This window comes from Vombatus ursinus, unplaced genomic scaffold (genome assembly GCF_900497805.2).
Source record: "Vombatus ursinus unplaced genomic scaffold, bare-nosed wombat genome assembly UNPS02014798.1, whole genome shotgun sequence".
Taxonomy (NCBI): domain Eukaryota; kingdom Metazoa; phylum Chordata; class Mammalia; order Diprotodontia; family Vombatidae; genus Vombatus; species Vombatus ursinus.
Window position 1 is genome coordinate 39928451 of NW_020954576.1, and position 72089 is coordinate 40000539.

Genomic DNA, 72089 nt, shown 5'->3' on the forward strand with positions numbered 1-72089 from the left:
CAGAATTCATCTGTCCAGTCTTGTATTACTATATACTGAGTGTAGGAGCAGCGTTTTGTTTTTTTTTAATTTGGAGATGTGAAAGTAAAATGGGTGAGTCAAGACATTGCCTGTGAATGTCATCTTTAGCAGCATTCCTCTTGCAAACCCAAATCAGAGTGGATTTCTAGATTTCCTTCCTGTTCGACACAAGTTCTCATTAACTTGCCTTTGTTCCAGATTTAGTTTCCAAAGCATCAATTCCTGCAAAGCAATTAAAGATCATTTCAAAAGTTCTTTTTATCAAGTTCCTGTAAATGTTTTATTTTAAAGTTTCAATCTCTAATACAAATGGGAAATGTGTTAGATGGAAGACTGGTTCTAGTTTGTGCTCAGAAGAAAATAATTCCCTATCCAACATCATTAATCTTCTCTACAAGAGCATACTGGAAATGAGAAAATGGTGGTGGAGGACTTAGAAGGAAGTATATTGGTGGAGTTATTTTTGAAAATCTGGACATTGGGACCATTGTGCCATAATATGTTTATATTGTTATTATATAATAGCATTTTTGTGTGCCTATTTTTATCTAGGAACTAAATCTAAGTGGCATAGCAGATAGAATGCTGGGCTTTGAATCAGGAAGACTTAAATCTGGCTCAGATAATTACTAACTGTGTGACCCTGGGCAAATCATTCAACTACTGCCTGCCTCAGTTTCCCCAAATGTAAAATGGGGGGTAGTAATAGAAACTACCTCACAGAGTTGTGAAGATCAAATGGAATAATATTTGTTAAGTGCTTGGCATAGTGGCTTGCACGTAGTAGGTACTTAACTTGTTTTCTTCCCTTTCTTCCTTCCGAATGTGTGATGATTCGGGGTTTGTAAAATATCCAGATAGAGGAAAAGCTAAAGTACTGGACTGGGTTAACTTGGAAAGAGAAAGATGAAGCAGGGGTAGTCAGAAAGAGATTATAGGCTGGTCTATAGCCAGACCAAGGATAGCTCAATTTGTTGCCGAAGGGATTAGGAATAGACATTAGAAAGAATTTCCAAACTGTAAGAACTGGAATTCAAAACCATTAGAGGAAATGCAATGTTCTTTGAGACTCATTTTTAAAAAGAAGATGCTTATTCTTTTGCCATAGTGTGGGAGTGCACTTTCCTCTGGAAGAAGGGAAAACCTTCCAAAGTCCCTACCAGCCTCTGATTTTATCATGCAGTAAAGGACCTAAAGCGTTTTATAGTGCTTTGTGGACTGTGGGCTCTCCAAGATTATTGGCCAATACAACAGAATTTTTCTTTCCAAAGTTGTGAACCCCATCCCTTGCCACCCTTTCCAATGCTGATTCTCCCATGTATCGGATCACTCCTTCTTGTCCTTTTCCCAAACCCCTCATTATGGCTGCCCCCGAGAGTCTGTCCTTGACTCTTTTCTCTCTTCATTCACACTCTTTCATCTGATAATCTTTATCCACTCCCATGGTTTCATTTATAAATAATAATAGTGGACATTTACGTAGCATTGTGCTTCTGTGATTCTGCAAAAGTTTGCAAAATGCTTTCCTTGTGTTATCTCACTTGATCCTCACACTAGCCCTGTAAGGTAGGGAGTATTATTCCCATTTTACAAGTGGGGAGAAACTGAAATCCGTGACCGCACAACTAGTGAGAATGTTTGAACCTGGAGCTTTCTGATGCCAAGTACAGCACTCTATCCTGAACATCCTTGCTTTTGGCATAATGACAACGGCTATGTTGACGACACCTAAATCTATGTATCTGGCATTGATTTCTCCCCTGAGTGCCAGTCCAAGACCTCAAATGCTTGTAGGACATCCCCATCTGTATATACTACCAGCAGTTCACATTCCATAAATCCCAAATTAAAATCATCACCTTCTTTCTAAGCCTATTTTTTTTTTCTCCAGAATTCCCTATTTGAGTTCATGGAACTATGGTCTTACCAATCACTCACATTGAAACTGAAGTTATCTTGATTCTTCCACTCCCTATATCCAATAAGTTGCCAGGTCCTATTGATTCTGTCTTTATAGCATCTTTCATATCTCTTTCCTCTTCTCTAATGACACTTCCACCACCCTTTTTCAGACCTTCATTTGCTCTAACCTAGATTATTGTTGTATGTAGCACCCAGGGACATGCCTCTCTCCTGCATGAGACCTCCAGACAAAACTGCCCCAGACTCAAGGTACTCTCTGGCTCTTTAGCCACTCAAAACCATAGCTTATGCTACCATCCCACCACCCCCTTCAAGTCTTTACCTTAACTAATTAGCCAGAGTCATAAATAATTCAAAACAAAGGTATTTCATGAAATACCATAGTAAGACTAGTAACAGTAAACCATTACTTCCATAGAACTGAGTCTTATTCTCCCTCAAATACACATACCATTAATGGGAAAAGTAGATACACATACCTGAGACAAAACAGTCTCTGTCCTTCCAATGTGGATGAGTTAGGAAAAAAAGACAAAAACAAACCAAAAGTCTATGGGGAAAGTCTTTCTGAGGTAGGGGGGACATCACAGATTTTTTCTTCATTGAGAATTTTTTTCTTTCAAAGCTTATCCAAAACAGGTCTGCTCTGGCAAGTTCTTTGGAACACAGAGCAAAGTCATACTCAGCTAGCTAAGAAATACACTCAGGCCTAATTCTATTTTTTGTTATGTTTCTTGGTCACTGGGACTTGAGTCTCCTGTAGCTTAGAACTGGCAAATCTGTATTACTTCCTGTCTAATTACTAACTAATAGTCATCTCATCTAAGTAGAGGAAACCCTTCTGGCAAACTGCCAAAGGCTCTGGTGTTTGAGATCCCCATCTTTTTCGCTTCCAAAACTCCATTTATCTCTCATACAAATGAATGGGATGGGAAAAAGCCCAGAAACAAAACTAAACTCAAAACTAAACATCTTCCCTGATCTGGTCACATTCCTCTCTTCATTAAGCACATATGCCCAGTAAAGACTTTTCGGGCTCTGAGCCTATTCTGACATCCTAAAACCCACTTCGGTGGTTTCCCTGTCTTTGGTCTCTGACCCCTCCAGTCAATCCAACATTCATAGAGCTTTGAAAATATCTTGCCGGGGTACAGAGCTTTCTTTCTTTCCTTTTTTTTTTTTTTTTTTTTTTAGGCAATTGGGGTTAAGTGACTTGCCCAGGGTCACACAGCTGGTAAGTGTCAAGTGTTTTGGTCTGAGGCCGGATTTGAACTCAGGTCCTCCTGACTTCAGGGCTGGTGCTCTATCCACTGTGCCACCTAGCTGCCCCTAGTACAGAGCTTTCAAAAGTCTTCAGCAGCTCTCTGTTGCCTAAGAAACAAAATAAAACTCCTCTGCCTGATATTTAAGAGCCTCTACAATCTGATTCCAAAGACCTTTTGGGCCTTATTTCTCATCATTCCTCTTGCTCTCCAGTTCCAGTCGAGCTGCTGCCTGGTCTCATCTTGTTGTCTCTCATCTCCGTGCATCTCCTATGCCTGTAAAGTGTTCCCTCCTTATCCTTCTCACCTATGGAAATTCTTCAAAGTTCAGCTCAGATACTACCTCCCCTATGCAATTTTTCCAGCTGCAAGTATCCTCTTCACTCCTCATATTTTACCAGAGCACTATGTCCAGATGTCTCATATTATATTTTCCCTTAGTAGATTGTAAGCTTCTCGAGGGCAGGGACTGTGTTGTTTTCCAACTCCTCATCCCCAGCTTTCTGTACAGAGCCTTACACACACTTGAAATTTAATAAGTATTTGTGGAATTGAATTGACTTAAGCAAAGTCAGCCCTCAATAAAATTACAGGCATACCTCACCTAACATTATTAACCATGTTTTATGAAAGCATGATGTTAAGCAAAATGACAGTACGATGAGTGGTTAGTTTCATAAGGAACAATGTTATAAAATAAATGTATGAATGGCCATATCGTTAGTACATAGCTTTATTGACTTTATAGTTGGGTTTGATTATAACATACTAATGAGACAATTGTGAAATTACGTAGACTTGATGTAGTATATGCCTGAATCAGTAAGAACAACAACAACCAGAAGCCATTGGGAAATTACATTGGTTGGATAGACCTTATGTAGTGTATACTTGCATCATTAATAATAATAATAATGATAATAATATTTTTATGTTAAGCTGTCATGGAATTATGTTGGTCAAATAGACCTCTGTAGTATATACTGGGGGTCAACTAGGCAGCACAGTGGATAGGGTGCTGATCCTGGAGTCAGGAAGACTCATCTTTCTGAGTTCAAATCTGGCCTCAGACACTTACTAGCTGAGTGACCCTGGGCAAGTCACTTAACCCCATTTGCCTCAGTTTCCTTATCTGTAAAATGAGCTGGAGAAAAAAAATGGCAAACCACTCTAGTATCTTTGCCAAAACAAAACAAAACAAAACAAAACAAAACCAAATAGGGTCACAAAGAGTTAGACGTGACTGAAAAATGACTGAACAGTCTGTACCTGCATCATTAATAAAAATAATAACATTTTAAGGACTTTTCAGAGTGCCTTATATTATCCCAATTTATTCTCAAAACAACCCTGTGAAGTGGGTGCTGTTGTTATTCCCAATTTCAAATGAGGAAACTGAGGTTCAGAGAGGTTATGAGACTTATCCAGAGCCATACAGCTAGTAAAAGTCTGAGATAGGATTTGAACTCAGGTCTTCTTGACTCAAATTAAATTTCTATCTATATTGCCAGGCTGAGAAGACAAATCATTTAATGTAGCAGGAAATAAACTGATATTTGGAATGTTACCCTATACCTGTGGGGGCGGGGGGAGATGGGGGTAGGGGGTGGGTGGATTGCTGCCCTTGGTTCCTATGGTTGCCCAAAAGGCAGGTAGACACCTGGAGCCATCCTAGAGTTTGTCTGAGATGTCACAGTTCCCCGAAACCAAAAGAAAGCAAGAAGAGGATGACTAGGGAAAAAAGCCTCCTGTATAATCTCTTTTAAAAGTGGACTAAAGGGAATATTAGTTCTACAGCATGTTACCAGGAAGAGAGCTGGCAGGAAGACTGATCTCTTTATACTAGTTGTGACCGCCAAAGCACTTCAGAAATGTTCACCAGAGCCCAGTGATGAAACCACAGGCACATTATTCAACCTTTGCGGTGCCAGAGAGTGGTGAAGCAGCTGTTATCTGGTTTGGTTTAGGAAGACAGACTGCAAGGACTTTTGGCTTCCATGAGTTAGCACCAGTGGAATAATTTCATGTCAAATTGATGACTATTCCTGGAACATTGATCATAAGTCCTTGTTTAGCGAGCCAGGGCATTTTGTGTCCTGGCTTGGAGGCACAGTCGTGGTGTTACCATGTGTACCCCACCAATTGCTTGGATAAGATGAAATGAATGCTCTCTTTAATAAGTAAGAATCTGGAAAAATGGCAAATCCAATGATGATGGTGGTGATGGTAACTGATATTTACATAGCCTGTTCACCTCTCACTTAATTATTTTGTTTTGCCAGCCAAAGCAGCGAAAGGCTTTTCTTCCTTTTTTAACAAGTAAACAAGTATTTATTAAATACTTTCTATGTACAAATTTAATTGTTGATTTACCTTCATGGGGAGTTTAGCTCGGCATGATTAAGATATCGCAGTGTAAAGACTAATGGATTTAGAGCTACCATATGACCTTGGGTAAGTACCTTAATCTTTCTTGGGCTCAGTTTCCTCATCTGTAAATTAGGAGGTTGGACTAGTTGCCCTGTAAGGACTCATTCATTTCTAAACCTATGATCTTAAAATGGTTTCAGGGACAATAGTGTTCCCAGTTAAAATTCAATTCAGTCCGATTCAATACAATTCAATTCAAGTCAACAAGACTGCATTAAGTATCTATATATCTATATATCTATCTATATATATATATTTACACATATACACATATGCATACATATATACATACACACACACTCATATATATATATATATATATATATATATATATATATATATGTATGTATTTCTACGCACACACTATAGGTGTAGTTAGGATGCCTTGGCTTGCTTACTTTTCCAGAGCAGTCAGGTTTCTGACTGAAGTAGTTGCTTTGGGGTTCTAGAGTACCCTGAAGGATTTGGAGGGTTTCTTCTCTGCTGCTATTGGCTCAATCTCTTAGCATCTATGCTCTCAGTCAGTCAGTCAGCAAGCATATATTAAGCACCTTCTATGTGTCAAGCATTGTGCTAAATTCTAGGAATACAAAGAAAGGCAAAAAATTGTCCTTTTCTTTAAAGAGTTCACAATTTAAAGGGGAAGAAAACATTCAAATAGGTACAAACAAGCTATATACAGAATAAATAGGAAATAAAAAAAGAAAGTCACTAGAAGTATCAGGGATTGGGAATGACTTCCTATAGAAGGTGGGATGTTAGCTGAGACTCGATCCCCACATTGTGAGGTGCCAGTAACTAGAACACCACTTCCATTTAACCACTTATCATCAATTAGCTTTTACAAAGGGATATTTTGAAGAATAAACTTACAAATATAATGAGGCTTCCATTACCATCGTAATGAATGGAAAAGTGGTCCCCACATATATTGAGGTCCCTTGCATGTTGAGGAACTGTCCCCTGCCTGTAGCATGGGGGGTGGGGGTGTCAGCAGATGCCTCGAAGGGAGACAGAATAGATATCTAGCCTCTTCTCCCCCCACCCTTCTCCAAAGGAGCCTTTAATTCCTTCCAGGAGGTGAAGCAGGAAATTAGGGCTGGAAGCTACCAGTCTGCTCTCTTCAGAGAGGGGAGTACCTGACTAGGATTAAATCTATCTGCTATTGATCTAAGGAATGTGGTGATCAGGCTCCATTTAACTTCTGATCACTGTGGGGGGAATAGGGACCCCCAAGTTCCACATCCAAGGCTTGACTCCTTTCCCTGAGATTAATTCAACTCAGCTGAGAGTTCCGGATCTCACCCAAGGGGGAACTCCTCACAGTCTCTAGTGTAGAAACTGGGGATAGGGACGTGATGTAGACTTCCAACTCCTTTCATGTCTTTCCAGAGTCTTTTCATTCAGCAACCTGAAGTGGAGTTCCTTCTTTCATCTTCCCTCTCAAAGTTGGAAACCAGAATCACCCAAAGCAACTCAAAGCTTAAAGAGTTCCAAAGAGTACTGGCAAAGGCTGAAGGTCTCTCACTCTTGCCAACTCTACTCTCCCCCTCATGCAAGGCAGGGCATTCATCTCCACCAATGAGGAGAGAGTCCCACCGCAACTGACTTTGGGACAGGGGTTACACAAACATTTTATCCAATACCTCAGGGCATACTTTCCCTTAAATGACCTTGGTTTCTGTGAAGAGTAGACTCAAACTTACTCCCTAGGTAGTATTGGTCCACCAAATTCTTGTACAAGGGACATCCAAAGGCACGTTGCTGCAGAATAAGTTCTTGTCTCAGCTACTGCTAGGTTGGACTCCCAAAAGATCATTTCTGAAGGTCATTCCTTGCTTCTCAGTGTGTCAATGCCGAGACAGAAGGGGAAGGAAATAAGCATTTATATAGTACCTACTATGTGTCAGGCTCCTTGCCAAGTACTTTACAAATATAATCCCATTTGATCCTCACAACAACCCTTGCAAGTTGGGTGCTATTATTATCCCCATTTTAGTAGTTGAATAAATTAAGGCAAACAGAGCGTAAGTGATTTACTCAGAATCACACAGCTGGTAGGTATCTGAGATCAGATTTGAACTCAGGTCTTCCTGACACCAGGCCAAGTGCTCTCTCTGCTGTACCACTAACTGCAAAACTTTACCTGCATTCTGACTCTGGGATTCCTGTGGCTTGGTCTCTTGAAGTCCAAATGAGTCTCCTTCATCTAAAAGGTAAAAGAACAAACTCAAGAGGCCCAGACCCTGGAGCGTACTGGCAAACTGGCAAACCAGCTCACCAAAAACCAACCAAACAAAACCTTGTTCAGGACACACTTAAAGTTTAAACTACACTATTAGCATTTTCCCTATCACTTTCTTAAGTTTAGGCAATCAATCAAGTCTTGATTTGCAGCATTTGCTCATTGCTAAGGTGTAAATCCTCACACTAAATTTAAACACAGTTCTTGTGAGCTGGCTCCAACACATTCCTACCGAGGACCAAGGATGGCTTTTCAGGGCCATATCTCCTTTCAGCACTGTCTCTCACTAGACACTGAACAAAAAAAAAGTCCAGCTGAGAATGGAACAGTCAAAAGGGCTTGAGGTAAGACAGATGGCAGAAGCCAATCAAAGAGCCTCCCTTTTATCACATAGCCAACTGGAACTAGTTCCAGAGTGTGTCTACTTACTCCACAGTCTCTCCAAGATATGTCCTTTACATGTTGTCATGATTCTCTCCCCACTTTCTCTACATTGGGACATTCTGTCCTTTAAATGCCAGCTACAATCACACCTTCTACAAGAATCCTTCCCTAGTACCTCTTAATTCCAGTGTTTTCCTTCTCTTAATTATTTCCTATTTATTTTGTTTATAGTTTGCTTTGTATGAATTTGTTTGCATGTTGTCTCCCCCATTAGATTTTAAGCTTCTTGAGGACGGGGACCATGTTTTGCCCCTTTTTGTATCCCTAACACAGTGTCTGGCACATAGTAGGTGCTTAGTAAGTGTTTATTGAAGAGCTCTTCACATGCTCCAGACCCCTATTACAAATTCAGATGGCTGCTCTAGGTATGTCAGACATTGGTTTAAGGTTTCTAGTCTCTGGGGTAGATCTCAGGCTGTGGTTTTGAATCCTATTACTGCCGAGTGAATACTTATTGAACTAAAGCATGATAACGTAATGGATGGAGAGTTAAATACTTACTGACTGACTGATTCTACAGCTAAGAATAGCAGATTTACTAGCCCACTAAAGCATGTCCCAGATCTTCACCTTACTCTTCATGAACTAGGCTACACAGGGAAGAAATATCATTGAAATTAACATTTCTTTTTACTTGCCTTTAAGAAATCATGACTGAATCTAAAAATGCAGCTGTCAGCTAGCTTTCAATTATTCAAGAACTTTATATTTATTTGGATGCTTTTTTACTTCTCCACACCCACTTCCTGGCTAACTGCCTGTGTATCATTTACCCCATTGTTGGTAATGTCAGGAAAGGAGGTGAAACTCCATTCAGATCATTCAAGTGATGAAGCAACAGTTGAAAACATGAAGTAAAATGAGGTCTTCGCAGTATCTGTGGATTTTAATTACTGTAGCTGGGTTATCCTTGTTTCCTGTTGCCACAAACCTAGTGTTGTTTGAACATAGGGCAGACCAGGCCATTGAACAATGATGGTTTAGTTTGATTTACAAATGCATAGTAACATGGGCAAAGAGACAGGTCTTTCACGTTGGTTTAATGGTTAGAGCAGAGTGTGATCTAATCTCCTTATTTTTCCATCTTCCAAACGGTGATCTCAGTCTTTGATGTTCATAAACGAAGACTAAGTCACCTTGCTGGTGAAGCGTTGACCTGAGATGTTCTTAGCGAAGAGCCCTTTCAGCTCCTTCCCCAGTTTGGGCCAAGAACTACCTACTCTCCTCAGGGTTCTAGAATAACTCTTAAGGGCAGGGGTTCGTTTTACAGTACTTCATGATTCTCTACAGTAACTCCCCATTAACAGTTGGCGACTAGATGTTCATTAGCTTTTAGAAAAGGGTTTTCTAAGAAGGTGCAGCAAGAAGAGTCGGTACAAAATATTTTCCTAAAACTAGGGTCACATTTTCTTCTTGAAAACATTAAGGCCCTGTAACAATAGTCTCAGTGACAATGAGGCTCAATGAGATATGTATGGCCTCAGAGTACTTCCTAACCCCTAGCCCTAGATGGCCTCTTCTCCCTTCCTATGGTGTTCTCAAAGGTCTCCATAGGTGTATGTCTCTGCTTGGGGAGAGCGGGGCCAGCCATCTGCTGCTAGGATGGACCTCTCCTCTGCTATTGGCACTCTCTCTTTCCCTCTGCTTAGGAGCTAGAGAAGGAGAAGGTGCCAGCTGCTGTCCCCCTATTATGTTGCCTTCTCACTGGGTTCGCCTGTTTCTGGGCTGGGTCATTCAGACACCAAACTGTAATTTCTTCAGACCATGCAATGCCCACAAGACTGCTGCCTGAGCACATCTATCTCCAGGTTGCTTCTGAGGCATCTCCCAACCCTCTTTGCTACTGATATCACCTATCCTGGGTTCTGCTACCAACTCTAATGACCAATAAGACTTCTGATGGGAGGTTAGTATCTCCCAAACTCATATGGCCAATGCCTATATGTGTTCACCTTTGGAGTACTCATTTGCCTATTATCAAGAAAGAATACACAAAAGAAAAAGAGGAGCCTTGTGGTCACAGAAACATGACAGCCTGGTGGAGGAATGTGGCTAGCTGTCCTACTCCTACTTGGCAGCTCAAAGCAGTCCTCACTTGAAGCTAGAGAAAAAGAAAACTGAGAAGTGGATCCCTTTTGTTTGCATACTCAGTTCCACCTCATTCGGTCAATAAGCATTTATTAAGTGCTGACTACGTGTCAGGCACTGTGCTAAGCAATGGAGATACCAAGATAAAAAGTCCCTGCCTTCAAGGAGCTCATGCTCTAATGGAGAAGACAACAGGTAAATGGTTAGGTACATACAAGAGTATATATGTATATATGCATGCATGCATGTGTGTATGTGTATATGTGTTTGCATATGTACACATGTATATGAGTGTGTGTGTGTGTAATGGGCATCCATTCCCAGTACCAACCCTGGGGCTCTCCTAGCCTTATACTGACTCCCCATGTGGTTTCTTCTTGGGCAAATTGTACATGGTCTAAGAACTGGGCCCTCATTGTACAGGAAGACCTCAATTATATTAATACTCTGTAGAGTATATGCTTTCCAGGGCAGGTCTTTAGCCTGCTAGAGATCACAGATGGCTTTAGTATTGTTAACAGTAGTAAATGGCCCATGGTGGTTTTCTGAGTTGTTTAAATCAAAGTCAATTGGAGGACAGGGAGGCACCCTTAGGTCCGAGGGCAGAGAAGGACAATTTGTGACCCTGTGCTTAAACAGAACACAGTTGTCTTCTGCCCTGGTTTTTCGCAGCCACAGTTGCTGTGACCTTTGGTCTGTATTCCTCCTTGACAGACCTTGACTGGCTCTGGGGAATCCAGATGAGATACATTGACTCATTTGATTGCCTTCCCCTCAGTGATTTCTGTACAGGATAGTATCTACCCTTTGGGCTGCCCACATGATGTTATCAGAAGGCTTTGCAGACTAACTGAGCTAATCATGGGCATAAAATGGCTCCAGAATGCCTCTGAAATGCTGTTAAAACTCATCGCCTTGACCTTCAAAGTCCTCTACCCATTGCCAGTTCCTGCAGTTTAACAACCCTCCTATTCTGAGCTTGCTCTCTCTGCCATCTCAGAGCCTCGACTGAGCCCTGACTTTGGATGACCTCCATATTCCTCTTGGCTGAGTCTTGTCCTTCTCCTCTGCCAAAAATCATTCATTTCCAAATGTCTATTAGGCCATCCCAGACTAACCTTAAGTGATTTTCGTCATCTCATTGTGGGGTGGGTTGGATGGAAGCATGGCCTGGGGAGACTTGGGGTCCATAGGGAGGGACACATGTGACTTGGTCCTTTACAAGAAAGCCCACATAACCAGAGGCTCCTGATTGGTCCCTGCCCATGGAATCAATGTTCATACTCGGCTGAATGGGAAATACTCAAATCCAATCCCCTCCTGTATCAGATACTTCAGTGGTCCCTTAGCCTTCACATCTCTACCTCATCATAGCTCCATTTAGTCAGGCATACTATATGTTTGTAACTTGGCACAATGGCTAGAGGCCAGCTTTTAAGTCAGAAAGGCCTGGGTTCAAGTATTGTCTCTGACACATATCAGCTGTGTGATCCTAGCCAAGTCCTTTAACCTCTCAGTGCCCTAAGCAACTCTCTGTGATGTCAGTTATATACCAGTTATACGTGCATTGATGGAAGGAGTTTGTTTCCACACTGAAAAGAAGTCATAGACCCGAACCAAATACATACATACATACATACACACCTAGACACATACATTGATGAATGAAATTTCCACAATGAGGAAGAAATCACAAACATGGACCAAATATATACCATACACACACATACATGCATACACACATACCTGTGCATTGATGGAGAGGGTTTCCACACTGAGGAAGAAAATCAAATACCTGGACCAAATATATACATATGAACATACATACATACATACTTACATACACATACACATAGACTCATGCATTGATGAATGGAGTTTCCACAATGAGGAAGAAATCACAAACATGGACCAAATATATACACATGTACTACATACATACACACCTATGCATCATTGGAGAGTGAGAAAGAAAATCACATACCTGAACCAAATATATGTATGCATGCATGCACACATGTGTGCACATATACATATATACTTTAATATCTGCTAAGATTTTGGGTTATTTTACTCCTTATTAGCTGCCCCTAAGAGGGGGAGTAGAAAATGGGAGAGGCAAGATTGGGACCTGTATACTTTGTTCCTGTAGTAACTCTAATAAAACGGTAATGTAAGGAGAAAGTTGAAACAAAAAAGCATTTCTTTTCACTCTTATTTTCCATTATTTATATTGTACTTCATTCCCCATCCTGCTATACCACAAAAGTAGGATGTTACACCAATGAACCTTTAACCATTTAAAGTTTATTCATCCTGTAGGACACTTTCAATTAATCCGACCCACAATTACTGAGCCTCATGATCTTTTCTGACCACAAAAAGTCCGAAGTTACAACTATACATTGGGACAGATGTGGGAGTGGGAGTGGGGGGAGGAACAGTCTAGTAGTACAGAGAAATATACATTCCTTTCTGGTGAACATAATAAAGTTCCTTCTGGATAGAAGGAAGATGTTAGGACATTTTCCCAAGCTATGGAGTGTGTCCACTTGGAGGAGTGGGGATAGAAACATGATACCCTTGGGTATGGGGAGGAAGAGAGAAAAATCAGTGATCAAAATCATTGGATATTTTCAAGTACAAATCCTACAGAAATACATCTACTTTTTTCAATGAAAATTCAAGTCAAAGTCAACAAAAGTGACACTAATGTAAGAAATTTGCTTCAACTGAGAATGAATACTGAAGCAACTACAACTATTTTGTGTGATATGTACAGAGGAGGTCAAATCTGAGTTGGCACCTATGGGATCCCAACTGTAGGTGGCTATAGGTGCATGGCATAGATTAAGTGTTTCATCACTCTTGCTGTATTTAAACTTGAAATTTATGAACTCAAAGTCAAAATAGTTTTTGTATGGAAGTTGAGTATCATAACATTTACTACTTATATCTCAATATAATTCATTTTAGTAAGTACAATAAAATACAGAAGCCCCCAAAACACTGCAATTTAAACAAAAGTGAAATAATTTTAGAATGATTACAGTTAACCACTTGAGATTTTCAATGATAAAATTTGTGTTGTTATAAAATTGTAATGAATTCATAATTTTATTTGAATAAATAAGAGCTAAGAAAAATATTTGCATAGATTGTTTCATGGCAAAGGGGTATGACAATTTTTTGATGAAAAAGAAAAGCTTGGAAACCACTGCACTAGGGTAAATTGATAGTTTTTTTATTTTTTTAAATTTCTGAGGAACTAGCTACTTGCAAGAAATTGTTTTGGCATGTTTGGGAAGTTGTGTTAGAGTAGTAGGAGTTTCCTGTCACTGCTGGCAAACCATAGTGCTTGCTGCAATTTCTTTTGGCCATGAGCCAAATTCAAGAACTAGTATTTTCACAAGTTTTTAGATCTGACGAACTGTAGCTTCTCTGGAAACAAAGACCTTACTCGAATGGTCCCTCATTTCGGTAAACTCAAAGGAATTAGAAGTAGACAAAGTTAAAGACATTGTTGGCTTCTGTCCACTAGCATTGGAGACCTATCTTGCTTCCGTCAGTGGGTGTTCTCTTCTCCAACGTGAACTTTGGCTACAGAGTGCATAGCTTAGTGTTTATGTCAGTGAGAGAAGCAGAGAGGAGACAAATCAAGAAGTGAGAAAAATAAGTAAGTTCTAACCCAAAAATTTTCTAGAGAAGAAATGGCACAGTCTATGTAGACAAAATCAAATTATGTAATACAATATACAAATAGCCTTGTTCCTGTCTCCCTCTCCCTCCCCCAATCTTAGTGTAAACCATTGATCAGAGCTTCCCACTCAAACTGACTACATAGATCCTCAGAATTCCAAGTTGACCATTTTTTCCCTTATATTTATTTATATCATATATCATGTATACATGCTCTTTCAGACTTCTTTAAAAACTTAAATGGCTTTTATTTTTAATCAACAGCAAGTATTCAGTCTAGATGTACTTATAATTGCACTTTAATTCTAGGTCAAAGCATATACCAAAGAAGAAAAAGAACTTTAGTGACAAGTGGTACAGTGAACACCTGTCCGTGCAAACTAACCAAGGTCCATCTGAATTAATGAAAAGTATGAAAGAATTAATGATATAGCATATTCTGTTTCCTCTCCCTCACGTCCCCCATGAGTTTTAATAGTTTTTAATCCTAAGCAGTTACTGGTACTAACACCTCAGCATAGAGGTTTTATATAGCTTCCTATAAATAGATAAGACTCATTTGTAATTAATAGCACCATTTGTATATAGGTATACTTACCATAGGTTCCCAAAGTGGGTGATACCACCACCAGAGGGGGCGCTAGAACAATCTAGAGGGGTGGTAGTAGCCTCCGGTGCAACTGGGGGGCCTCAAATAAAAATAAGGGGGCTGTGGAAGCATAAGGGAAGAAGAGAAGATAAGAAAATTTTGAAAAACCATTTGTACATGTTTCATCTGTTGTGTAACAGAATTAAAGTTTTAGTGATTACATTATTTTCCAAATAAACATACAAAATGCAAGTTATAACTAATCAGTGGTCAAGTCTGCCAACAGGTCTTAACAAGCAAGTGTTGGCAGGACAGCATGTCCAATGTTGTTGGGAAGTCCAGCATGCATCAGCAGGAATATGTGCATGTAATGACTTGTTCATAACATGATACTATACTGCTACATGATGCAATATTGCATCATTAAAGTTTCAATTCAGGAAAACTCCCACAAATTTACAATAAATTATTAAATTTGTGTCATTTGAAAAAATTTATATTTTTTGAAATGATGCAAATAAAAAAACTGTTAAAGGGTTAAAAAAAAAAGTAGATTTCCAGGGGAGTGCTGAGTGATATTCTGCCCTGAGGGCCTTAAAGTGAAGGGACTATTTAGGCTCCTATGAATCTGAATATATCCTGGAGGGCCTGACTCCTCCAAAAGGGGGAAGGAAGATTCAGGTTTCTTTCTCTGGTCTATTATGAGTCTACCCAAGAGTAAAACTCCAGGGAAATCTCTAAAGCAGAGCTTATAGTATCCCCAAAATGTGGATAACAAGGTCCTTTCTAGGAAAGGTGCTAAATGTAAATATGAATATTAGATATAGGACAGTGGTTCATTTCTTCTACCTCAAAAAATGCTTAACACATAAAAAAATGGGAAGCAATGCATAGACAGATACAGAAAATATGAAAAAAATCTTAAATAGCCCACAACACTTGTACTCCACCTTCAAGTAAACACAGATTCTTTGTGGGACATTTGAAGAGATATTTAATATTCACTCCAAATCTGCCCTATCTTAGTAATGTCAACTGGACCAAACTGACCTCTAACTTATGGACAGCCAGAGTCAAAGAGAGCAGGCTGGAGACAGGAGAGTCAGGAGTCAAACAGAAGTTTAATTCCTTTGTTTTTCCTTTTTTTTTTTTGGTGAGGCAATTGGGGTGAAGTGATTGCCCAAGGTCACACAGCTAGTAAGTGTCAAGTGTCTGGCCTGGACTCTGGGAAGAAGGTTGAAGGTGGTTGTCAGAGACTCAAGATCACCTAGGCAAGCACATGTTCTCAATGCCATATGGATATAACTAGCTTAGGGGGTGAGTAAGGAGAAATGGACCTTGCTGGAAGTCCAAGAGAGAGAAAATATGGAAACAGAGAGAGGGGCTTAAAAAGAGAGATAGAGACTTTCTCTTCATTTCTCTTAGGGACTACTGAGTACAGGTGGTTCTTTCTAATTCTGTCTCTACTCAACTTCAAATCAACCCTCCCTCTCCTCCATCCATAGTCATGGAGGCCAAAGGACCACTCAGGAGATTCTGCATCATTTCAGCAAAGTTCACATCTCTCAGCAAGATCACCCCTACATGACCAACACCCACCACCCTTTCTTTTGTTTTTGTACAGTAAGAATGAGACCTTGGTTCCCACCTTACTGGGTTTTTGTTTGGTTCCACTGACATGATGTTTGCAAAACACTTTGTAAACTTTAAAGATGCCATGTTTTTGGTTAAATTTGCTTTTGGTTCAAATCTGACATCAGACATGTACTAGCTGTGTGACCTTGGGTATGTTATTTAATCTCTGCCTCAGTTTCCTGATCTGTAAAATGGGACTTATAGTTGCTCCTACTTCCAAAGGGCTGTTGTGAGGAACAAATGAGACCATATCTGCAAAGCACTTAGCACATAGTAAAATAATACATAAATGCTAGCTATTATTATTATTATCATCCATTTTTGTGGATGTTTAAATAATGTATAAAGATTCTTTGAAAGTGCATTCTTTTAATCAGGTTAGATATTTTCCTTATAATCTTTTCACTAAACACTGGTTAATTTGCATAGCAAACCTTTCCTTCATGGTGCAAATATAAACTTCCAACTCCCTTGGAATTATAAACATTATAAATTCTAACTTGGAATCCACATTAATGAGGACTTTCCCATTGTTTTACCATAAAGCTATGGAATTGTGTCCCACTTTTTTAGGGTAATCTACTTACTACTATGCAGAAATACCCCACAAAAACAACAACAACCCAAAGACTAGATTTTTAACTGTCTTCTCTTTAGTGCATAAATACTTTTCAAATACTTCTAAAAAATAAAAATCTAACGCTAAGCTTATTAGCATGGGAACTCCCTAAACTGACACAGATAGCAACTTCTCCTTTCCTCAGTGTTCAATTTCATTAATTTCTAGGGCAAAAAAAAAACCTGATTATTCCCTGGTTGCCAACCTTCTGGCAGTGGTTTTATTTGAGCTTCCCAATCCATTGTCGATGTTGTTCATCCTTCATTCTCGAAGAGGATCACGTCAGGTCAGTTCTGTGCTCAAAGACTTTCCAGCATGACAGGACCTGCCAAAATGCGACTCAAGATCACTTCCACAATGTGATGAAACATCAGAGTGGGGCTAATTAAAAATTATCTGATAGGCCAAACTTTTTTCCTTTTTTATCATTATAAAAATGATAAGCCTCAGAAAACATGATCAATTCCCTATACAGAGTAGAAGAGAAAAAACCATTCATAATCACTACATTAGTTTGTAGTGTTTTTTCTTATATATTTCATTTTTAACATGGTAGTTCCAACATTGCCCTACTTGTCTTTGTCTCTATACTTCAGTTTCTTCTATGTATTTTAAAATGATTCAGTGAATTTATTTCTTCTCTTTTTAAAAGTATCATTATTACTACCCATCATTTTTACTCTAATCCACTCCGCAAAAAAGAATAATACAAACTTCCTCTGTAACAGGTAAGTAAACACAAAACAAATCTACACTTGACCTTGTCTACAAATGTATTTCTCATTCTGTACCTCTTAGGCTTAATTTCTCCATCAAAAGATGGGAAACTGCTTTATCATCAGGCTTCTGGATTCATACTTGGCAATTATATTAATCAGCATTCTTAAGACTTTCACATCCATTTTTCTTTACAATTCTGTTATTGTTTTATAAGTTGTCCTCAGAGTTCTGCTTACTGCACTCTGTATCAATTCATATAAATCCTCCCAGGTTTCTCTAAATCTGTTTTTTCATCACTTCTTATAGCATGATACTATTCCATTATATTCACTGCCATAACTCGTTTAGCCATCCCCTAAGTGATGGGTATCCCCTTAGTTTCCAATTCTTTGCTACAACAAAAAATGCTGCTAGAAATATTTTTGTACAAATGGGTCCTTTCCATCTGTCTTTGATGTCTTTTTTTATTTTATTTTTTATTTTTTTCTTTGATCTCTTTAGGGACTAAGCCTGGCAGTGGCGTTGCTGGGTCGAAGGGTTTTAGTGATGTTGAGGATATTGTTTCAATATACTCTCTAGGACGGTTGACAGAGTAGGATTTTTGCTGAAAATAATAATAGCTCACATTTATGCATTACAGTGGTTCTCAAAGTGTAGTGTGTGTGTGTGGGGGGTGTCAATAAACATTTATCAAGCACCTACTATTTGCCAGGTAAGGCAGCTGGGTGGCTCAGCAGATAAAATGCTGGGCCTGAGTTAGGAAGACCCAAGTTCAAATCTGAGCTCAGACACTCACTAGTTGAGTCACCCTGGGCAAGTCTGTTTGCCTTAATCTACTGGAGAAGGAAATGGCAAACCACTCCAGTATCTTTACCAAGACAACCCTATGGACAGCACTGGCGTAGTATGGTCCATGAGGTCATGAAGAGTCAGACACAACTGAATGACAACAACCTGTGCCAGGTACTTTGCTAAGCACAAATAAGAAAAAGAAAGATAGTTCCTGCCTTCGAGAAGCTTACAATCTAACAGGAAGAGACAGCATGCAAAAGGAAATTGAAAAGGGGAGAAAGGGAGAGAAGGTAACCGTACAGGGGTATGATGGTGGAATAATGATGGTGAAGTCAAATCCAAGGAGTGCACTTGGTAGAGCAGTCCTGAGCCCTCTTTCAATGGAGGATTTGGGTGGAGTTTTTTGCTCTGCCCTCCACTCAGAGGGGCAGAGGCTACTGAGGGTACTGATGAGGTTAGAGTACTAAAGCTGATGCAGTTTCCAGGGTGATGACTTCCTGGGCGATGATGGTGGTAGGATCGAATCCAAGGAATGTAACTGGTGGGAAATGGCCAGGTGGTGAGGCCTCTTTAAATCTCATAATAAGATGAAGATATTTTCATTTCTAATACTGTAAATATCAATAGATATAACCCAGATAAGCAAAAGTTCTTTGGGTGTCCTCAATAATTTTTAAGAGTATTTAGGGGTCCTGAGACCAAAAAAGTGTGATAATCACTGATATATTGCTTTGGCACAACAGCCCTAAGAGATTATATAGTGTTATTCCCATTTTGAGGGGGACCTGATGTGAACTCCCAGTCTGGAAATTCTATCCATGCAGATCATCACCTTCTCTGCATTTTATAGTCCTAGAGAGTTGCCCAGATCACTGAGAATTTAAGTGATGTGCCCAAGTTTTCATTGCTAAGCCATATCAGACACGAAACTTGAACTCAGGTTTTCCTGACTCTCTGTTTTACTGACAAGGAAATCAAGGCTTTGGAAAATTCAGTGACTACAGCCCCAAGGCTGCCCAGTAAGTGGAAGAGTAAGACCTGGAACCTCAAGTCCAGTGCTTTTTGCTACCTATAAATGGTTTTAGTAATTTCATTTTAATTGAAAGCTATGTGACCTGGGTGTGTCACTATCTCTGAGCCTCAGTTTCCTCATCTGTAAAATGGGAGTAATAACAGCATCAAGGGGTTGCTGTGAGGATCAAATGAGATTATATATGTAAAACTCTTTGCTAACCCTAAGGTACTATAAAGGCTAATTAGTCACAATAACAATACTGGTTTTAGTGTCTTAAGGTTTCCAAAGTGCTTTACATCATCATAATCATTCTGTGAGGCAGCTGCTGTAATTATCCCCATTTTACAAATGAAGAAACTGAGGCTCAGAGAAAGCAAGTGGCATGCCAGGATCACACAGTTTATAAGTGGCAGAGTTGGTATTTAAATTCAGGTCTTTCTGGCTCTGAGTCCAGCATTGTACCCTTCATTGGAATGTGGTGTTAAGACCCATGTCTTAGGAGGGATGTTGATAAAGGTCTCCAGAGGAAAACAACTAAGATGGTAAGAAGTTCCAAAAAATAACATCACAGGGGCATTAGTTGAGAGAACTAGATAGGTACAGTTAGCTTAGGCAGAAAGAAAACAATGGCTATCATCAAATAAAGACTCCTGATGTGGAAGAGGAATTAAGCTTGTTTGCTTGTCCCAAGAGATCAATATCGGCTCAACATAAGGAAGAGCTGCCTATCAATTCAAGTTCTCCAAAACGGTAATGGACTGCTATGGAGGGTGTGGGTTCCTCATTACTGACAATTATTCAAGCAGGAAGCTGATGGAGCTGATGAGTGGGGTAATTGAGGAGGAGGTAAGGGTTTGTCTGCAAAGAGCCATGTAGTATAGTGTGTTTCATCCATCAATCACCAAGCATTTATTAATCTCCTACTATGTACCAGGCCCTCTGTTCAGCTCTAAGAATTCAAATACAAAGAATGAAACAATTCCTTCTCAAAAGGAGTTTACATTCTAATGCAATAAAGTGTGTTTGTTTGTCTATCATTACTCCCACATAATGATTCAAAACAAAACAATTCTTGTGAAGTAAACTAATAGCTTGTTTTTATCGTGGTTTAGTTAAATGTGTAATTTAGGGTTATCTTGTTTAATTTAGAAGCTGGAAGGGGGAGTCTTAAGAGGTCATCTTATCTTTCACTTTGGAATTGATAGAATTAAAACTTTTCAATGCAATTACTACAGAAATGTCTGGTTAGTGCTATAAACATTACTGGAAATGTGGAAGTTGAGGTTCTCTAGACAAGGTCTGTTCAACCACATTTGAAGTCATCGTTGGCACTGGTATTTATTAAGTACCTGTTCTCACATACACTACGTGATATATTGACAGATTCCTTTTTGAATCTGTCATTACAAGTGCAGAACCACTGAACACCAGAATGTGCCATCTCTAGATCACTTTTTCCCACTCTGTCCAACCACTTGCTCATCTCAGGGAATTTTCAGCCTCCTGGCTGTCTATTTATTATCCTGTGGGCTCCAATCTGTTTGCTGGGCAATGTAGCTAATGCTCATCATCCTTGATCAACCCAATGTCACCATGTAAAATAGATTGTCTATGATACATCAGTCAATCCTCCTTGCCTTCTTTGTAGTTTTTCATTTGTCATATGGTCACAGCAAGGCTCTGCACATCGATCTGTTGAAGCCACTCTCCCCAAGTTTACTGATGTGGTTTAACTCCCAATAAATCTAATGGCCTTTTTTCAGTTCTCCACCTACTTGCCCCATCAGAAGCTTCTGACCTTTATGAGTACTCTATCCTTCTCAATACTCCCTCATCCCTTCATTTCTGTGACACTGATATATCTGAGATCTCTTTCTACTTGTCCAACTTATTTTCTCAGTCTCCTTGGCTGGATCATCCATTGATGTCCCACCCTCTTAGGATAAGTTTCCCTGAAGAATTCCCTGATTTCTGCCTTGAATGTTATGTAGCTTCTCTTTTCTATCTACATTCCCACTGGTTCTTATATAATCACTACCCAGATGACCCTTAAACCATACTTAATCTCCTGGACTCCAATCCCATATTATCAGTTGCTTATTAACTATCTGGATATCAACAGCAACTCAAAAATCAATGTCTAAAAAAGAACTTATTACCTTCCTGCCTAAACTTTATACTTTTTCAAACACTCCTATTTCAATTGAAGGTACCACCAGTCTTCTAGTTACTCAAGTTCTAAACCTTAGTAATCCATGACTTTTCCCTCTTTTTCAACTCTTCCTTCCACATTGATTTCAATCTCTCTCTTCTTGCCAATCCAGAGTTCACCCTATTTTCAAAAGAATTTTACTAAAGCATGCTCTAACCATTTCACTCTCTGGCTTAAAATCTCCCAATGGCCCCCTACTTCCTCTATCATCAAATACAGCTCCTCAGTTTGTCATTTAAGTTCTTTCGCTATCTGGTTCCAACCTACCTATTTGGCCTCATTTCATGCTACTCCCATTCATTAATTTTATTTTATTTTTCATTCATTAATATTACATTCCAATCAGACTAGAGTACTAGCTCTTTCCCACACTTATCACTTTATCTCCAGCCTCTGTGCATTTCTATAGACAACTACCCAAGCCTAGAATGCACTCTCACCTTAACTCTGCTTCTCTCAATCTCTATTTTTTTTTAAATTCAGACATCACATCCAAGTCATGCTCTCTCCCTCCTTGAATTATCTTGTATTATTTTATTATTCTTTTCTTTGTACAAGTAGAATTTAAGACTCTCCAACACTTCTTATAGGCTTATACCTCCAGTGAGATCAAAGAAAGAGTAAAAGAACCTAAAAGGTCCCCTAAAATTAGAGAAGCTTTATTTGTAGTGGCAAAGAAGTGGAAATGAAAGGGGTTTCCATCAATTGGGGAATGGCTAAACAAATTATAGCACAAGAATGTAATGGGATACTATTGCGCTATAAGAAATGGATGAAGGGGGTGGTTGCAGAGAAATCTGGGAACACTTATGTAAACTGACACAGAGTAAACCGAGCAGGACCAGGAGAACAATTTATACCATAGCAACAACATTCTAAAGACAAACAACTTTGAAATACTGAATAACTCTGATAAACACAGTGACCAATCACAATTCTAGAGGATTCATGAGAAATCATTCCACTCACCTCTTGACAGAGAGGTGATGGACTCAGGGTATAGATTGAGACATATTTTTTGGATATGTCCAACACAGGAATTTTTTTGGCATGACTGTGCATATTTGTTACAAGGGTCTTGTTTTTCTTTTCTTTTCTTTTCTTTTTTTTTTTTTCTTTTTTAGAGGAAAGGGAAGCAGAAGAGAGAAAAAATAGATTTTTTTTCCATTGAAAAATATTTTTAAGATGAAAAACTAAGCAGAATGTAAGCTTCTTGAAGACAGGAATTATTTTCTTTTTTGTCTTTTTCATTCATTCATTTTATAGCATCTAGGATACCACACTACACTTTGCAAATAGTAGGGGTTTAACAGATGTTCAATTGCATTGAAAGTAACACATTTTCCTAAAAGATGGTACCACTGTGTGCTCATGTTTCTTTCTTGTTATAAACAGCTTTGTAGAATGAAAGTACTTTTGAAAATAAAAGACTCATTGATTTAGTAGCTTTTCCTTTTGTGTTATGGTCATTTTCAGACTGTAAGAGTAAGGGTTACTATTTAAATCATAGAATTTTAGAACCAGAAGACTTTTTTTTTTAATTGGGACTGAAAGTGACTTCAAAGGTCATTGGATCATAGATTTAGAACTGGAAGGGGCCTTACAGATGATCGAGTCCAACCCATCTCATTTTAAAAATAGGAAACTGAGGGCCAGAGGTACAGTAACTTGTCCAAGGTCACACAGGTATCAAATGGGCAGAGCAAAGATTTGAACCCTGATTCCAAATCCATCACTGTTTCCGCTACACCAAACCTCCTCCTATCATTTAGTCCAAGTCCTCTTTTTGGTTTGTTTTTTAGATGCTGCCCCCCAAAATTAAATGATTTGCCTAAGGTTACAGAGCTTGGTTAGTAGCTAAGCCTGGACCGGAGCTAAAGGTCTCCTAACTTCAGTCCAGGATTCTTTCCACTACAACATGCTTATTTACTTTTTTTTTCAACAAGCATTATTGTGTACTCATTGAAGGGGTACAAAAGGAACAGATGATGAGTCCCTGCCCTCAGGTAGTTTGCTATCTTATTGTGGGAGACGGAATATCAATCAATCAATGAACATTTATTAAACAGCTACTATATGTCTGGCACTGTGCTAAGCATCGGAGATGTTAAAAACAGGCAAAGGACAGTCCCTGCCCCCAAGGAGGGCAATCTAATGGGGGAGACAAACAAATATATACACAAAAAACTCATAATTGCAAAGCAGGAAGAAGGGGGCCATGCATGAAGGTTAAGGGAAGGGGAGTAGTGGTAGAAGAGGAGTAACAAAATAGTTGGTACCGTATATAACAAAGTCTGACAACTCAATCTACTCAGGGCAAGAAAAATCCTGAACTTGGGAGTCAGGTGAGACCTGATTTTTCTCAATTTTCATCCTCTTTGCAATATTTGAATCTGTTGGTCACCTTCTCTTTCTGGATCTTCTCTCCTCTGTGGGTTTTGGGGTCATTGCTCTCTCTTGGTTCTCCTCCTATGGGTGTCTCCAAGGCTGGGCCCTCTACTCTTCTTCCTTTGTCCTGTTTCCCTTAGTGATCTCAACAGCTTCCATGGATTCAGTTACCATCTCTATGCTGATGGCTCCCAACTCTGTATATTCAGGCCTATCTTCTGAGCTCCCATCCTACATCTCCAACGACTTACCAGGTACATTGAACCAAATGTCCAGTAGACCTTTAAAACTCAACACGTCTATAGCAAAATTAACAATATTTTCCCCCAAGCTCTCCTCTTGCCCATGTGAGCTTGACCTAGTCACTCAGGTTCTCAGCCTAAGGTGCCGGATCATCTCCTTTCTACCTTTACAACATCTCTGATGTCCCCTTCTCATCATTTACACACCACTACCCTAATTTAGGCACTCATTACCTCTTATCTAGACTATTGCAAAGGCCTTCTAATCAGTCTCCCATCTTCAAATCTTTCCCCTCTCCAATTCATCATACACACAGCTGCCAAAGTGATTTTCCTAAAATATAAGTCTGCTTATGTACCTTTGGGGCAGCTAGGTAGCATAATGAATAGAGTGCCAGGCTTGGAGTCAGGAAGACTGATCTTCATGAGTTCAAATCTGGCCTCAGACACTTATTAGCTGTATGACCCTGGACAAGCCACTTAAACCCCATTTGCCTCAGTTTCCTTATCTGTAAAATGAGCTGGAGAAGGAAATTGCAAAGTATTCCGGTATCTTTGCCAAGAAAACTCCAAATGGGGCCACAAAGAGTCAGACAGGACTGAAATGACTGAACAACAGGTCCCTTCTTCACCCCACCCCTTTCCATCAATAAACTCCAAGTTGCACCCTATTATTTCTAGGATTCAATAGAAAGCCCTCTAGTATTTAAGGCACTCCACAATCAGATGCCTTTCTACTTTTTCAGGCTTCTCACTTTATTCCTTTCCATGAACACTAAGTCTGAACAATACTAGCCTACTTGACTGTTCCTCGAACATGGCACTGGATCTCCAGTCTTCTTTGCACTGTGTGTCACCTAGGCCTGGGATGCTTTCCCTCCTCAGGTCTGTCTCTTGGCATCCTTAACTTCTTTCAAGACTCAAAGACAATCTTTTGTAATAGGCCTTTTTCCATCAGCTTAAGCTTTCCATCCCAGGTTCCCTTCCTTCTTCTCTGTACTGATCTTGTATTTCTTATTTGTTTGCATGTCTTTTCCCTTAGAATGTAAGCTTTGTGAGGGCAGGAACTGTTTTTTGGTATTATTTACTTTCTTAGTATTCCCTCCATACTAATCTCACAAGGTTGTTGTGAGGCTTAAATATGTCTGTAAAGCGTTATTATTATTAAAGGCATATATCACTGTCCATTTTTTAAAATGACATATGAAGATAATAGAGTTGTGAAAGAAAAGACTAATAGTCCTAGAATCTTTTCCATTCTGCTCACATACAGGCTGTCAGTTTTTGGTTCTGCCCATGTTCTTCCAGTTGGGACAATGTCTTGTAAAAACTAAACTTCATCCCTATTTCTCATCTCTCTTAGTCAGATAAGACTGTATACCAGCCAAATAGGCCTATTGAATACTGAATCTGTGTTTTAGAAAGTAATTAGAGAATTTCATTGTGCTGGGGAAAACATTGACATGGAAATCAGGAGACCAAAATTCTAGTTTTGACTCTGATACTAACTAATTATGTGACGATGGACAATTCACTTAAATTCTCTGTGCCTTAGTTTCCTCATCTGTAAAATTAGAGTTGTACTAGCTTTAGGGCTCAAAGGGTCCTTATAGTCCCCGGTCCAATCACCTCATTTTCAGACCCCAGATCACACCCTAAGTGGAAAAAGCCAGAATTTCAACCCAGATCCTCTGACTCTAAATTCAATATTCTTTCCACTATATCAAGATGATCCAGTTCTAAAAATCTGATGCCTTCCCCACTTCTCTTCAGCTTTTTCTTTTTGTTCATCATATGCCTAAAAGCATATTATATATATGTATATATACATAGCTATATATCTTCATATATATCTGTATATACACACATCTACATATATAATATATACACATATACATATATGTAGATATTATAGATATAGGTATATGTCCGTATGTATATGTATGTATATATTGGTGTGTATGTATGTGTATGTATATATGTATACATATACATATAAATATACATACATGTATAAATACACTTCTATACCATATATATATATACATACATACAGTACACACATACATATAAAACCAACCCCAAACACTGCACATATGGACAGTTTCTGACCTCATTTGGTAGCTTAGTGGACCAGCAGAGTCACATTGGGTTTTACAGGCATACTTCTTAGCTCTTTGGACATTTTCAAACATCCTTCCTTATACTCAGTGCACATAGACAGCACAACACTGGCTGTGTAGCCCGTTGAACATTTCTCCTTTGTTGGGATAAACTTCTTGGCCTTCTTGAAACTAAAGATGTGAGTTGTGAGTTGTAGGGCAAGGGGAGAGACCGAGGAGAAGTTGGTCAGGGAGAATCCTGTAAAACTATTTCTTCCTCTTCTAGTTTAAAATGAACTGAAATTCTAGTACAAAGGGACCCTGCCAATGAAAGCCTGAGGAAAGATAATTCTAGGCTGTTGAATGTCTGGAGTTCCTTAGTGGATACACTGAACCTGCTACATCTCCAGGAGTCAGTCACCCCTCCTTCTCCTCCAGCCTTGAGACAGAGCGAGTGGAAAGGTGAGGAGGAAGAAAGGATGGAGGGAGCGTTCCGGTAGTGTTAGAAGCCCAAAATGGAGTGTGATGGGATCTAGGAGAAAAAGCAAGAAGAAAGGGAGTGGGGGAGGTGTCGAGACTTTAGAGATAGGTCGGGTAGCATCGAAAGACTGAGAAGAGAAGGCAGCATCCTCTCCTTCACCCCTCTTCCTTTACATCTCAAGGAGTGGAGGAAGGAAAACTTAAAAACGTAACTCTCTGCAACAGATTTTCAGGGGAACCTAGGCTAGGCTGAAGGAATGTGTCTTGCAAAGCTGTGGCTTAGTCCGAAATAAGAGAGATTGGCAAAAAGGGGAAAAGGAAGAGGAAGAATGGAGAGTTGAGGCACTGTGATCCTTAGATTAGGGAGGAGCAAATACACCCCTAGGGCAGAGATGACTGTCAGTTCCCTCTGAAGTCCCCAATGTCTTCAAAACCGGCAAAGGGTGAAGGGGTGAGACTGATGTAAGATTTTTGTGATGAGACTTGGAAAAAAACCCAAAAAACCCTCCAACTCCAAACCACTCACTTGTGTTTTTATCTACTGCGGAGAACTGAGGGTCCCTAAAAGCCCCATGCTCTAGTTTCCTTACTCCTACCCCCTTCTCAAATACCCCACTTTGTGGTTTGACTTCGAGTTCCCTCCCAAGTTTCGAAGACCAACACGTGATTTCCATGAAGCCAGGGGCCCCCCAGACTAAATGCCTGTGAGGCAGAGTGGGGGTAGGGCGGGACCCTGCCAGTGGGACCTAAGAATGGGGAATCTTCGTTGGGCTGGGGACTAAGCAGGGGAGGGTAAGGAAGTAAATCAGGACCTCGACGGGGCGGAGAGGTGAGGGTTGCCAAGGGATCAGAACGCAGGATCAGAATTTGGGGAAGGGGTTGTGATCGAGAGGGAAACGGGACCAGGAGCTGGGCAGGAGTGGGGGGTGGGGAAGAGAGAAAGAGTGAAAGACCTGCGGCGGAAGGAAGAGAGAGAGTAGAGTGATAGTGAGATCGGGTAGCCAGAGGGGGAGGAGGAGGTGTGGAAGGGAGTGGAGGAGGGCAACTCGGAGAACTTCGGAGGAGGGTCAGGTGCGCTGGCGCGAAGGATGCCCCGGGCCGGAGAATCTCCCTAGGCAAGGAAGGGGCGCGGCGGGACCGGCTGGCTGCTCCTCCCCCGGAGGCTGAGCTGCGCTGCCCTGCCGGGGGCGGGTCGGGGGCAGCGGAGCTCCCGGCATGTCGCAAGGGCTCCCGGCCACCGGCAGCGTCCTGCAGAGGAGCGTCTCTGCCCGCGGGAACCAGCAACAGCCGCAGGTAGCCAGGGGAGATGGAGCCGGGGGCTAGCTGGGCAGGCGGGAGGGCGAGGCAAGAGGAGCGGAGAGCAAAAATGTCCGCGACCGCGGCATGTCTCCGGGCAGCAGTGCTCCGTGAGGGACTGGGCGGAGGTCGGGGAAGTTGCGGAGAGTGCCGGGGACAGGGTAAGAGGCACTGGCTTGGGGCAGCAAGCATGGGGTTGGCGGCGTAAAGCACACAGCAGTGCCGGGGCTGGAGCCCAGCCAACGAGAAGTTCTGGCGGCTTCCAGGATCAGGGGAGAGACCCACTGGCTATCCCTGCCACCTGAGCTGTCACTTTATCCTCGGAGCACGGGCACCCGAACCCCATGGTCTGGCTGGGGAGAGTCATGCCTTCGCACGTGGGAACTCATCTCTGGAAGCCGCGCTGCGGCCAGTCGTCAAGGCCCTCCCTTTCCCAGGGCTCAGTGGGTCACTGCTTTCCCATCTCCCAGCCACTTGCACCTACGGCTGTTGTCATAGTGGACTTCCAGGAGTGGTAGAGGAGGAATGGGGTGCTGGGAAGAGGGGTTCCGCCTCCACCCCTCCTCCTTCCTCTCCTGCCCTAGCTTCAGAGAGCACAGCTCTTAAGGAGAGGAGGGTTAGTCCTACCGCTGGGGGAAAGTGGAAGCACTCAGCAGATTGGAGAATGTTAGAGCTGCAAGCCACCTTAGAAATATAAGTCAACACCACTCACGACAAGTAAGAATAAGTGCTGTGACTTGCCGATAAAATCCCTGGAAGGATCTCAGCTAGAACCTTGATGCCTTGTTGCTTAGCCCAGTACTTCTTCATATCCACTATACCAACTCCAGCAGCAGGGTTCATGTGAAACACCAACCAACTAGGTCAGTTGTGTGATCCTGGGCAAGTCACTTAACCTCTGTCTGCCTCAGTTTCCTCATCTGCAAAACAGGGATAATAATAGCACCTACCTCCCAGGGTTGTTGTGAGGAGCAAATGAGATAGTATTTGTAAGTATTTTGCAAGCCTTAAATTGCTTTAAATGCTAGCTATTATTATTATTATTATCATTATTAGCTAACTCCCAAACTTTATTTCCCTTTGGTCCAGGCAGATCCCTATCTCTCCCCCCCCCCCCAAGTGTTTATCTGGCCACCTTCATGGAAAGTAGTGTTGTACAGTGAAAAGACCACTAGAGGGGCAGCTAGGTGGCGCAGTGGATAGAGCATCTGCCCTGAAGTCAGGACAACCTGAGTTCAAATGCGGCCTCAGACCAAACACTTGACACTTACTAGCTGTGTGACCCTGGGCAAGTCACTTAACCCCAATTGCCTAAAAAAAAAAAAGATCACTAGAAATCTGAGCTCAAATTCAGCCTCTAAATGAAATTAGTTACCAAGAGGGACACCTGTTTAAGTAGCAGGCATATCTTGAATCCAAGTCCCCAAATATCAGAGCAGCCCAGTCAGAATATGGAGTACCCTCAGCTCTGAGTAAGGAAATAGCATAATAGAGCCTGAGCTGGAAGGGATCTCTCATTTAATACCCTCATTTTACAGGTAAGAAAGCTGAGGCCCATTAAGTAACTTAATTTGTGTTAAGTATCTTTCCCACCAAAACAGGTAATAAGCATAGAGGGTTTGGGGTAGGATTCAAACCCAGGCCCTCTAACTCCCAAGCCAGTGCTATTTTCATATATCATGCTGGTCAATATAATTCAACTGACATTTATTAAACCCTCTGATCCAGCACTTACATGTTTAAATAAATGATTTTATTTTATGAGGCAACCTAGGGTTAAGTGACTTGCCCAGGGTCACACAGCTAGTAAGAGTCTGAGGACAGATTTGAACTCAGGTCCTCCTGACTTCAGGGTCAGCAATCTATCCACTGCACCACCTAGTCGCCCTTTAATAAGTAATTTTAGAGTGATGGTGATAACAATGAGCAAACTGGTATGATTGGGTGCGTAGCATAGTATAGACTTTTTTTTTTGTTCATACCATCAATTTCATTGGTTTAGAAAACTCCATGTGAGGAATTTCCTTCTACCAGTGCACATCTGAGACTTTTGTAGTCTTAGAGAGGGGTCTGGAGGGACCAAAAAGTTGGGTGACTTGTCCATGGCCACATAGTCAGAGGTGAGACTTGAACCCTGGCTCACGAAATCTGGAGTCAATACTTGGGTATCTGCAGCAATGTGGGGATAACATCTCAGTCTTGCTTCAGCCCTTTGCTAGCACAGAGTTATTTTCCTCTGGAGGTATGTTCACATGTTGGAATGGATCCAGTACTAAGCAATGAGTCAAGAAGTCCTGGATTTAAATCCCACTTAGTATCTGTGAGACCCCAAGTAAGACACTGAAGCTGTGTGCCCTAGAGAGCTCCCAGTAATTACGTACTAAGTTGTAGATCTTTGTTATAGGTAGTATAAGTTCACAACCCAGAAGGCTGGCCAAATCACTGAGCCTTCTGGTATTCTTATTGTAGGTGAATGTGTTGGATTCCGTGTCCTTTTTTCTTGTTAGGTTAGTAATTTCTTCAAGGCAGAGACCATAACTTCTCTTTCTTCAGTATCTTCTCATGAGTCCCAGCACAGCAAATGACCAGTCATTATTTCTCTAGGTTCTGTTTTTGACCCAAGGTTGTGAGATCTCTGTTTCAACTTGACTATTCAACATTTCACATTGATTGGCTTAAAGAGTTTGTTCTATGATAAGCTTTGAGGGATTTGACTGACTTATACTATTGTGTACCACCGAAGAGTTTCAAGATGTACCTGAAATTCAATTTGTGGTTTAGTCAGCCATCTTGTAATAAAAGGGCTGATTATTTAAGTTTTTAAGCAGCCATATCTTAGATTATAAACTTGAGGATTTTTGATGGATTTAATGGAATTTGACATGTCAATATAAGTTACAGGGAAGTGTGAGGTGTACAGAATGACTAATAAAACCCACATTTGTACATTTCACTATTTTCGAAAGCATTTGGGTATCATTTTGTGTGACACTGTGTTGGAGTCTATCCAAAAATAAACTATACAAAGTCCTTAACCTTCTGGGAGTTTAAAATCTAAGTCAAACACCACCACCACCAACAGATGTTCTATGCACATATCAATTCAATACAATTTAATTCAACAAGCATTTATTAATCACCATAGTATATAACAGGTCCTGTCTATATGCTGGGAAATATAGAGACAATATTAAAAACACTACCTGTCCTCAAGGAGCTTACATTCTACTTTCTTTTGAGGGGGAGGGATGAAGTTGTACAATATTTACAAAGATAAGGAAACACTAAATAATTTGAAGAGGGAAAGAATACTAACAACTATAGGGATTAAAGGTGGACTTCCTACAGTAGTTTGTACCTTAGTTGAGCTTTGAAAGAAGCTAAAGATTTTAAGCTTGAAGGAAGCCAGGAAGAAAATTGAATAGGGAGAGAGTTGTAGGCATAGAGACAGTCAATGAAGTGTCTTGTTCAAAGTAAAGCAAGGTGGCTGATGTCACTGTATCCCATATAAGGTGCAAGAACACTAGAAAGGTAGGAAAGGGCCAAGTTATGAAGGGCTTTAAAAGCCAAACAGAAGATTTTATATTTGATCCTAGAGATAATAGGAAGCCACTGGAGTTTATTGAAATGAAATGGGGATGGGGCAGGGGTGATTTGACAAGGTCAGATCTGCACTTTAGGAAGATCAATTTGACAACTTAGTAGAGGATAGAATAGATACCAAAGAACTGAAACAGGAAACATTTTCCAAAAAAGGGAGACAATAGTCTGTAAACTATAGGCCACTGATCTTGACATCAATTCCTGGGAAAATTCTAGAATGTGTCATTAAGGAGATGGTTAGCGATCATCTGGAAAAGGAGGCAAGGATTACAAAGAAGATGGTTTCATCAAGAACAGATCATGCCAGACTGTTCTATTTCTTTCTTTTTTTCCCTCCTCGGGTTACTAAACTGGTAGATAAGGGGAATGTTGCAGTTATAATTTACCTAGATTTCGTCAAAGCATTTGACAAAGTAGTTCGTTATTTTTATGGAAAAGATGTAGAGATATCATAGAACATTAAATAAACTGGACTCAGAGAGTAGTCATTAATAGCACAATGTCACCCCAGAAGGGCGTCTGCAAGGGAATCCCCCACTGGTCAGTGCTTGGCCCTATGTTGCTAAACACTTTTATCAATGGCTCAGATAAAGGCGTAGATGGTATGCATATCAAAGTTACTGATGACATAAAGTCAGGAGGGTTAGCCAACATGGTGGATGACAGGGTCAGATTCCCAAGCATTGGGTTGGATCTAATAAGTGAAATCCAGTAGGGATAAACATAAAGACTTACCTTTGAGTTCAAAAAATAATCTTTATAAGTACAAGATACAGGAGGCATAGTGATTTATCTGAAAAAGATCTGTGTGTTTTAGTGGACCTCAAGTCCCGTGTGAGTCAGCAGTAGGATGTGGTAGTCAAAAAACCCTGATGTGATCTTGGGTTGTTTTGAGAGGCCTAGGTTCCAGGAATAATGAGGTGCAATCCCATTGTGCCCTACCATGGGCAGACCAGATCTGGAGTATTTTGTTCAGTCTTGCCAAGTATAGTTTGGGAGGGACACTGATAAACGGGAAAGCTTCCAGAGGAAAGAAACTAAAATGGTGAAGGGCCGAGAGACCAAGGATGGCTTGAAGGGATAAGAGATGTTTAGCTTGGAGAAGAATAGTGTCAGAAGAATGTGATAGTTGTCTTCAAGTATTTCTTGGACTGTCATATGGAATAGACTTGTTCCTCCAGAGACTAGAACCAGGAACAATGAGTGTGAGCAGCAATGAGGCTGAAAAAAAATCCCTCAAAATTAGAGCTATTCAAAGAGTGGAATGGGGTGCCTTGGGAGATGGTGGGTTTACTCCTCAGTGGAAGTCTGTACACAGAGACTAGTTGACCATTTTGGGGGCATGGGTTGAACTAGAAGGCCATTGAGGTTGCATCCATTTCTATAATTCTGTAAGGACTTGTAAGCAGGGGAATGACATCGAAAGAATGCAATGAGAAGTATTTACATTTATTACAAACAAAGGGTGATGGATGGTTAGGCTTGTTGGAAGGGAGTAAATGAAGAACAACTCATGAGAAGGACAGGTTGGAAGACGTCATTACTACTCTCATAATTCATCTGTTATTTTTCGTCCCTAGAGCCCTGAGGATGATGACCGGAAGGTCCGGAGGAGAGAAAAAAACAGAGTTGCTGCTCAAAGGAGTCGAAAGAAGCAGACTCAAAAGGCTGATAAACTTCATGAGGTGAGTATGTGACTGTGGGCAGTGGAAGGTACATATAGAATACTCATCGTTTGGCCCTTAAGCAAGGTTTTGCCATCATCTTTGCAAAGGTCTTTATAAATAGGAGTTATTATTGCTATTATTATTATCAAAGACATATCTTATCCTGAATGTCAGTTGGTCAATAACCACAGACAATGAATATTCACTGTGTATGTGGTCATTAGGTTGTGTACCTAGTGTACAATAGCTAATATTTTTTCAAGGTACAAGTCCATTGGATATATAATCATAACGAACATTTTTATTCATCAAACTAAAGAAACTAAAATTTAACTAATCTCATATTAAAAAAACAATTAAACTTTACTTTAAAAATGTAAACAAAAAATGAAACATGAAATTCTAGTTTTTTATTTGTTTGTATTTTTGAGAGTGCCTGGGCACACTCAGCACACTCTGTACTCATACCTACCTATGCATGCCATCACTCAATCTACTGCACACAGTTCCTTCTTCTCTTCATCCAACCAAAAGTCATTCAGCAGCTACTATTCACATTATGAAAAGCAAAATGGTGTAATGGATAGAAGGCTGACTTTGAAGCCAGGAAGACCTGGATTCAAATCCTGCCTCTGATATATATTACCTTTAAGAACTGGGTAAGTCAGTGTCCAGTAGAGACTTTTTCTCATTGATATTTTCCCATACCATTGAAATTACAAGTCTGAACAACAACAAAAATGTCCAATTCATTGGGCTAGGTTCAGGGAGAGATACTTGGGGGGAAATAAGACATATTATTCCCTTTATGCAAGGAGTTTATAATCTAATGGAGGAGGTAAAGCATGTTCACTCACAAATGTAATACAAATGAAATCAGATGAAGCAGAGTTTACTCTCAGCTGAAAGGTTCAAGGAAGCCTTTATCATCATGTTGAAATGGTAGGGGAGGTAGAAAGAAAGGCATTCCACACATAAGGGATGGTGCTAGCAAAGGTGGGAAGGGTGGGAACATAGCATTGTAGCTCTAAAACTAGAAGGTACTTCAAAGGTCATTTGGTTTAGCTTCCTTATTTTACCACATGAAGAGACTAACACCCAGGTCACCATGGCAATATTCATGGGAAGCAGAATTGGAATCTGGTCCTTCCACTCTTGTGGTCCTTCTCAGTTGGGGGATGGCAACTATCTCTATTTTGTTTGGAGTATAGAATGTGTGAAGTTAAAATAGTGTGAGATAAGATAGGAAAGGTAAGTTGGAATAAGATTGTAGGGGACCTTTAATGCCACACCAATGCATTCATCCTAAGAATACACTGGCTTAAGTCCATAGTGTTTCTGGCCCAATATTTGCCTGTGTTATCTTGGCCAAAGGGCAGCTGTGTGGCACAGTGGATGGAGCACTGGACCTGGAGTCAGGAAGACTCCTCTTCCTGAGTTCAAATCCAGCCTCAGACACTGACTAGTTGTGTGACCCCGGGCAAGTCACTTAACCCTGTTGGCCTCAGTTTCCTCATCTGTAAAATGAGCTGGAGCAGGAAATGACTAAACAATTCCAGAATCTTTGCTAAGAAAATCACACACGAGGTCATGGACAGGCAGACAAGACTGAAACAACCTAACAACAACAACCACAAAGAATTTATGAGCACTGTTCTTTGACCTGGAGACCTGGAAATGTCTAAAAACAGTGGGACAGGATGAATTTATGCCTCCTGAGGAGAATGGGAGGATAACTGACTCTCCTCCAGAGCATGAATAGGGGAGAATGGTATTTTGTTCATCACTCTGTCCTTTTGTTCCCTGGGGCAAGTACGCTTTGGTGAGGGCAAACTTGATGAGGAATACAGGTAAAGTGTGAACTGAGTAAAACAAGGCAAGTCCGGAATCATGCATGAAGTAAAAAGGAAAATCAAACTCTAAGCAGGTTTTGTTTTGGGGAATTTGATGCTTGTAATTTCATCTAAAGGGAGCCTTCCAGTCTGAAAACCCTTTCCACCAATGTAGATTGACAAGTCATCCATGACTTAGAATCTTTAAGAAGTGACTGGGGTACCGAGAGCTTAAGTGACTTGCCCAGAGGGATACTGACAATATGTGTCAGTGGCAGGACTTGAACCCAGGTCTTCTCGACTCCAGAACCATCCCTCTATGCCATGTTGTCTATCATCAGAAATTTTATGAATATTCTAGTCATTTGCATGCATAAATCCTAAGAAGTAAACTGTCAACAAATATGTCTCTGCCTTGACTGCTTCTGTTTAAGAGTCTGCAATCTCTCTTCCTTTCTTAGTGTATTCAGATCCTTTCTTCCTTCATCAAGTCATCCTTAGTTCCTCCTAATTACTAACTACAGAGGCAGTTAGTTGGCTCAGGGGAGAGAGTGCCAGGCTTGGAGTCAGGCAAACCTGAGTTCAAATCTGGTCTCAGATACTTACTAGCTGGGTGACCCTGGGCAAGTCACTTAACTGCTGTCTGCCTCAGTTTCCCGACCTTTCAAATCGGGATAGTAATAGCACCTACCTCCCAGAGTTGTTGTGAGGATCGAATGAGATCATAATTGTGAAATTCTGGGCACATAGTAAGCATTATATGAATGTTAGCTATCATCATCTTCATTTTTATTATGATTAACACCAAATCCAATAATCTTTTTTTCAATCCATATTCTCCTTGACCTCTTTGCAGCATTTGATGAGGAAAACTAGCAACAGAAAGAGAAGGGAGATGCTCCCCTCTTGTTGTGCTTCTGTATTCTCTGCTAAGAATGATCTTTGAACTGGAAAGGGCGTAACAAAAATTGCTGTTAGAAAGCTGATATTCAAGCTAATTTGTCTATAGTCAGAGAGCACCTAGCTGTCCTTGGGGAGCTGAGATCACCAGGTCCTGATGAGCTGATTCCTAGAGTGTTGAAAGGACCAGTAAATGCAATAGCTGAGCTATGAAAGATTTCAGATAACAGGACCAAAGATCTAGAACTGAAGGGACATCTGGTCTAACCCCTGTATTTTACAAATAAGGAAACTGAGGCCTAATAAGGTTTGGTGACATGTCCAGGGTTGCACAGGTAGTATCAGAGATGAGACTGCATTTTAACCCAAATCCTCTGACTCCAGAGCCAGTGCTCTGTCTAAAAAAAACAGGACTAGAGAAAGGCAAATATTCTAGTTTGTTTGTTTTATTTTTTAAAGGGAGGAGAATGGAGGCTGCAAACTACAAGCTGGTGAGTTTAGCTTTGATTCCTAGCAAAATTTTGGAATGTTATTATTAAAGGGATGGTTAGTGGATATCTAAAAACAGAAGCAGTGATAACAAACAGCCCAGTCTGTCTTCTTTGAAAATAGATTCCTTTTTGGTCAGGATTAGACTTAGTAGACCAGGGAAATGTAAATTTGGTTCATCTAGAGTTTAGCCAAATATTTAACAGTCTCTCCTGGTATTCTGGTGGACAAGTTGGAAAGAAATGAGTTAGACAATAGTACAGTTAGGGAGATTATGAATTGGCAGAACATATAGAATGAAAGAGTAGTCACCAATGTTTCAATGGCAGCTTGGAAGTTATTTCTGGCCCTGTTCTGTTCAACATTCTTATCGATGACAGTAAGGGGCAGTGCTGTGGGGGGTGGGGTGGTGGAGAGTGGGTCTCGAGGCGAGGGTGATTTAGGTTCAAATCTTGTCTCTGACACAAATTGCCTTTCTGACCCTGGGTAAATCATTTAACCTCTTGGTGGTCTACGCCAGAGACGTCAAGTGGCTTACTAGGCTGCATGCAACCCTACAATAGTCCTGTGTGGCAGAACCAAATTAAAATATAATTGGGAAGTATTTAATAATATAAATAAAATACAATAGAACATATGTGGTTTTCTAAAGCCCACAAGGATCCTTAGGTACAGATTAATGGTTCCCAATTTCTATTTGGGTTTGAAACTACTGGTCTAGGCAATTCTCTAAGACTTTAATTATAGAGAAGGCACCAAACTGTCCTGGTAAAGGGAGTTTCCTAACTTGGGAGTTTTCTGATAAAATTAAATTTATTAGAGTGAAATGTAAACTCTTATGTTTTGGTTCAAAAAAATAACTTCCTAAGTCATAGAATGGGAGAAGTAGGTATGGTTAGAGAGCAGTTTGAAAAATATCTTGGGGTTTTTAGTGGACAGTAGACTTCTGATTCTGTCCATTTTAAGCCCTCTCTCCTTGAAACTTCCGAGGCTCCATTCTGTTGGGACATCTTCACGTAATTCTTCTTAAACTTAAAGGTATTTGAACTTTTCTTTCATCCCTTATATTAGATTGTAAGCTTTTTGAGGACAGAATCTAGTTCTATTATCAGAGAAATAGCGGGGCATGGTGGATAGAATGCTGGGCTGAGAGTCAGATAGGTTCAAATCCTGCCTATGACATGTGTTCAATATGCACAAATCTCTTAATCTCTCTGAATGTCAATATCTTCTTTAAAACATGATGATAAGCTGTACCTCACTGGGTTGTTGTGGGTAACAACTGAGCTAATGTATGGAAAAGGCTAGAGCACCATGTAAATAGCATTTATTTGGATATTTGAATCCCCATCACTTAGCCTAATGTCTTGCACATAGTAGGTGTTTAATACATGTTTGCAGAATTTAATAAAAAAAAATCTTTGTATCCACTCAACCTTATGGGATGGTTTTCGGAAACCATCTAGATATGAAGATTTTGTGTTAGCCCAAAATGGTTGTCAAGGCCAAGGCTAGAAAGGATCTGTTGGAATTTCCATCTCAAGAAGTCTCTATTTCATTATCATCGTGGGGACGAACTAGGGGACAGCTTAGTGCCCTTTCTCGTAAAGTCTATGAAGTAACTCAACAAGGGTAGCCCAAAGATTTGACTTGGAGGTGATATTATTTTAAAGACTCTTGGATAGGTGAGTTTTCTGCCCTCTGCCCTCAAACTACCCTCTTCAAGCACAAACACCTGCTAAGTAGTGCCTGAAATTCCTTTAACCAGGGTACAATGCCATTCTCATTCCACAATGGTAGGGGTAGAGAAGGAGACAGAAAAGGACATTGAGTACATCCCAAGGCAAACTTCACTTCACCCTGGTTCCTGGGGCTGTTTTTTTTTCTTGGTTTTTTTTTTTTTAAGCATAAAATTTACCATGACCTTCTGTGGGGTAGAAACTTCCAGAGCAGAGCTTTCAGGGTTTCTCCAGAATTATGTTAGGGGAAGCTCTTTCCCAGCCTTTGTGTAGTTTTGTAAATTTCCACAGAAGGATTTGGTGAAGCCCCTTTCTTTCTTCCTCACTTCTGCCTCTATTACATTTACCAAACAGGCTTCTCAACTTCATGTTACTGAAATACTACAGCTAACAGGAATTATGAGCAATCAGCAAACATGTAGTGACTATTACGTACCAGCCATTCTGAAAAGACAAGAAAAAATAGCCCCAGTCCTCAAGGTTTCATGTGGAAGGTAGTGTTGAAGCTCAAAGGACCCACCCCCATCTCTACTCATAACACTGGCCTTCAGAGGAGCTAAACCACTCAAATAGACATATAGGACCCTCCCTCAAGAGGCTGCCAGTGGAAGGCAGCTACATAGACTCCCACAAAGAAACATGAAAAGACATTGAAAATTAGTATGTAGTGAACATTTTAGAAAAGATTAACTTTACAAGATTACACGCAAGTGCTTCTGTGGAACAATGAGAAGAGAGTGTTGTTTAGCTGGGGCCAGGATGGAAAAAGTTATGCCTTATCTGTTTCTCTGTCTCTGCCTCTCTCTTACTGTGTGCATGTATGTACTTACCCACACAGCTAGTAAGTGTCTTGAACTCAGGCCTTCCTCACTCCAGTCCAGCACTTTATCCACTGATCTGCTTTACAAATATTATCTCACAACAACCTTGTAAGGTACGTGCCATTAATTATCCCCATTATACAGTTGAGGAAACTGAGGCAGCAGATATTAAGTGACTTTCCTAGGGTCACATAGCTAGTAAGTGTCTGAGGTTGGATTTGAATTCAAGTTTTCCTGATTCCTGGTCCAGCACTCTGCCCACTGCGCCACCTACCCGCCTTAAGATTTGTTTTATCTTGCTCGTGACTTTTAGTATATTTGGATTTGATAAGTGGATGAGTCAGGAACTTAAAACTTCTTTGTAATGCAGGCAGAATGCCAGTGTTCCATAGTCACACTATCAGAAACTTATTCTATCTGTAGCCTGCATGACTGACCTGTTGAAATTCAGCCCTTTCAGCTGAAGTGTGGAAGTGTGCTCTTATTTCTTTCCAGTGGAGATGGAAGAATGGGGGATGCCAACTCTTCACTATTGACCACCTTTGGAAAGCGTGGTCCTCAGAAGGCAAAAATCATGAGTTCCCATCCTTATAGAGGAAGCACAGTGAGGTGGAAAGAGTGGGCTTGGAGTTACTTTCCTCATCTGCAAACTGGGCAAAGTCATAGTATTTGTTTCACAAACTTGTGGGGAGTCTCAAGGGAGATAATGTTTGTAAAGAGTTTTCTTTCCACACCTTAGAGTGCTATATAAATACTACTTATTGTTATTCATTTGGCCCAACTATCTCCTTCAGTTGGATGCCAGTGGTCAAAGGAGGGTTTGAATGACTCAGAGAAAATGCATCCTTACTACTAGAGAAACAGCCAGCCAAACAGATAATTATATTTGCCCCAGTGACAGCGAATTTATTGGCAGCATGAGTAGTAGAAAGGCATCAAACATGGGGCCCCTGACATTCCTGAGTGTGAGGAAACAAAAAACATCAGGAAATATTTAACAAAATAAATAAAAATACAATAGAACATAGATAATGTTAAAATGTGTGTTTGTAAGTCAGTATGTAGCCAGTGGGGATCCTTAGGTAGGGTTTACTGTCCCCTATTTCTATTTAAGTTTGACACCACTGGTGTTATGTATCAAGCATTAAATGTAGAGCTGGGAAGACCTGAATTCAAAACAGGGCTCAAATAGGGGGACGACTTCTCAGGCTCCTTCTGATTTTAAATTTAAGATCCTATCAGAAACATCATTAGTGCTTGTGCAAAGAACGACATCTCCCCCTACACACACACACACACACATACACACACACACACACATATACACACACACCCCACTCCCAGTTTCTTCCTGGGTGGACTGAACATGGGACCAGTCCCATGGTTCTGTTGGTTCTGCTTAGATGCCTAGCTCATTAAGAAGTGGACATGAAAGGAGGAATGATCATTTCAATGGCAGCACATATTTCAGTTGTTACAATTTTATCGTAGCAAGTTTTCAGATTCAAATAATTTCACAGTGAATTGGTGCAACAGACTTGTTCAGATGGAAAACCACTTGAGTTCGCAAGAGCTATCCAGCTCATATCCCAGAGAAAGTAAGAAGCAGCCAGTTAGTTCATAGTGTGAGCTGGCATTAAGCCTGGGGCTCTGCTAGCACCTGGGAAGAAATTTGAGGGGCTCAGAAAGCAGCATCTAATGATTTTCTTCCTAAATAAATAACCATTGCAGATTTGTTTTCCCTGCCATTAAATTGAATAAATATTTTTAAAGCGCTTACTATGTGCTAGTACTAGGGATACAAAAAGTCAGTAAGCACTTATTAAGCACTTACTGTATGCCAGGCACAGTACTAAGCCTGGGGATACCAAGAAAGGTGTGTAGATACACTTCCTTCCTAGTGTACTCTCAGGTTTACTCCATCTAAACACTAGCTATGTGCGGCTCCTCCCTCCCCCCGCTGTCCTGCAAACCCCTCCATGTCTCCACTGTGAGGCCAGATGGATGGATTACTGATGAGTCTTAGCTTGGTAGTACCGGCAGTCCCGGTCATGTCGCTCACTTCCTTCCCAGCTCACTCTCCCATCTGTTCCACCTGCACATGGGCTGCCTTGACCTTATTTTACCAACCTTTTCCCCCTCTCTCTTTCCACCTCCCCCCTTTTTAAAATAATTAAGAAACTTTTAAACTTAAATACAAAATGAGTCACCTCCCCTTGATTGGCTGTCTTTTCCCATCAGAATGTGAGTTCTTCGAGAGTAGGAACCTCTCGGGTTTTTGGTTTTCTTTTGTATCCTCAGTGCTTAGCTCAGTATCTTGTACGTAATAAGCACTTAATAAATGCTCTTTCTTTTAAAAAGCATTGTTCTTGCAATCAAGCATTAGAGTAGGTGACTTGTTAATATCTAAGTACAAAGAAGATATAGACAGAACAGGTGAAGGTAATCTGAAATGGGAATGAATGAATTGGGAATAGGGGTGGGGTAGGAGAGGGAAGGCAGGAGAGAGTTCCTGCGGAAAGTTGGATTTGATCTGATTTTTGAAGAAAGCCAGAAAAGCTAACAGGCAGAGGTGAGGAAGCAGTCTTCCAGGCATGGGGGAAGACTCCCATGCATTTCCATCCAGTGCAAAGGCATGGAGAAACCAGATGGAGAAAGCAGATGGAGTGTTGGCTTAGAGGAACAGCAAGGAGGACAGTGTAGCTACATCACAGAGTGCATAGAGGGGAAGAAGATATAAGAAGACTGGACAGGTAGGATGGGACCAGGTTAGGAAGAGCCATAATTGCCAAATAAGAATTTCTATTTGGTCCTGGGCTCCAATAAAATCATAGCTCTGGGCCCAGACCCCTCCAGAACCACCCCCCCCATACCAAGTGAGGGGGATAGGGAGAAGTGGACACTGCTATTGGGGGAATCAGGAAAAACCTCTGATAGGGGTGGCCCCTGAGTTGAACCTTGGAGGGAGCTCGGGGCTCCCAGATATGCAAGTGATAAGAGAGAGCATTTCAGACATGGGGGACAGCCTATGTTAAAGCCCAGAGAAGGGGCACAGAATGATATTACAGGGAATAGCATATAGGCCATTTGGGCTGGACAGTATTATACATAAGGGGCAGTAACATGGAATCAGGTTGAAAAGACAGTCTGGAGCCAGATTTTTTGTGAATTTTATATAAATACATATTTTATCTTAGAAACAACAGGGAACCCCTGAAGCTTCTTGAATAGAAGAGAGGCAGGATCAGACCTCAGTTTGGCAGCTGTGTGGAGGATGGATTGGAGGGGAGAGAGGTCATGTGAAAGGAGACCAATTAGGACACTATGGCAGTGGCCTAGGTGAGGGGGCGAAGAAGCACCTGGACTAGGGCAGCGTCAAGAGGGGAGAGAGAAGGGGATTATTAGAGAGGTGTTGTGAGGTTAGAATTGGTAAGAATAGGCTAATTGCCCCTTTGATTAGCCCCTCTCTAACCCTAGTTTTCAATCTTTCCTCATCCACTAACTCCTTCCCTAGTGACAAGCATACTTTGTTGTTGTTCTGTCATGTCTGACTCTTTGTGATCCCATTGACCATACTGTTCACGGGATTTTCTTGGCAAAGATACTGGAGTAGTTTGCCATTTCCTTCTCATTTTATAGATGAGGAAACTGAGGCCAATAGGGTTAAGTGACTTGCCCAAGGTCACATAGCTAGTATGTGTCTGAGGCCAAATTTGAACTCAAATCTTCCTGACTCAAGGCCCAGTATTATATCCACTGTGCCACCTAGCTGCCCAACAAGCATACTTAGATATTCTCTATTCTTTAAAAAAAAATTCTTCACTTCGTCCTACTATCCCCTCAAGCTATTATCCTTTAGTCCTCCTCTCTTTCACAGTCAAGCTCCTAGAAAAAAAATTGTCTCCATTTGTTATCTCTGAATCAAAGATGCCTTTTGGGATGCAAACCTGGATGCCTAAAACTCTAGTAACACCACTGTGGCACACTAATGAACATTGACTCCAGAGCCAGAGAACTTGGGTTCAAATCCCACATCTGATACTGTCTCTGCAGCCATGGACAAGTCACTTACCTCTCTGGGCCTCAGTTTCCTCTTCTGTAAAATGAGGCACCTGGACTAGATGGCCTCTGAGACCCCTGGCAGGTATATATTTCCTCTCTACAGGAAGAGTGGTGGGTTTATCAAGGAAAATCATGAGTTCTATTTTGGACATGTTGAGTTTGAGATGCCATTGGATCCTCAGGTGGAAATGTCCAACATATGGTTGTATGTGTGTGGTTAGAACTCCAGAGAGAGAAGAGGACTGGATATGTAGATATGGGAGCCACTTGCTAACCATAGAGATGGTAGTTGAACCCTCAGAAATTTATGAAGTCACTGAGAGAGAGAGTATGGGAAAGGAGGGAAAAGAGTCCAGAACAGAGCCCTCGTAGACATGGATAGTGATCCTCTAAAGGATTGGAGAACAATAACAGAGCAACATCACAAAAACTGAAGGAAGAGTGAATATCCAGAAGGGGTGGTCAGCAGTGTCAATCATTACATAAAGGAGAAGTTTAAGCAGTGAGAAAAGGCCATTGGATTTATCAATGAAGAGATCATTGAATGATCAATGAAGAGCAGTTTGCCTATCGAAGTGAGGTGGGAAACCAGATTGAAAGGGGTTCAGAGTGAGAGGGGAAAAAGTTGAGTCAACAAATGGAAACAGCCTTTAGGAACTTGACTGTGAAAGAAAGGAGAACCAGAGGATGATAGCTTGAGGGGGATGGTAGAATTAAGTGAAGGGTTTTTAGGGATGGTGAAGATCAGAGCCAGTGGATAAGGAAAGATTGGAAATTGAGGCATATGGGAGATGAAGTAACTAGAGAGCACAATGGAGATTGTGTTGGACTTGGAGTCAGGAAGATCTGAGTCTAATTCCTGCCTCAGACATTTAGCTACATGACCCTGATCAAGTCACTTAACTTCTCTGAGTCTCAGTTTCCTTATCTATAAAATGTGGACAATAAAAGCAACCACTTCACAGGATTGTTTTGATCATCAAATGGGATAAAATATGTGAAGAACTTTGCAAAATTAAAACAATTCTGAGATACCTCCTCATACCCATCAGATTTACAAAATCGATTTAAAAAAAAGGAAAATGACAAATGCTAGATTGGCTATGGGAAACGGGTACTTTAATGCACTATTGATGGAGCTATGGTCCAGCCATTGTGGAAAGCAATTTGGAATTATGTCCCCAAAGCTCTTCAGCTGTGCTTACCCTTTGACTTGCTAGTAGATTTGTACCCTAGAGAGATCAAAGAAGGAAGAAAAGGACCCATATGTACAAAAATATTTGGAGTAGCTCTTTTTCTGCTGGCAAAGAATTGGAAACTGAGGGGGTGCCCATCAATTGAGGAATGAAAAAGTTAAGGTGTATGAAGGTGATGGAATAATTTTGTACTATAAGAAATGATGGAGGGGATGGTTTTAGAAAAACTTGGGAAGACATATGAATTGATACAAAGTGAAATGGACAGAACCAGGAGAACAATTTATACGATAATAACAATTTTGTAAAGCCATTCAAAAGATTTAAGAACTCTGATTAACGCAATGACCCATCACAATTTCAAAGAACTCATGTTGAAACATGCTACCCACCTCCTGATAGAGCTAGTGGACTCAGAGTGCAGACTGAAACATTTTTTTCCTTTTCTTTCTTTTTGGACATGACAAATGTGAGGATTTATTTTGCTTGACTATGCATGTTTGTAATGTGTTTTTGTTTTTCTTGTCTTCCCAAACTGTGGGAAGGAGAATTTGGGAGGAGGATAATTCAGAATTAAAAATAAAATTGAATTAAAAAAAAAGAACTTTGCAAACCTTAAAGTGATACATAAATGCCAGTTATCATCATCACCATCATTATTATAAGAATCAAAGACCCAAACAAGACAAGAGAGAATGAGATCAAGGGCAAAGTAGAGGGTTTGGCATTAGCAAGAAGAGCCATCTTTCCATCAAAGACTGCAGCAAAGGAAAAGAGAATATGGAATTTCATGTGGAGAAAATTTGACATACAGAATGAGGGCATGATAACTCTGCTGTCTGCAGTAATTACCTAACATAAGGGAAGTGACCACTACCCTTTCAATGCGCCAACATCCCTTAGAACAGCCCCTAATGCTTATATTTGCCTATGGGCTGTAGCTACCTGAATCTGTACTCATGGAATGAGAATCCAAGTGGCCGCTTCGGATCTCAAAGACTCCCTAAGGGTTCTAGCTTGAACATGGTTGGCCTACCAAAGGATTTTAAGAGCCTAAAAAGTCTGAAAAGGAAGACAGAATGTAGAGTAGTTGTTTAAGGTACTTCTGATCTTCACTCATTTCATGTATTCACTTGGCATAGAAACTCATCATGGTACCTTATTAAGCTTGAAGGTGGCCCATGGCACAGTTTTTTAGCATTGAAATAGGACAGTCAGTCAGTCAATAACCATTTATCAAGTGCCTACTATATGCCAGGCACCCGGGGATATAAAAAAGAGTAAAAGACAATTTCTGCTTGCTCATAGTCCCTGGTGGCGAGACAACTTGCAAACAACCAAACAAGACATAGACAAAATAAATTGGAGATAATCAATACAGGGAAGGAAATAACATTAGGGGATTGGGAAAAGCTTCTTGTAGAAGATGGGATTTTAGTTGGGTCTTGGCTTGATAGAGTCACCGAAATAAGCTCAGAGTCTTGGGGATTGGAGGAGTGTCACCATGCCCTCCCTGGAATTCTGCTGCCCCTTTGCCTGAGGGTCAAGTGCCTCTGGGAGAGAAGCTCAGCTGCCTGGCAGTGATTATATATAAGTGTATATGCCTTTGAAACAATGGCAGAAGCACTCCATCAGCATAGCGAATGACCTAATGGAAAGAAAACTGAACTCAAGAGTCAGGGGGTTGGGGTCCTAGTCTCGGCTTTGTCATGAACTCTTTGTGGGAAATTGAGACAGTTCCTTCACTACTGGGGGTCTTCTGAGTTAAGTGACTGCCTCAAGGTCACACAGCCAGTGTCACCTCTCCGTGGCAGGAGGATTACCTCCACTGTAAAATGAGGAAGATGGATTGTAGGGTCATAGATTTAGAGCTGGAAGCGGGACTTGGAGGTCATTCAATCCAACCCTCTTATTTTACAGGTAAAGAATATAAGGCCCAAAGAGATTAAGTGAGATTAAGTGACTTGGTTTAGAAGTCTGATGATTTTTTTAGAGGAGAATTCTATTCAATTATGGCTAGATCACCTAGCCTCTGAAGTACCTTCTAACTTTGATTTTCTGTGACTGGATAATTTTTCTAAAGTCCAATCCAGCTATGCTGTTTTCCAAGTCTAATTACAGTGATCTTGGTCTTTCTCTTGTTCTTCTTTCCCTTTCGCCCTCAGCCTCTTCACACTAATTGTCTGGCTCATCTCCCATTCAGCCAGCCCCGATGACACTGTAATAGCTTAAAACTGAACTCAGACTTTCGGGATATCGTGTACGCCAGTGAATCTGTGAGCTCACTGATGGGTAGGTTCTCTCCAACATTTCAAACTGCGCCCTGTTCATGCCTGCTCATCATGGGACACTCTGGTTCATATCCTCCCCTACGTCCACCATAGGGAGTCCACCCAGTCTTCTAGAGACTTCCCTTGATCTCTCCTGATATTAAATGGGAAGCGGGGGAACAGGTTGCCTACCCGTCACCCCTCCCTCTTGCCACATGACAAGCCCGTCTTCCCTTTCTATCATATATATCCTTGATGACATTTTTAAATTCCTTTTATTCTTCTTGGAAGGTTTAGAAAAGGCTTGCAAAGTGCATCCCTTGTAGACACCCTTCCAGGTGGCTGATACTACAGTCTTGCTCACCCCATATCCAGTCCATTCACTAAATCTTGTCATTTCTTCCTTCCCAACACAACTCATGTGTGCTCCCTTCCCTCAGCTCACACAGCCCCAACCTGAGTTCAGGCCCTCATCACTTTGGGGCTGACCGATTAGGAAATGTAAGTCTTAGAAAGGGTGACTTGCCCAGTGTCACAGAGTTAATAACAATGCAGGTTTCCTCACTCCCAAGTCCATCCTTCTTTCCATTATGCCATGTATCTTTTACTTAGTCCTGGATGACCTGATGTGCCCTCCTTTCTTCACCCCCCACACCCAGCATAGGGTCTGAGGAATAGAATACCAGACTCAGAGAGTAATTTTGGTGTCTTTGGTCTCATTCTTTTTGCAAAGATTCCTAGCAAACAGAAAACTGAAGTAGGATAGCGGATTCAAACCCTGCTGTGGCAAACAGCTTAGAGAATCAGTGGGATTGAATGGCATTAAATCTGATAACCTTTTTTTTTTTTTAACAAGAGAACTAATGTGTTTTGCCTGTATCCAGGTAATTTCTTCTAAATATGAAAGTATCCCTGGTGGTGGTTGGTTTTTCCCCCCTTTCGATATTCTCTAACCTTCAGCCCTTCTTTCCCCCTTCAAGCCCCTCTTGACATTCCTGTGGTTTTCAAACAAGTTGGGCCCCCTACTAGCAGGTCACCCGGCAAAGAGAATACCACTTCTTGTTTACTTTTTTAATTTCCTCTTTCTTGCTTTTAGCTCAGACAAAGGCCCCTCCAGAGGCTGGGGAGCCAAAGCTAGACCTCCAAGAGAAAGCAATCCCTAAGGAAAGCCTAGCTGTGTGGCCCCTTCTTTGCCTTCGCTGACAAAGGGATGAGTCAGCCGGCTAGGATGGGAGACCACTGAGTGGCAACTAGTGTTTGGTCTGTCACCAGCAGCTGAACTCATCTCAATTCACTTCAGTGAGCATTGATTACCCACCTATTACGGGCAAGGCATTAGGTAAGGCCCTGCCTACAAAATGACACACTTCCTGCCCCAGTCCTCAAGCAGCTTACTTTCTACTAGGGGAGATATGATAGGAATGCAAATTCGCACAGGATAAAGTGTACTGTGATTGAAGCAGAGGAGAGATTGAATCAAAGTGATGTAAGCAAAGGGGAAGTCATTTTTGGTCCTGGGAGATGAAGGCATTGTGAGCCTGAGGACGAAAAGACTTTTTGCAAGGTATTCCAGGCACCGAGTGGCCCGCATGAATAAACACACAGAGGCAGGAAACACCATGTCAAGTCCAGGGAACTTCTAGTAATTCATTTCAGCTGGAACACAGTGTTTGGTTCATCAGGGAAGGAACTCCATGAATTGGCCAGAAGGGGCAAGGCTTGCTTGAGAGATGGCGGGTGCCCTCTCTGTGAAGGTCTTCAAGCAGAAGCTTTAGGAACACTTTTTGGTATATTAGAGGTTCCTTTAGGTATGGGTTAGATCAGATGGCTACCTAGGCCTCTTATAATTCTCAAATTCTGTGATTTTATAATGCCATTGATGGTAATATGAAATCTCTGCAAAGGTAGGCAAGGGACCTTAAATGCCAAACTGAGGATTTTGTAATCTGTCCTACAGGCAGTAAGGAGCTATGGAAGTCACTGAATGTTTCCAAGCCTCAATTTTATCATCTTTAAAATGGGCATGATAATACTTACTCTACTTATCTCACAGAGCTGTTGTGAGGAAAACACCTTGTAATACTTTAGACTTAATTCAATATTTCAGGGGATCTTTGATCTCAGTCATGTGGGCACTTCGACTTCTCATCCCGTGCAATTCTTGGTCATTATCTTGAATAATTCTTCTTCTTAAATCTAGACCTGGAAGTCTTCTTCTAGACAAGGATTTCTTAACCAATTTTTTTTTTTTTGGTATCATGGACCCTTTTTGCAGTCTGGCAAAGCGTATGGACCCACTATCAGAAAATTTCCTTTTAACTTTTATTGAGGTGTTTTATTTTTATGTTGCTTACATTTACAGATCATTCCTACTTTGTGAGCGGTCTCTTGTAACTAAGTAAAGCAGTTAAGTAAAACTAATAATGCAGTGATCTCATTTGACAGCGTGTGTAACATTTTGTATCTGAAACCCCTCCTCATCTCTATTAAAAAAAAAAAACTAACAGAAATCTATTTTCTCTCCCTTCTACTCCCTTACCCCATAAAAAAGCAAATTTCGTGTAACAGATGTACATAGTCATGCAAAACAAATTCCCTCAGTGACTATGAACAAAAATATATACTCATTCTGTGTTCTAAATTCATCACCTCTCTGTCATGGAAAGCCTGTTTCATCATCAGTCTTTTGGAGCCATGGATGTCATTGTATTGATAATAATTTTGATAGCTCTCAAAGTTGTTTGTTTTTACACGGTTGTTACGGTGAAAAATGAAATAAGAAGAAACAGGAGAATTGTGTTTTTAAATACATAAAATCAAATGCCTGGCATTGCAAAGGAAGCCGGTTATATTGAAATACAGTTAACAATTTTTTTTTTTAAGTCCATAGACCCTAGGTTAAGATCCCTTGGTCTGGCCCTTTTAAACACTTTGTAGGAACCAGTACATTTCTCAGTTCCTGCCCTGGGGTGGCGATGACTTTTATTTTCAATTTTATTATCAAGGGATAATAAGATTTAAAATTGCAAGGTACCTTACCGACCATCTTCTAAACCAACCCCCTTATTTCTGAAATAAGAAACTAAAACCTAGAGAGGCTGTGATTTTCCCAAGGTCACACAGGTAATAAGTAGCAGAGATGAGATTTGAAAGCAGGCCCTCTATCTCTAAATCCAGCCTTCTTTCTACCAGTACAGGCCTGCACAACGTGCAGCCTGCCAGAGGATTTTGGGAGGCCCTCAAAGTGGCTCAACGGCCACGGGTTGTGCAAGCCTGTACTACTGTCTTAGCTCTAGGGCTAGAAAAAACTCGATAGGCCACTTAGTCCAATTTTCTCATTTATTTTTATTTTCCTGAGGGCATAATCTCTCACAAGGACACATACCATCAAGGAAAAGAGTGGGCACAGAAGAGGGAATACCAGTGCAAGTATGCCAGTGTGGATCCCCTTTTAAGCCTCTGACACTGAGTAGTTACTGATATTTTCTGGTGACGTCACTGAGCTGTTCCCAGAGGTATTGCTCCTTATTGGTATTAGGAAGTGTGCAGCTTTCCAGGGTATATAGTCTCTCCCAGTGTGTGGGCATCGCATTGCTCCCTGTTGGTATCACAAGGCTTCTGCCTGATAGAGTGCCGTTGTTTCCAAGGTCAATTCTTGTTGTTGTCACTTATTGCTTGATTGATAAGATATTGTCAGTCAAGGACTTCTCTCTTCTGCCGGCTTCTGGCTTTGGATGGAGTCTTCAGCTTCTTCCCCATAAGATGCAGAATAGACTAAGACCAATTATCTCAATTAAAGATGGAGAAACTGAGGCCCCCAAATGTTAAATGAGTTGCATGATGTCACGGAGGTTGTATCAGAGGCATGATTTGAATCCAGACCTTTTGACCAGAACTGTACCATCCTGTCTTCCCACTTTTCTTTTTAATGTCTGTATTATTAGTACTCTTGCAGCCTCTTCCCCTTCCTTATCTGCCAGTCTTCTGCCTCTGCTGCCCTCCTGTGCTCCTGTCCACCTTCCTGCCCTTCCATCCTGTCCTTCATGGCCCATGGAGGGGCTTATCCCATTGGTTTATGATAGTCTGACCTTGGAGCCAGATAATATGGGTTAATCAACCCCCAGGCGCTTATTGGGAGGCTAATGGGGGACAAAAGGAGATGAGTAGTATATGAAGGTATTTGGCTGGTCCTTTGTGGTCTCGCATCAGAAATACAGAGAGATAGATGATGATGCTGAGTTCTGAGGAAAAGTTTACTAAGCTTAGATTGTCTCATTGTTTTCAGCAGAGTAAAAGGCAAGTTCGCCTGTTATAAATGTGGGTGGAGGAGGTTCTGTTGCAGGGAGAGGAAAGAAGAAAAGCTCAGTAACAGGCGCTGTGGGAAATAAGGTAAGGAGACAATAAGAGAAGAGCTGAATTGTCAAGCAAGCAGCAGGGGCCCGGTGGAGGTTACATTCACACATTGGTGGATGACAAGGACATGCTTTTTGAATGTTCAGATGGCACAAAACCGAGAGTATAGCGGGTGGATGGATGACACATCTGAGATTCAAAAAAAACATGGACAGAGTGGAATGATGCACCCAAACCAGCCTCCCAACTCTTGCCTCTAAATCAGTTGAAAAAGGAGTGGCATTTGAGGTCTTACTTCTGCTAACTCACTCATTCTTTAACCTACTGCAACCTCAAGTCCCTCTTTACCACTTGACTGAAACTATTCTCTGATAGGTCATCAATGATCTTCTGATTGACCAACCCAATAGCCTTTACTTAGCTCCCATTCTCCTTAATTTCTGCAGTATTTATTCCCACTGACCACCTCTTCCGTCACGTAAGGTGCCTTCTCATTCCTTGGATCCCAGGACACCACACTCTCCTTGTTCTTTCCTCCTGAATCCCATATCCACATTTCCAACAGCCTACTAAGTGTAACTAATTAGATATCTTGCTGGCACTTCAAACTTGATATGTTCAACTCTGAATTTGTTATAATTTCCCCCATACTCTTTCCTCTTTCTAACTTCATTATTTTTGGTGGTAGAACTACTTGTCCTCCAGTAATACATGCTTGAAACTTCAGTTACCTTTCATTTTTCCCTCTCCCTCATTGCCCAAACTTCCAAGTTCTGTCAATTCTACCTCCAAAATATCTCTTGAATCTGTTTCCTTCATTCTATTTCTACTGGCATCTTCCTCACTGAGGCACCCATTTCCACCCACCTTGACTATTAAAATAGCTTCCTACCTACCTATCTCCCTGTTTCCAATATCTCCTCTCCACAGTCTCTCCTTTGCATCCATCTTCCTGATGAATAGATTGGATCATATCACTCTAGTACTCAGAATTCTTCAGTAGCTCCCTATTGTCTATTGGATAAAGTTTGGTCCTGTTAGCCCAATACTGAAGACCCTACACGATCTCCCAGTATCCTAACTTTCCAGCCTCATCATATCATATTTCTCCCAACTATATATGGCAGGAGTTGTGTGTGTGCTCTGTATTCTAGCCAAAATACCTTATGATGCATCCTACATACTTAGGATCTTGTCTTGTTCTCTCCTATCTTTCTATGCCTAAAATGCCCTTCTCTCCATCTCTACCCATTGAATTCCTACCGAGCCTTCAAAGAGATCCAGATGAAAAATCACTTAAAAAAGCTTCCCCAACATCGGAAATTATCTTCCCTTCTTTCCTTGGACCTGACATAGTACTTTGTATCTTTTCTATCTACTCGTTCTATTTTATACTATAATTATTTGTGCATATTTCTCATCCCCACCTTAGATTATAAACTTCATTATGGGAGGAACTCTTTAAGAATATATATATATGTATATATAATATATATGTGCATACATACATATATATCCATATCCATATCTTTAGCACAGCATTTAATAACTTGAATTTGATTGAATTAGTCGAATGCACAAATACAAAATTAGCTTGTATTCATTGTATATAAATTTGGTATATACCTATGTGTGCATATGTCAATCTTTTCTGATTATAAACCATTCTCCTCCCCATATACATTTAGACAGTAAATGCTTGCTGATTAATGATAGAATAGGAGACAGTGGGTTTAACAGTAGTTCACATGAAAAAACCTATCGGTTTTTAGCTGGCTGAAAACTCAATAAAATTTGACAGTGTGATGATATGCTTGCCAAAAAATCCAATTCTGTCTTAGGCTATGTTACTAAAAATGTAGTGTTTAGAACAAAGGAAGTGAGAGTCCTGCTGAATTGCACACAGGTCAAACCAGTTTTGAAGTATTGCTTTCTATTCTAGGTGCCACCCTTTCTAAGGGACTTTGGCAAACTCAAGCATACCCAGAAGAAGGTGGTAAAGGTATAACATGAGATAATAGTTGAAGGACAGGGTATGTTTCATCTGGAAAAGGGAAGATTAAGAGAGAGAAGACAAATTGCTTTCAAATATTTGAAGGGATTATTTCTTTTGGTTTCTAAAGACAGAACTGAGTCCAATCAGTGGAAGATAGAGGGAGAAAGATTTTAACAGAATACCTAACTACTATTACTTAAAGCTATTTCCCAATGTTTGTGAAGTAATGAGTTCTCCATCACTGGAAGTACTCAAGCAAAGACCAGATGACCACCGTTCCAGGGTATTAGAGAGGATTCTTGCATTACATTGGAGATTGGACTAGATGACCTCTAGACTCTTTTTGAATTCAAAGATTTTACATTTCTATTATAGAGTATTGTTGTTGTTTTTTAGTAATGTATGACTCTTTGTGATCCCATTTAGGGTTTTCTTGGCAAAGATACTAGAGTGGTTTGCCATTTCCTTCTCTAACTCATTTTACAGATGAGGAACTGAGGTAAACAGGGTTGAGTGACTTGCCCAGGAACACACAGCTCATTAGTATCTGAGGCTGGATTTGAACTCAGGAAGATGAGTCATCCTGATTCCAAGCCCAGTGCTCTATCCAATGCACTCCCTAGCTGCCCATCTATTATAGAGTACTATGGATTAAATAGGCAAATGCTAAGGGGATGCCTGTTGCTTGAGTAATCACAGTTTGGAGGCCTGCATGGTTAGTTGGGACAGTTTTATGGAGGAGGTTAGTTTTGAAATGGAGAGAGAATCATTGATGGCCTTAGAAGTGATTTTGTCACCCAAAATGGGGACCAAGATTCACCCCAACTCCTTTCCCTTCCTCCAGGAATATGAGTGTTTGGAGCAAGAAAATACCTCCCTTCGGAGAGAGATTGGGAAGCTGACAGAAGAGCTGAAGCATTTGAGTGATGTGCTGAAGGACCACGAGAAGATATGTCCCCTGCTTCACTGCTCTATGAACTTTGTGCCTATGGCTCGGCCTGATCCCATCACCAACTGCCTGCCCAGATGAGGCCCAAGGACTGTCCTTGCCACAGGGTGAGGGAGGAGGCCTGGCTGTTTTCAACTAGGATGAGAGGCTTTCCAATTTATGCCTTCGTGTACAAGGCTCTGTGACCAGAACTCTACCCACGAGGTGCTGGTGAAACCCTGACCTGTCTGCTAAAGCTCTGAACACTTAAGTGACCAAGTCTTTAGTTCTACTTTTTGTCTACTTTGGCATTTAGTAGCTTTCAGCTATCACTCAAATAGTAGATGACTTTTCCTCATTCTCTTTAGAATTTGGTTAATAAAAAATGACTTTTTATCTTTTCATCTCATTTCTCTAGGCTTCTAGCCCCACAGCAAATGTGACTTATTTGGGTTTGGATTTTTTTTTTCTTGCTCGATAAAGCCCATTAGCCTTAAATTAACTTCTTGTTTCTTGGCCAGTTTGATTTCATTTTTGATGTTTTAGTTTGATAATTATTATCATCATTCCCACAGAATTTCATCTATTTAGAGCTAAATGAAACCTTAGGAAATCATCTTGTCCATCTCTCTCCTTTTATAAAAAAGATTTTTGAAAACAATTATGAATGTAACAAACATCAACAAATACAAGGGTTTCCATTTTCAAAAAACAGAAAAAGATTATGGATGAAGCCACAAAGAATATCTATTAGGTACAGATTATTTTATAAAAGTATATATTAAATTTAATATTATGGTACCAATATTGCCTTGATTGTCTGTGTCCCCCATTGAATTTCCTTCTTCTCTCTTCTGTGTATTATCACCAGTGAGTCTCTCTGTCTCTCTCTCTGTCTCTGTCTCTGTCTCTCTCTCTCTCCTGTACCTTCTTTACAGATAAAGAAACTGAGGCCTACACTGCATACCCAAGATTGGCCTGTCCTTTTTGGTCACAAGGTGGGCGACCCAAGAAATTGTAAATGACTCAGAACTAACCCATACCAATTCATGGAGAGACAATTGAAGCTTATGTCCCACTGACATGAGTTTCATCTTTGAATACAGAGAATGGTACAATCAAGGAATGATACTTCGGTGGAGAAGAGAGGGTGTTTAGTAGTATTTCCCTTCCTATTTGTCTTTCCCCTGTGAAGGGAGCAACCAAAATAGGTCCTCAGGATGTGCAGAGGTGGCATTTAGCAGCTTATATGCTTGTTGTTTGTGTGGGATGAGGAAAAATTGTTTAACAATGGAAAGAAAAATTATCCAAATAAGTTTCTAGGGCACAGGAAGTATGTAGCTGAAGCACTGTGGGTAACTCAGGCAATTTTCACATTCACAGATGCTCTGGGTAGTCTGGGAAGGCAGTTAGGATGGGGCAATATATATGTTATGTTTATGTGTCCCCACAGCTTTGGTTGGGTGAGGGCACCTGCCCTAGAATTTTGGGGGAGAGGGTAAAGAGGGAGGACCAGTTCATCAAAAGAGTATCTGTGATATTATGGTCCTTTAGATTTTATTTTGAATTCTATGAACTATGTATCTGTGAAAGTAATTGGAGACTCCTTCCTATCCTTGTAGGGATGTATTTGAGAAACCCAGATGCTTTTAGCTGTACTGGGATAAGGATCTATGACCAGAACTCTTTATCCATGAAGTGCTGGTGAAACCCTGACCAGTTTCCTAATTCTCTGAACACTTAAGTACATCAAGTCTTTAGTCCTACTTTTTGTCCCTTTTGACATTTAATAGTATTCAGCTATCACTCAAGACACTCCCTCCCTTTCTTTATTGCTCTGGAGGGGTTGGCATAATAATCCTTTCCTTTTTTTTCTTTTTTTTTTTTTATAAGTGATGGGTCACTAGGTAGCGGAAGAGAGGGATATATTTAGAAATGAAGGGGATCTAAAATATTAATAAAAAGAAAAGGATATGTGAATCTTTTTTTAACATAACATACTATAGTTGTTTATACTTAGGGACCAACTGAATGATTTTCAAATTATGACCTCTAGGATGGAGTCCTGAAAGAGAGTGACCTACTCCTCACTATGACTGCTACTCTATTGTTGCACCTGTGGGTGACCTGACCTTCCCCCTACTCCAGAATCCCCACCAATATTTAAGGATAATGGAAATGCACACAGACCCATTTATGGATGGTATGGACCTGTGTGTGTTGAAAAATAAGCCTCACACTTGTGTGCTTTTGTGATAGGAGAACTAGGATCTACCCCAATTGGGAAGCTTTCCTGATAGAAGTTGGAAATTGGAATGAATTAAGGGTGAGTTTTTGACCATGCTTGGGGAACCATATCAGAAACGTGATTCAGCAAACTCTGTGTTGGGAATATGCCTAGGAAACTGATCACTAATAGTGTCATCATAATTAGTGTAAGGGGGAAGAGGTTCTGCCCTCACTTTAATTAACGGGGTCACAGAAAGTTCTGATACCTCAATTCAATCAATCATCAGACATGATTAGTCTTTAATGTATAGACAAGATATACCAAAGAGAATCAATCAATCAGCAGGAGTAAATGTTTTAAATGTTTTAAAATTTTCCTATAAATGTATAATAAGTTTTAATCATTAGACAGGATGATAGGATGCTATAGCCACTGCATGAAGGCTGATACTACCACCCAGGAAACATCTTGCTATTGGCTGAAAGAATCAGACACACACACACACACACACACACACACACACACACACACACACACACTTCCTGCTTTCCCTGCAGGCTTGGGGGCGAGGCTAGCAATGGACCAGTCCAGCAGGGAAAGATTTCAGTTAAGAAGATTTAGAGGTTCCAGAAGTACTAGCCATACCTTCACCATTGTTTATAAGCCCAAGACGAATACATTCATGGACTGGATACCCATATCTGAGATCCAATCAGCTAAATAGGGTTCTGTGGGTAACTTTGTGAGTCTACACTCCTAACACTTTAGCTTATGACCCATCCACCCTTCCTTATCTTGAGCTTCCCATTAATAATCAATAGAATAATTTTACATACCTATGTGTGTATGTATATATATATATATGCGTGTGTGTGTATGTGACACACACACCTATTTGTGTCTAATGGTAGCCATCTCTAGGGCAGGGGTGGGGAGAAGGGAAAAAAAATTTACATGATAACTTTGTTGTATATTTGGAGGGAATAGCAAGTTGTACATGGTAGATTTGCAGTTTCATGTACAATCATCTTTTTTATCGTACTATGTTATGGAAATGCTTGTTTTGTTCCATAAATTGAAGATAAAACAAATTTTAAAAACCCAATCAAGTAGACTTAGCTTTTATCAAAGTTGCTGTTCAGTTATGTCTGACTCTCTGTGAGCCCTTTGGGATTTTGGCAAAAATATTGGAGTGGTTTGCCATTTCTTTCTCTAGCTCATTTTTTTTTACAGATGAGGAACTGAGGCAAAGAGAGTCAAGTAACTGCCCAGGGTCTCACAGCCAGCAAGAAGTCAGATTTGAACTTACAAAGATGGGTCTTCCTGATCCACTGCATTTACTCGAATGGCATATCAAGAACATAATTACGAAACTTTCCCTCCACCAATATGGGGAGCACCTTCTTACAAATACACGTGACGCCCATGGGAAGAGTGTGCTCAGAGTACCATGGTAATGAGGCCCATGTGTGGGCCTTGTAGCAAAAGCAAAAGCAAGTAGAGTCATCATGTTAGGTTTCTAGGATTGGCTCATCTCCATGTCTTGACTCTCTTTTCTGCTTCCAGGGGACACATTCCTAGAAGCTGCTTCTTCTCAGATAATCATTTCTATGTATCCATGTCTGGTTTGTATCTGTCTACCCCCTAAATAGCAGGCAGCTAGGTGGCGCTGTAGTGCATACAGCACCAGACCTGGAATCAGGAAGATTCATCTTCCCAAGTTCAAATCTAACTTGAGACACTTATTAGTTGGGTGACCCTGGGCAAATTACTTGACTCTCTTTGCCTCAGTTCTTCATCTGTAAAATGAGGTGGAGAAGGAAATGGCAAACTACTCCACTATCTTTGCCAAGAAAACCTGAAAAGCAATCACGAAGAGTTGAATAGGACTGAAAAAAAATGACTCAACACACACCCTATAGATGCAGTATATTCTACTAATTTTCAAAGCTAAATGGCTGGGGGTTGGGGGGTGGAGAAGAGAAAGAAATTTCCTCTCCCTCCTCCTCTGAAGGAGTCTCCTCCACAGGTAACTCTTGGCTTACAATATTTTAACTGTCCATCTTGATCTGCTCTAAGATTTTACTTCCTGGTATTCCTCAGGGTTCAGCTCTTTAAGTCCCCTGAGGTATGATTCATTTTTCTCAATCATTTCTGTTATTCCCCTTCTTGACTCAGAGCAGAGAGCTGGTCACATCTGTAAAATGGATTAGCAATCAGTCTCACCTCCACAGTCGGTTTAACATTAATACCTTGGGATTACATTCTGGGCCTCCTGTGACTATATTAACTAAAGTGGAGATAGGGAAAGGAATCCTCACCCTTACAGAAGGGAAAGACTCACAGTTGTTCTATACTGGGACTGTGATGGTTCAGTAGATCTCCCCCTAGGTATGTTCCCTCCATCCCCTTAGGGACAAATTTAGACATTAAATAACTGGGAGGGACCAACACTATGAAAGTACATTTGAGTCATAAGAGGTACAAGTAACTTTCAGATGATAGCATAGCAGTAGCATTTTTTTTTTTACCTCATCAAGGGAGGTGAGCCATGTTTCTACATTGATTACTTAGACCCAAATGAAATAATCCTTTGTGACTCACTGCCACTGACCTAAGATTATTTTTTTTTTTTAAAGAAGAATGCAGGGGCATAGACTTACAGGAAGCTGGATTTACCAGAGGTTTGAAACCTTCTTTGAATTAGGGCCATGGATGAGTGGAGAACAGCTTTTCAGGAACAGTTTAGATGTTATAGATATCAATTCATGACTTTTGGGTTTTGTCACTGTACTGACCTTCCAATGAGGTTCTGGTCGACCTCAAACTGATATTGGAGTCAGGAGGCCTGAGACTCAAATCTCACCTCAGACACTTCTTAGTGCTTTGATCAGTTCACTCACCTCTCAGAGTCTCCATTTTGTTACGTGTACAATGGGAATAATAATATTTATACAACCTACCTCATTTATCTTGGAGAGCCATAGAAATATGAATTTTGCCTATTGAATATATCATCAGACTTGGTTGTTTTGTTGATTAGTTTTACTGATCTGTTTTTTTCTCTTTCTTTTTTTTATAAGTGCTGGTTCACTAGGTAGCAGAGGAGAGCGATGTGCTTAGAAATGAAGGCAATCTAAAAAAGATATACTAGTAAAAGTAAAAAGAAATGCAAATTTTACCTATCACACTACAGTAGACTGGAAAGTCAGCTGGACCCAGAGTCAGGAGGTCTTGTTAAAATATACATCATGGCCTATTCAGATAATAATGCTGATTTTTCTCTTAGCATTTATAGGGACATATCTTGCAGGTTCGACAAGTATTAGCCATATTGTATCATTGCTTGTGTGTTTGACTAGAATAAGGTAATCTTGATATTCTGACTACGTACTGACTCAAATAGACTCATCACATGTGGACGTTGCAAAGGACCTGCATCACAGGCAGACATCAAGCCTTAGCGAATTTTCTAGGAACAGCAAATTTCTATGAACATTTCATTCTGTGGTATTTCAGGCAGGCCTATGGGACCACTCATTTAACAAAACAGGGGACCTTATGATTTAGCCACCAGGTGGCGCTGAGAGCTACTCACTGAGAAGCCCCAAATTCACCCTGGCAGTTTGCACATACCCCACTTGGTACAAGTGCTCTACTTTAGAGTGACCAGGAAGTCAGAGACCTTCTGTTTCTCACAACCACCTCTCTTTATAGGGTAGCATTGAGATACTTGTCTAAGAGTGTGTGAATTTTCAGATCCACGCAATAATAATAACTAATATGTATATGGAGCTTGAAGGTTTGCAAAGCATTTTATATTTATATATATATATATATATGTATAATTAGCTTTGGGCTCCCACCTTGGCTAGCTTACCTCTAATTGAGGCTTCTTCCTTCAATCAGACATGTATGCCAGAATGCTAAATGGTAACAATTCTATACAGTACAGAATCAACAAGTAAGTAAATAGTATATAATAATTAGAACATAATGAATAATAAAATATAAACATCTACCATGTAGCTGCAAGTTTGCCATTTTCTTAAACCTCAGAGGTCACAGTGACTTAGGGTCAATCTGAACATAGGAATTCTAGGACATTTTCAGCTGGAGCCCTCCCTTGATCAGACAAAGGAGTAGAAAAACGAAATTCTTACAGATCTCTTGATTCATGCTACCATAGAGCTGATGTCATCTAGTGCAGCTGTAAGAACTCTGGAATCAGAGTTTCAGCTGAGTCACAGTTAGGGCCAGATTGATAGCATTTGGTGTGACATGTCGGTTAGGCTTCTAGGTGGCACAGTGACTAGAGCAGTGGGTCTGGAATCAGGAAGACCTGAATTCTAATCCAGCCTTTGATACTTATTAGCTGCGAGACCCTGGGTGAGTCACTTAACCTCTGTTTGCCTCAATTTCCACATCTGTGAAACAAAGATAGTAATTGTACCTACCTCCCAGAATGGTTGTGAGGACCAAATGAAATAATTGTAAAGCACTTAGCTCTATACCTGACACATCATAAGTGCTATATAAATGTCAGCTATTATTATTATTAAAGAGGTCCTCTGACCTCATCTGGCTACCATTAGCCCCTCATACAGCATGGTTAGTGAAATTGGCAGCCTTCCTGGGCAAGAGGCAGGGCCACCATTGTTTCTGTGTAGTATGTGTTCTTGAGTTAACTCTCTCAATTCCCACTCACAGTTGCAAGTTGGGTCCTAGAGGGTGGCTAAAATATCTCCTTAGGGGATATGTCCTTTCTAGGGACAACCCTGAAAGGTTGGGGGCAGATTTTCTAGTTCTATAAATTAATGTTCTCCCTCCCCACTCAAAATGTTAATGAGACAATATCAGTTGGCCGGCCAGATTTAATTAGCTTTTAGAGATGGGTATTTCCTATGGTAGTATTGTTGGTACAAAATAACATCCTCTCCCTACAAAAGTGTGTAATATCCTCTTCCAGAAGTATATCTGGAATTTAGGGGAAAGTGGACTCAAGCTAAGACCACACATGGCAAAAGGGGTAACTCACAATGTCTGATTGTGGCAAGTGCTTTTCTGTTCTTCATGAGCTACTCATAAAATTCTCCTTAATTATGGTGTAGCTTTTCTAGTGGGCTCCTGGTAGTACCTTGATCGGTTTTTCTTTATCTGATCTAGTCTCTCCTTAGACCCTAATATAGACACTGTCACTAGCCAATTACTGATTTCCTGGGGACACCGCTAGGATGTGGCTGAAAAATCCAAATTTTTTGGTCCTCTAAAGCTCATAGATCCTCTTCCATCCAAAGGCAGGGAATTGATTCCTCCATTCCTATTTCTATGGCCAATTCCAATCCCAGTCATTCTGCATTCAGTATGGTAAGGGGCAGCAGAATGACAGTGAGGGTCACTATATCCCCTAGGGGAAGGGGGGCTTTTTGACCCTGGAGAAGAGATTTATGACTGTTTTCTTGGTAATATCTAAACCCAAGATGTGTTTTTGTGTCTATGTGGAGACAAAAGTATCTGGGGTAGCTATTGGGGCCGCATTGTTGCAAAACATGATGTAAAAGGAGGAGGGATTATAACCTAAGGAAAGCTCTCTGTCCTCAAATACTTATTGCTTCTGCCTGTTCACTTTGGTGGAAATTGGAACTATGGCACAATGAATGAGGAAGTACTAGCTTTTAAGCGAGTCCTGGAGATCAGAGAGTTAGGTGCCCCGTTCCTCCTAACCATCCACAAATCTTCAGTGGCAAAACTAGGAATGACCTGCTCTGACTATGGGAGGAAACCCAGAGAGAAAGTATAGACTTTGGACCTAAGCAGAAATGGTACCATTGTCCAGAGGCATGGCCCACGACATGTGAGAACTGACAGGTTTTCCTTGCCTCTTCTTGGATAAATTTATAGAACTGGAAGGGGTGTTAGAAGTCATCTAGTCCAATACCCTCAGTTTGCCAGTGACAAAACTGAGATTCAGAGGGGTTGTGATTTGTTCCAGACCATACAGATTATAACCATCATAGGTGAAATTTGAACCTAGATTCATTAACTCCAGAGCCTGTGTGCTTTCTAATTTACCACACATTTTACCATAGGGACATGGAGAGTCCCTCCTTCCTTCAAAGGAGGAACTCTACAAAGTAGCTATTGTTAGCATGATAACCATGGCTAGATTCAAAGAATAGTCATTAATGGTTCAATGTCATCTTGAAAGGAGTTCTTCAATGAGTTCCCCAGGATTTGCACTTGATCCTGTGTTGTTTAACATTTTAATCAATGACTTAGATATGGACATTCGTGGTATTCTTATCCAATTTTCAGATGACACACAGCTGAGAAATAGCCAATGTATTGGACACCAGAGCCAGGATACAAAACATCTTGATTGGCTAGAACAGTGGGCTGAGTCTAATAAGATGAAAATCAATAGGGATACATGCAAAATCTTGTACTTGGATTCAAAAAATCAACTTCACTAGTACAAGATGGGGGAGGCATGCTGAAATACAAGTTTGTCTGAAGAAGATGTATTTTAGTCGACTGCAAGTTCACTATGAGTCAGTAGTGTGATATGACAGTCAAAAAAAGAATTCATTCTTGCATTGAAAGGCCTCAATTCTATGAATAAGGAGATGATAATCCCTCTGTACTCTGCTCAAGTCAGACCATACCTAGAGTATAATTCAGGAAGGACATAAGGTGGAGAATGTTTAGACAAGGGTAACCAGGACAGTGAAAGGTCTTGAGTCCTTGCCACATCAGTCAATTAGCATTTAATAAGTGCCTACTATCTGCCAGGCACTCTGCTGTGTGCCGGGGGCATAAGGAAAGGCAAATAAACCTTCCCTACTCTCAAGAGTCTCACAGCCTAATGAGGCAGACAACATGCAAAAAGTTATATACAAAAATGCTATATTCAGGATAAATTAGAGATAATTAACAGAGGGAAGGCATTAGATTAGAGGTGTTTAGTCTGGAGAAGAGAAGGTTTACGGGTGACTTGATAGTCACGTTCAAGCATTTGAAAGGCTGCCACATGACAGAAGGATGAGACTTATTCTATTTGGCACCAGAACCAGTACGAATAGCTGGAAGTCACAAGGGAGCAAATTTAGGCTTATGTCAGGAAAAACTTCCTATCAATCGCAGCACATAAAAGCAGGATGGGTTGCCCTGAGAGATGGTGAGGTCTTACTCACTGGAGGCCTCCTTGCAGGCGTTGGAGGACCACTTTTCAAATAGAGGCATACCTTGGAGATGTTGTGGGTTTGGTTCCAGATCATGCAATAAAGTGAATATTGCAATAAAGCAAGACACACAAATTTTCTGGTTTCCCAGTGAATATAAAATTATGTTTCCTATAATTGGAAAAAATAAAATGGTATTTTACAAAAAGGAGTCCCACAATTAAAAAAAAAGAAAGAATTGGGTATATGGAATGAGTATGAATGTGGAGTCAAGAATAACACCAAGGTGAAATTGAAAGCAAGGGCATTTGGGAAAATTGTCCCCTTAATAGTAATAGGGAAAGTTGGGAAGAAGAGAGGGTTTGGTAGGAAAGATAATGAATTCAGTTTTGGTCAGTTTAAGATGACCACAGGATATCTAGTTTTAGATGTCCAGATGGCAATTGGTGATGTGAAACTTCAGGTTAGGAGAGAGATTAGCATGGTATAAATAGATCTGGGAATCATCTGCATTGAGGCCATCGAATCTGGGAGTTAGTGAGATCACTAAATGCCATAGGATAGCTTTATTGTAATGCCATATGTTTTTTCTCTGTACCTGTTGTGTCCCCCAATGAAAATAAAAGCTTCATGCGAATAAGGAATCAAAAAAAATTATGTGTGCAATAGTATTATGTCTAAAAAAATCCCATGTACATAGCCTAATTAAAAGTATTTTATTGCTCAAAAATGCTAATCATCATCTGAGCCTTCAGCAAGTTGTAATGTTTTTGCTGGTGGAGGGTCTTGCCTCAGTGTTGATGGCTGCTGACTGATCAGGGTGGTGGTTGCTGAAGCTTGAGGTGGGAGGCTGTGGCAATGTCTTAAACTAAGACAGCAATGAAGTTTGCCACATGGATTGATTCTCCCTTTCACTTGAACAGTTAGAGGCCAATGTAGGGTTATTAATTGGCCTGATTTCAATATTATTGTGTCTCAGGGAATAGGGAGGCCTGAGTAGAGGGAGACAGATGGGAATGGCAGGTTGGTGAAACAGTCAGAACACACATATTTATCCATTAAGTTCACTGTCTTACATGGGCATGGTTTGTGATGCCCCAAAACAATTACAATTGTAACGTCAAAGATCACTGATCACAGATCACCATAACAGATATAATAATAATGGAAAGAACTGAAATATTTAGAGAATTACCAAAATGTAACACAGAGACGTGATGTGATCTCATGCTGTTGGGAAAATGGTACCAATAGACTTGCTTGACAGGGTTGCCACAAACCTTCAATTTGTAAAAAACGCAGTATCTGCAAAGTACAATAAAGCGAAGCACAATAAAATGAGGTATGCCTGTACATGGTGGTGGTGATTCCTTTTTTAGATATAGGCTGGACTAAATGACCACTGAAGTTCTTTTCAATTCTGAAATTCCATGCGTAAAGGAAGATGTTTCCACTCATCCTCACCTCAGGTCCAGAATCAATCAAAAAGTGTTTATGAAGCGTTGCGCTAACCATAAAGGAGCATCTATCGTCCCATCACATAAGGTGCCAATACCTCTCTGAGTCAAGAAGGGAATAAGGTGATCGGCTGAACAAATAAAATAGCCACCCCCCGAAGGCTTTAAATAACAAAGACTTGGATAGATTTCACAGTTTGAGAGTTGGAGGTGCTGCAAGCCAGGACTTGCCTATGGAGATCTCTTCTTTGAAAGAGAATCTATTTGATGAGTAAAAAGTGCTCCATCCAGCAGAGATCAGTGACGTGCATCCTCTAGAAAGACAGTCACCTGGGGAAGGACGCAGCTTCAAGGAACATGATCCTTGGCAACGGAGAAAAGAATGGGTATGGAGAGTATCAAATCCTGGAAAAACCCAGCTGAGAAGTCAACCAATCAGAAACATTCCACCCAAGGGGAACTCTGTGAGGACTTGATGCAGAGAGAAAAGATTTCCAGGCCATGTGCTATCAGGAGTTGTGAATTGCCTTTACCATGTAATGCTCTACACATGTATCATTACCGCTGTACTTTCTATTTGTGCCTATTCTCTCCATGGATATGGTGTGCAAGAGTGCATCCCAGGTTTATGGGGAGAATGTTTTATGTCATCTTCTCTCTAATTGTTCACAGGAAGCACACAGGTGGAGGCTTATGAGGTGTATATTGTGAGCCTGGGCAAACCATTTAACCTCTGCCTCAGTTTCCTCAACTGTAAAATGGGAATGATAACAGCGCCCACCTTGCAAGGCTATTGTGAGGATCAAATCAGATAATCTTTGTAAAGTGCTTAGCATGGTGCCTGGCACATAGTAGGTACTATATAAAAGCTAATTCTCTTCTTTTTCCCTTTCCCTAGAGTAGTAGGAATTTGGGTCCAGTAGTCACCCCTTGGAGACCCAACCAGCAAACCTATGAATGCTAAATTGGAAGAATATCCCAGAGGGGGTACTAAAGGTGATTATAGGATAGAAGAAGCCAATAACATTGGAGAAAAAAGCTCAAGTGTGTTGAAAGTAATAAAACACTATTCTGGCATGTGGAGGCAGTTTGACTGAGATTGTTCAAGAAAAGGGAGGATATTACTATTGCTAGTAAAGGTAAGACTGAACATAACCCTTTTAGATAGAATTAGTTTATTACTAGAGAGAAGAATTGATCTAAATATGCCTTTGGTTCATGGGGAAGAGCATAGCTGCAGCTGTCAGTAGGTAACCTAAGAAGTTTTTCCTTTCTCTGCAGTTCTTCATGTTCTGCCTGTGTGCTGATCTACTAAGAAGACAGCCAGGGCATCAGAATGGGCAATTGTAGTGTTTCATCTACTTTGGCTATGCTTGGTATTTACTCTGGAGTAAAGGGTTACCCCACCACCAGGGCGGTAACTTAAGTTTAAAAAAAAAAACAAACAACATTTTTTAGAGACTCTTGTCTTAGAGTGAGGATAACTGGAAGGAATAGAAAAGGATCTGAAATACCAAGGATAAGAAAATGGGGAGGAGGGTGAGGAGAGAAAGCTTCTAAGGAACATGTGAAGTGAATTCTAAAATTTAGTCTTACTAGGGACTTTGAACATTCCCTCTCCCTCACCCTCCACTGATAAAGTACCAAATGTTTTCTTTCTCTCTCTCTCTCTCTCTCTCTACCTTCTTCATCTGTTAAATCCTGCCTGTGAGGAAACTGCTGCTTAAAGCCAGTAGGACACTTGTAGAATCCGGTTTCTGGGAAGGGCTGACTTTTTTACGAACAAACAGAGTAGGTGGGTGACTCAGAACTAGAACCACCTCCACTAATGTCTTTAGGCTTAAGTCCATTTAAACAATATAGATTTCTAGGTTACCATGAGCCACTTTTGTGTCAGAGGCTTCATTCTGACTAATGGTTAGAAATTCCATGTTAACTCCCTGTTTAATTCCTCATTGGGATCTGATTATCCTAAATCCATTTCAGGGAGACTTTGCCAAAGAAATCTGATGATGTTGTGGGGGTCTGATACCTTCCAATTATTTGAGAGATCCAAAATGTGTTATCTGACATGCAAATGAATCTTAGCAAGCACAAAAGCTAAGCCCAGAGGGCAAGGCAGGTAGAACCATTCTTCCTGCTGAGATGACATGCTTTATGAGGAGCCAACCCAGCTTATCAGCAGAAGGAATCATCCGTCCACGACACTGTTGCCTTGCCCTGCAGTGAAATTCATGAGGATTCTTCAGAGAAAGAAAAATTATTCAGGCTCTGTTGTTCTGGAGTTGTGAATTGCCTTGACTAACTGTGTTCCCTTCATGTGTACCACATTACCAATTTACTTTAAGCACGCCTACATTTCTGCTCCAGACTTAGTGCATTCTTGGGAGAGTGTTATTCTTAAGGCAACTAGGTGGTCAAGTACATGCAGCGTGCACCTGGACCTGGAGTCAGAGAGACCCAAGTTCAAATCCATCCTTTGACACTTACTAGCTGTGTAACCAAAGGCAAGTCAATGAATCCTTGCCTGCCCCAGTTTTCTTATCTGTAAAATGAGGATAATAATAGCACCCACCTCCCAGGGTTGTTGTGAGGATAAGATGAGATAACATTTGTAAAGTGCTTTGTGAATTTTAAAGCACTATATAAACTCTTGCTATTTTATTGTTGCTGTGCCATTGAAGTAAACGTCCCTTCTAAGAACTAATTGAATCTACTGTCTAATTATTAATAGGAAACACACCAATGGAGGGAACAGTATTGGAAGTGGTTACCCATAGGGTTACCCCTAGAACTGGAGGTAGCATTGCCCCTTTGGCAATCCAATTGGCTATTATGTGTGGGAGTTGAAGTCAGTTGAGGGAGGGTGCTGCATAAAATCATTGACTGAAATTATACCTCTATGACTACTATTGACTCTGCAGTAGTATAGCAGTGACAGGATAAATGTATTCTTCACAAAGCAAGGTAACATTCCTGAGGGGCAGCTAGGTGGTGCAGTGGATAGAGCACTAGTCCTGGAGTCAGGAGGACCTGAGTTCAAATTTAGCCTCAGACCAAACACTTGACACTAGCTATGTGACCTGGGCAAGTCACTTAACCCCATAAGAAAGCTGTTTTTAGATTTCCAATAATGGTGATAACAAAACTTGGTGAACACAAAATGGCAAATAAAACTTTCTGTATTCTTTCACTTAGACTCAGTTCCAGACATTGATGTGAACTGGTTGGCTAAGGTTAGGCAGCAGCAATAGACAGCAAATTACAAAGGTAAACTATCTGGAGTGTTGGTGAAATAACTCTGAGAAATTATGCCTTCCTAAGACTTTGACTTTTGGTGGCAACTACATATATTCCCTGACCCTGTCCTACACTGATACTTCAGCACAAAGCATGGACCATGTTCATCGAACCCATCCTGACTCATCAAGCCAGTAAAGCTATGTGAACCTGTGTGGGCCCAGCCACTCATTGTCTGATAGATGCAAGCAGTGGTTTGTTGCTGTAAAATTCTGTGGTGCATCTGGTGCAAGGGTGAGATTTCTCACTGGGGCAGCTGCTGGCCCAGATCACAAATCTGGGTTCTTGAGGACTTTTTCAAGTGTTTAAGGAATAGAGAAAGAAGGAGGAGAAAAAAAGAGGTCTTTAATCTTTCATAGATCTTCAAAAGTCACTCCAGTCTGACTGGAGAAACTAAAGCATCAGTGTATAAACCCCACTGCTTCTCTGGGACAAGAGGGTAGTGAAGAGGGTGGGGTAGTCCCATTACATAGGGAACCAGAAATGAGAACAGAAAGGAAAGGGTTTGGCTGCAAATGTAGATTTTAAAAAATGGATTGCAACCCCTCCCTGGGCCTGAAGATGCTGATCTCATATAAACATTAAAATGGGCAGCTCCTTGTGAACCCCACTTTTATTTTGAAGTGTGGAAATTTGCTTCTTCTGTTTTCCCTCCTGCATGGGATATACTTTTTCACAATGGCAAATGCAAACTTCTCATTTCTTTGTGTGCATCAGAATGAATGCTTTTATGATGTTGGCACTAGAGGGACAGGGTAGGCTCTAAAGGCCAGTTGGCTCTTGCCTATAGCCCATAACCAAATACTTAATGTACATAGCACTATTTCAGCAGAATGAAAGGTTCAAGTTTTGTTTTTGTGTTTTTTCCGACTCTGAGTCCTTGGAAATCATCTAAATCTATCCTCTAATTTTAGTGTAAAAGAGTTTTTTGGCTCACGTAAGAGTTTAAATCATTACCATAGAGACCTGGTTGGCACATATTGAAGGGATATATTTAGAAAGATAAAATCTGAGATTTGGAAAACCCCATTCCATGTCTCTACCCGAGGCTTCAATTTCCATTTGGGGCCAGAGAAGGAGGAGGGTCATGGCTTAGTACCCACTCCTCTAATTAGTCAGTCAGCAAACATTACTTAAGCCCCTACTATGGGCCAGGAACTGTGCTAAGAGCTGGGGATACAAGGAAACTGCCCCCCACAAAAATAGTTCCTGCCCTCAAGGAGTACATTTAAGCCAAATAGAGGATTTTATGTTCTGGAAGGGAATCACTAGCATTTATTGAGTAGGGGGGTGACGTGGTCAGCATCGGGAAGTCAATCTGAGAGTTGAGTGGAGGGTAAACTGGAGTAGGGAGAGACTTGAGGCAGGAAGACCAAGCAACAGTCTATTGTAATAGTCTAGGTAAGAGGACCTGGACCAGGGTGGTGGCAATGTCAGAAGATAGAAGAGAGAGATTTTACAAAGGTAAAATTGACAGGATTTGGCCAAAGATTGGCTATAGGGTTGGGGGGGGGGAGTCGAGAATGACACTTAGGTTGTAAGTCTGGGTGACTGGGAGGGAGGTGATGCCCTTAGAAAGTTAGGAAGAGAGGAGGGCTTAGAGGGAAAGAGAATGAATTTAGTTTTGAACAACTCCACTCTCCTATTTCCAAGAGGTGTATTGGGTTAAAATTATATCTACCTACTACACGTCAGCTATCTGTAGCCTTGGTATATGATACTCATTGAGAAGGTTCAGTCAAAAGACACTTTCTAGTCACTATAAAGGGGGAAATAACAGCTTACTTTCTGCCACCTTAATCAGCTCCTTCCCACTAAAAATTTGTTACAAAAAAGACAGTCACAGAAAGTGAGCAAACGCATTTATCCAAGCAGGTTATAAAACAGAAGATGCAGTTTAGGGTGGATGATAGAATATACATGTGGTTTCTTCAGTTTGGGATTAAGGTAAAATCTCAGCTCAACCGAGGAAAGAACATCTTCCCCGAGAAGTCTGCTCTAAGAAGTCTTTGGGGGCACAGCATTAGTAATCAAGGGAATTTGGGAGGGAGAGCTTTCTGCACCTTTGTCATTCCATAAGCTCTTGTTACTCATTTCAAATTTTGTGCTCTCTCTCTCTCTCCCTCCTTCTCTCCCTTTTTCCTTCTCCCCTTCTCTCTCCTCTTTCCCCTCTCTCCTTCACTCTTCTCTCTCTCTTTCTCTCTCCCTTTTCCCTCTTTCCTCTCTCTGCTCTTGCTCTCTCTCCTTTCTTGCTTTCTCACACATACATACTGTATTTAGTTTCATAAGCTCAGAAGTGTCTCAGCCAATCAGGAGTTACATCTACCTAGACATATGTAGCAGTGCAGCACTGTCCTTCAGGGAATTGTAGAGCTCAGCTGGAGCAGGGGGTTACTTAAAGGTGAGAAAAGGCAGACTCAGAAAGATAAGAAGATGCCAGTGCCCCCCGTATTTTGCTTTGGTCAAGCAACAACAGGAATGCTCTAGTCCTGGGCACCATGTCTTAGGAAGAAAGAACATTGATAAGTTGGAAAACTCCTAGAGAAGGGCAACCAGGCTGGCAAAGAGCCTCATGTTCAATCTAGAGGATCCGTTGAAAGAACTGGGGATCTTTAGGCAAGAGAGAAGGCTTAGGGAGGAGATGACAGCTGTCTTCGAGTATTTGAAGAGAGACTACAATTGCTACCAGTTCTGGTCTCTGGAGACAATCTAGTGAAATGGCAGAGAGTCACATTTAGGCTTGATGTAAAGAAAAGCCTCCCAACATAGTCAGGAGGCCCCCTTCCATCTCTGCTCTGCCCCACTTAAATACAATTCACTTGTAGTCAAAACTACACCCTCGTGATGTCATAGGTGCACTTCTACAAGGAAGGATAGACTGCAAGCGTTGTCTCTATTACCTTTCTCTTACAAGCCTGTAATTTTGGTAAGTGGATTGGGGGAAGGAACTCAGTTGCTCCAAGGCTAGCCCCGGTTTAGCCCCTCTACACTATCCACAAGTGAAATGGGCTGCCTTGAAAATTAGTAGGTTTTTCCTCATTGGAGATATTGAACCAAAGGCTGAAAGACCACTTATTTACTGTTATAGGAGGGGTTCTTTTTAGATATGGGTTGGACTTGATGGTCCTTGAGGCCTCTGAAATTATGTGATTCTGTAACTTACTTAAGGCCACTCAGCAAGTTAGTAGTGCTAGAAGCAGGATGCACGTCTCCTAATTTGGCAGCTAGGTAGTGAATAAAGCACTAGGTCTGGAGTCAGGAAGACTTTCACTCAAATCTGGTTTCAGATACTTACTAGCTGTGTGACCTTGGACAAGTCACTTAATCTCTGACACTCTCAATTTTCTCAAACGTAAAATAGGGATAATAACAACACCTTTCTCCCAGGGTTGTTACAAAGATCAAATGAGATAATATTTAGAAGGTGCTTAGCATAGTAGGTGCTATATAAATGCTTACTCCCTTCCCTTTCTTTTTAAAAAATAATATTTATTTACTTATTTTTAATGTTCTTTTTTTAAATTTTGAGTTCCAAATTACTCCCTTCTCTTGCTATTTAAAAATTACTTATTTTTTAACTTATTTTTTTAAACTTTGAGTTTCAAATTACTCCCTTCCCTTTCTCTCTCCCTGCCCCCTCTCTGCTTATATTTCTATCTGAAAATAACAGACACTTACTCCAAAGTTTTCCTGTTTTCTAAGTCAGTTTATAACTAATTTAATTAGTGTTTTTGAAAGCATTTTCCTTTGGCATAAAGTCTAGAATCATTCTAAACTGTGTCAGGATGCATTACTTAATTGTGTTGAGAAGGGCAAATTGAAGAACTTCAATGAGTAGCCTGAAATATGCAGAATTTAACTAG

At 40.7% G+C, this 72089-nt stretch overlaps 1 protein-coding gene across 1 annotated transcript; it reads left to right on the plus strand.

The window, feature by feature from the left end:
- The first annotated feature begins 28081 nt into the window (after window positions 1-28081).
- Window positions 28082-54454, plus strand: BATF3 (basic leucine zipper ATF-like transcription factor 3). The gene is made up of 3 exons (XM_027871577.1): window positions 28082-28199; window positions 33386-33490; window positions 53975-54454. The coding sequence occupies exons 1-3, from the start codon at window positions 28122-28124 to the stop codon at window positions 54158-54160; spliced, it is 369 nt and encodes a 122-aa protein (XP_027727378.1). The 5' UTR covers window positions 28082-28121; the 3' UTR covers window positions 54161-54454.
- The last annotated feature ends 17635 nt before the right edge of the window (window positions 54455-72089 follow it).

What these genes read in the sequence shown, in the direction of transcription:
- BATF3 (XM_027871577.1), top strand. Translation starts at nt 28,122, where the DNA reads ATGTCGCAAGGGCTCCCGGCCACCGGCAGCGTCCTGCAGAGGAGCGTC. An exon ending in GGAACCAGCAACAGCCGCAG is followed by an intron (nt 28,200 to 33,385) that starts GTAGCCAGGGGA and finishes TTTCGTCCCTAG; the next exon opens with AGCCCTGAGGATGATGACCG. An exon ending in AGGCTGATAAACTTCATGAG is followed by an intron (nt 33,491 to 53,974) that starts GTGAGTATGTGA and finishes CCCTTCCTCCAG; the next exon opens with GAATATGAGTGTTTGGAGCA.